This window comes from Rhinopithecus roxellana, chromosome 6, assembly GCF_007565055.1.
Source record: "Rhinopithecus roxellana isolate Shanxi Qingling chromosome 6, ASM756505v1, whole genome shotgun sequence".
Classification (NCBI taxonomy): Eukaryota; Metazoa; Chordata; class Mammalia; order Primates; family Cercopithecidae; genus Rhinopithecus; species Rhinopithecus roxellana.
In genome coordinates, this window is record NC_044554.1 from 145,443,615 (window position 1) to 145,515,703 (window position 72,089).

The window sequence follows — 72,089 nt, forward strand, 5'->3', positions numbered from 1 at the left end:
CAGGAAACTTTTGCATCTAAGACCTCTGGAAATTACACATGTGAACGCACATCTTTATCCCTGTAAATTACACCACACGTATAATATTGTCATGAATAGATCTCAGAAGCTCTCATTTCAGGTGATTTTGTTGCATTATTTAGACAAGGCAAATATTCCGCAGACAGGGTTTGACTTTAAAGAGATGAGAGAGCCAGATGATCAGAAATCACACATGTCAGGCCTTCCTAAGGTATATCACCGGCCTCTCTCTTTAATGAAGACCACATTTTATAACAATGCTCCTATACAAACGCAAATTTATGTAGATTATTTGGACTCTCGCTTTTATACATCAATCTCCATGTTCCATCCTCCTCTCCTTTTTGCTTTGAAAGAGATAACGTGGTTATTCAGGTCATATCTCTCCAGGCTTTATGGTCTGGCATGCCCATAAAAATGACAGGAGGTGCATTTCGCAGGCAGCAGCCTTTCTCTCCCCAGGCTGTTTTGTGTTGTAGACGAGGCACCAAAGCAATTGTTATGGGATGGGTCCATACTTTCCTCCTGGATATGTAGTTCACTGATGGACAAGGCATGAAGCCAGGCAGTCATGAAGCTCCCAGACCCTACTGAGCGTTGGCTGGGTGGAAGAGCCAATGAATACCCTTAAAGGTTATCTTAACACACCACCTCTACACAATATGTTTGTTATGCACATATGTGAAACTCTTTCTACATCTCTGATTAAAAGCCCATTTTTGAAAGAAGGAGCTAAGATATGTAGATGGGAAACTGTGTATTTACTCAGAACCTGGTCAGAAATGAATGAGAACTCAAAACCACCCACGCAGAAAAGATACCAGCTTCGTGATAACATTTAAGCAGGCAATATAAGTTGTGGTTAAGAGTGCAAACTAATGTCAGATGTGAGTTCAAGCCCGGTCTCTACCATCACGTGAATTTGGGCAAGTTACTTATCCTCTCTCTGCCTCAGTTTCTTCATCTGTAAATTAGGAATAACAAAGAGTACCTGCCTCATGGGATTGCTATGAAAAGTAAATACTATGAGGTATGTAAGTCAGTTAGCATAGTAACTGGCACATTGTAAGGTCAAAAGAAATGTTTGCAATAATTTTCTTTTTTATATAATAACGAAAGTTATCTGACATACATACATATATATAGGTTGTTGTTTTATGCATAGTATATCATAGAGCATGTTTTGGAAGGAAAAGTTAATACAAGAAATATATATATAGGTTGTTATATATAATATATATTAATATATAGTTTGTTATATATAATATATATTTATAAAATATGTATAATAATATATATAAAATATCTATTATATTAGATATTATATATAACATTTATATATAACATATATAACATGAATACATAAAATATATATATAACAAACTATATATGTAACTATAGAAGGCAGCAGAGAAGTTCAGGCTATGGTTAAAGCCAGCAGAAAGTGAGAGACGAGGACGATTTTAAGAACCGAGTGGCAGGCACAACAAGAGACAGAGACAAACGATGATGTAGACATGTGATGCCACATGGCAAAGCAAGAGCAAAAGGGCAGTAAGGAAAGGGCATAGTAAAAAAAGCCAATACGATCAGGATCATGTGTGGCAGGCCAGGCTGGTGTGGCATTTGATAAAGTGGCCCCATCTCTATAACAAGATCTTATAGCACCTCTTGTGAAAGGTTGCCTGAGGACTCGTCAGGGACCTCAGCCTCCAGAACCTAGGAGGAGAGGGGAATCCTCCCAGGACCACCAGGTGTTCCTCCGCGGAGAAGTCAGTAAGCAGGGTGCATCTGTCTGTGCATCATACATTCATGTGCCCCCACCCCCACGCTATAACCTCAGCTGCAGAGAAACTGCAGCTCTGTGTGTTTAAAAAAACCCCAGGGCCCAATGCATCTGGTTTTCAGCCATGGAGCTGGAAAGCAGAGCTACCCTGCCATGCTCCGCGTCCGTCTGCACTCCATCCAACAGCTAAGAGGGTTAGGGCGGGCTCGAGTTTCATGGCCAGGCACTGAGGCCCTCCAGGTAAATTCCAACTGGTCCATTTCATGTGAAATGTTCCAGCTTGACCAAGAGTCGCTGACCTCAAGAGCAGCCGTTTAACCTCCATTACTTGGTTTATATTGGTTATATTTACATTGGGAACTTGATTAAAGCTGACCTTTGGTGAAAACGGAATCCAATATGTATTAGAAAACCCTCCGCCTTCTCCAGCCGTGTCAGGAGTCATCTGTTTCACGTCTCCCCTAATTGGCTGACTGCATCCACCTCTCTCACTGAATGTGTGCAAAACTTTCCATTTGGTTTTGTGCCTTTGTCCCTCACTAGCACATCTGAAAGTTAACCGGGCTAGGAGCCGCTGCCTGGTTGAGGTTGAGGACAGAGTTAGTCTGTCGTAAATAGATCCTATTCCTCACAAAGTGCAGAGAAGGCACTGAATGTCTCCTGGTCTCCCTATTCTAAGGAACCTTGCCCCAGTGTGAAGTGATCGAGATGTCCTAACTCCCACCTTCACAAGGACAACTGAGCCCCCTGGGATGGAAGGCAGCGGCCATTGGCTCAGGATAAAACTCTTCTTCCCACATGAAAATGTTATCTGTATTGCTTTTCAGATCAATAGATCCGTAAAATTGAAAGGGAGGTTACTTGATGAAATGTTTGTTTGCTGACATGTCCAGAAATTTCTCCTTACCACTGAGCCAGTTCAGCGAGTATTTATCAATTACCTCTTTAAAATGCTGGACAGCCTGGGAGTCGATATACCTTCCAGGACCTTTAAATCTGAGGGCAGTGTGTGTCTGTGTGTCTGTGTGTGTGTGTCTGTGTGTATTGGGGTGGAGGCATGAATAGGAAACACGTCCACACACGGAAGTTAAATAACAATCTCAGGTGATGAAAACGCTATTGGCCCGTGCATCAAGAGATCTGGCTTTGCCACAAGCTAGCTTTAATGCCCTTAGTAAGTCACACAACCTCTTGGGCTTCAAGGACTTCAGCAGTAAAGTGGAAGCCTTGGCCCAGAAGGTAAATTAGATAAAATTCAGCTTGACAATATTCTGTGACTCCATCAACAAAGAACAACATAAGGAATGTGATGAAGATACAAATGCACTGTTGATTCAAGAGAAGGGGAAGCCATGGGTCACTGGCAGGCGTAGAGCACAGAGGCACTGGGAAGAGGGTAACAGCACAGAGCATGGGCAATCTGGGAACACTGGTCCTGTAGCCTTGGGTTTATGGTTCCTGCTACAACTACGTAGTATGAGGCACAGACAGTGCAATATTCCTGACAAAATGGATTTTCTTTTGCAGAGATTAGGGGTAAACCTTTCAAATATGGACTGTTTTTCCTGTCTCAGGCATGCAATTTCACGTCATCCTTAACACAATCCTATGAAACTGGAATTATTATTCCCACTTTCCAGATAAAGCTGGAGACTGAGAGACTTAATTTCCTCTGATCATGTAGAGAATAGAACCAGGATGTAAACTTAACTCTGTTCATTCTAAAGCCCATGCTCTTGTCTGGTGCAGACCAGCCCTCTGTGTTCCCCAAGGAGTCAGTCCAAGTTACACCAGTTTGCTACACTAAAGGAGACAGGTGATGAACATTAGCTGTCAGTGTCACACACTAAAGGAGACAGGTGATGAACATTAGCTGTCAGGTTGAGCACCACCCACTGAAAAAAACAATAGATGCATGAGCATCCAATCTACCCTCCTACAAAATGAAAGGGCCTGAGCATCTCCAGAAGGCAGGAACAAACAAATGTCTGGAAAGAAATAAAATGGGTTTGCATAGCAACAATTTAAAAGACTATATTGAGAGGCAGAAAGACCGCCAACTGAAAACTATTTGGGGAGCTATAGTCTTGTCTTTGAACCCAGGAGGCTGTTGAGTGTACACTACAGAATGTAGGAGGCAGGGAGATTTCTCCCCATTCCTTCTCTCCAGTCTACCTGGCAAAAGCAGCCACTTGCAGTTTGGGCTGACAAGGTCAAGGCCTAAAGAAAAGGTCGTACAAAGAAATGATAAATATTTGAGGTGATGGAGATACTAATTACCCTGACATGCTCATTTCACAATGTATACATAAGTCAAACATCACATTCTACCCCCATAAACATGTACAATCATTATGTGTCAAAGAAAAAATAAAAAGAAGAGGTAGTGACTCCTCTTGAAGTCAGCTTGACCGTATTTTCCCCAGCAAGCTCCCCACTGGGGGCAGGACACCCCAAGTGGTATTGACACAGTTCCACTCTGCAGTCCCTTTGGAAGCTGGGAGCCCAGGAGCAGAGCGTGAGTGCTGGAACCAAGATGGCACTATCTTGGAGGCAGGCTTCGGGCACTGGAAGCCAACCCTACAAACAATAGAAAGAAATATCAAATAATGGGAATCGTGATAAATTAAAATTTCTTCTCAAGATAATGTTCTTTTTTCTATTTCTAGCCAAAGAATCTCTGTTCCCTTATCTAAACAATCAGAGAATTTGGTTCCCTCAAGTCTCAACCTTCCCTGTGAAGGTTATTATTGGCTTGGTTAAACAAAGTACTTGTTTGTAATAGATATAAGAGATGACGAAGTCGTTTTGAAATTACACAGTTGGTGTAATAAAACCAGTTAAAACCTTATTTAAAAAATGTCACAGCTGGTCAAATGTATTAATGGCATATGGTTTAGTTTTCTCTTTTTTTTTCTGCCCCAGAACAATATGTGCATTCTCATTTCACAGAGTGAAGAGAGGATTAATGGAGCAAGATAAACTTTCTGCTGGCTTTTCTTCTAGACAATCTACACTTTCATTAACTGACTCAAGCTTTATTTATCCCTTTCTATGTCTCATCTTCCCCAGTTTGCCATTTTCTTTCCCAAAGCACCCAATTACAGAATTCCTAAAATTCCAGGTAATGTAAGAGATGAATATTATATCATATAGAGGATGTTTTAGAAGAAGAAGTTGGCCGGGCGCGGTGGCTCAAGCCTGTAATCCCAGCACTTTGGGAGGCCGAGACGGGCGGATCACGAGGTCAGGAGATCGAGACCATCCTGGCTAACACGGTGAAACCCCGTCTCTACTAAAAAATACAAAAACTAGCCGGGCGAGGTGGCGGGCGCCTGTAGTCCCAGCTACTCAGGAGGCTGAGGCAGGAGAATGGCGTAAACCCGGGAGGCGGAGCTTGCAGTGAGCTGAGATCCGGCCTCTGCACTCCAGTCCGGGCGACAGAGCGAGACTCCGCCTCAAAAAAAAAAAAAAAAAAAAAAAAGAAGAAGAAGTGAATGCAGAAATTACACACTACATAAACAAAATGCCCACAACTGGCAGACGCAATTATTTTTTCTCCTGTTGATATTACCAACTGTAGTAATAAAGTCAAAAATGTGCCCCAAAGCATAATATTTCAGCTGCATGTAGTCATCATACCAGAAAAGAACATAATTGCATTATTTGTCTCCTCTGAAATCTCTCACTCAAAGCTATACCTTTCCCAAGATCTCCTATTAGAGAATTATTTGGCTGTTTTCAAAAGTAATGCATTGACTGAAGTTTTGAAGTCTGGACTTGCCAACGTAGCTGTACCTGTTCAAGTGGGTCATCTCAGAATTGTGCCTGGACTCTGCCTGGAGCTTGGAGATGCCATCTCTAATCTACAACCCTGCCATGTATTTGGTTTTTGTCATAAATGAAGCATGGGGCTGTGCTTTAATTTTCCTTACTGCCCTCTGTCAAGTAATAACCATAAATATTGTCCTGAATCATTAAGTCACAACCTGAAATGTGATCCTGCCCAGCTCCCAATCAGACGGCCATCTGGAAGATGAAAGAAGTCTATTTGGGTTTCGGAATGATCCAGACTCTAATTTGTAGTAACAGTCTTAACAGGCTGTTTCAGAGACATTAACCAGCAACTTGTCTCAAGTTCTCAAGGAAGGCACATTGTCCACAGTTGGAGGCATTTGCTTCAAGCAGAACCGTGAACTGTAACTGTTGGAAAACTACCAGACTCACCAGCTTTCAATCAAATGCCACATTCTTCCATGGACACTAGATTTCTACCCAAGGGCAAGAATATATGCATAGAGCAAATGCATACATAATATATCTCCAAATATTCTTTATGTCATAAGGAAAACAAACATTTCAATAGAGGAAAACAAATTGCAGCTTCTACAAGCAGACAACAATGCAACATGATAGATATATAATTTTTTGCTATCATCTCAAGGTTACTCTTGCAGGGAAAATAAATTGTACTCTGATTTTGCCATAGAAATAATTTTGCAAACACAAAAAGAAAGTCACTATCTAAAGTCTAAAAACATATGCTTAGATATGAGTACAGTACTGATTAAAAGGACTATTGGCCAAACAATTGCTTTAACTATCTGAACTTCCTGATCATTAGCGATGTAAACAGTATCAATAGGAGATGCCTTTCCATTTCTACTTGACTTTGGATTGGAAAACCAAGTAAAGAAAACAACTGTGAAAAATTATGCTTCTTCTCCAAGTTATACCTAGCACTGTTCTCTCTATGGAGTGAGTTGAATTTAATTTTTGAGCATTGAAAATACACGTAAAAATTAAATGAAGATATTCACTCATAAATAAATGATATTTTAGGCAGGTATGTCAATGGTGACTCGGAGAGAACTAAACAAATGCTAATCAACACAAGAGAGTCTCTTTTCAGCCTTCAGGGAAGGAACTTCCACGCCAACTTTCAGAAACCCTGTTTTTTGCCTCAAAATTTGGTTTGGCACCCCTCACGTTCAGTAATTAAAAATATTTATTAATTATTCATTAAAATTAGTACCATGAAAAAGATAGATTAAAAGAAATTTAAGTGTATTTCACATCCTTATTTGAGCCTTTGAGCAAACCAATTATTAAAACGTCCATGATATACGAGACACTGATCGTGGGCTGGGTATTAGATAATATTAAGGAATTATTATTACTCTTGTCAGATGTGATGGCATCATAGCAATTTTAAAAGTCCTTATCCTTTAGAGATACATACTTAAGTATTCATGAGTGAAATGATATGGAGCCTGAGATTTGCTTTAAAATAATAGGTGATGGATGTAATGTAAGTAGATGAAATAAATAATAGTAGGTAGGTTAAACAAGACTGGCAAAATATTAATACGTATTAAAGAGGAGTGGTAGATACCTACAATTCATCATCTTTTTTTTTCTACTTTCATCTATACTTAACATTTTTATATTAAAAAATACTTTTTAGTGTATTGAGAACCTAAAGCAGTGGTTCTCAACCAGGGGTGATTTCTGGCTACTACAATTAAGGGGGCAGGGTGGTACCAGCATCTAGTGAGTAGAGGCCAGGGATGCTGCTAAACATCCTGCTATGCACAGGACAGACCCACAACAAGGAATTAGCCCCAAATGTCAATGGTGCAGAGGTTGAGAAAACCTGGCCTGGACAATGTCTTGTTAGGATGGAGTTGATACATAGGTAAAATATAGTCACTGCCTTCATGGAGTTTACCGTCTTACAGAAAGAAGAAAACAAATAACTATCCTACAAGGCACCCTGCACCTGTCTTCTATCATGTCTCTTTGTCAGTGACCTCCAGGAGAGATGGAAGGAAGATGAACTCCTTTTAGTCAGGCGTTCAAAGGCAGTGCTTTTCATTACTTATTTATAACCCTAGCCTCTGGAAATAAGCTTTTTAAAAGGTCTTTGATAGGAAGGTAATTTAATGGGCTACATTTTAGATAAAGATTGGTATATACACTGTGGAAAACTACTAAGCCATAAAAAAGAGGAATGAAATAATGTCTTTTGCAGCAACTTGGATAAAGCTAGAGGCAATTATTCTAAGTGAAGTAACTCAGGAACAGAAAACCAAATACCACATGTTCTCACTTATAAGTGGGAGCTAAGCTGTGGGTATCCAAAGGCAGACGGAGTGGTATAATGGACTCTGGAGACTCTGAAAAGGGAAGGCAGGAAATGCCATGAGGGATTTTTTAAAACTACACATTGGGTACAACGTACATCACTCGAGTGATGGGTGCACTAAAATCTCAGACTTTACCACTATACAATTAATCTATGTAACCAAAAACCACTTGAACTCTAAAATTAAACAAAAAATTAAGATTGGAAGGGAAGATGTTCTAAACAAAGAGAATAGAGAGTACAGAATGCAAGGGTGTGGAGGTAGTGGAAACTACAATTGGGAGAAATCTCTGGTGAGCCTGAAAAGGAAGCGTCTCCAAGGCACAGAGGCAGAGGCATTGGTCGTTATCCTTTCTGTGCAGAGAAGTTGTTCTGGTGTCCTCTCTCCCCCAAGCTACCAGGAGGCATAGTTATAAACATTCCCTTTCACCTCTCCGAATGTGGACATTGCATGCTCGGGACTGAGGAATGGGCCTGCACACCATGGAGGCCTCCGTGCAGGGAAGGGATCAGAAGTAACTGGATCATTTCCACCAGCCATCCAACACTAAACCCACTGAAACCAAGCCACCAGCACTCCCTTATCTCTTCCAGGGAAAGTGTGCAGAGGTCTCCGCTTATTTTTAGGAGCCACTCAGCCACAGGACACGTGCCCATAGGAAGAGGAGTGATTGTTCGTGTGGATAAGTGGAGAGGAGAGAGTCACATCCATGGAGGGCCTGATGTGCCAAGCCTCGTCCTAGACACCTCTCATCAAACATCACCTTTAATCCACACACCAGCCCTGAGAGGTAGGTGGCATGAGCCCCACTGCACAGATAAAGACACTGCAACATGCTGAGAAAATGTGACTTTTCCCAAGGTCCTGCAGCTCCTAAGTGGCATGTTTGGGATTCAGAGCCAGAACTCTCTGATTCTAAAGCCACACAATGAGCCTCCCATTCTTCATCCAATCTGTGCACATCAATAACACCCACAGTAACAATGAGTGGAGACGCTTCAGGCTGGGAGCTCTTCCTGGCCTTGCTGTGGAGGTGAGCAGTTCAGGTGAAAATCAGTACAGGCTGAGGCTGAAGCCAAGTGGATCAGGAAGGAAGAAACAGGCACCACTGTTTCGAGTCAGGGCTTCCGGAGCAGGGGTTGGCAGCTGTCTCTTGTCTGAATGGAGGAAACTGGACATCCTCAGCCAAGGGCTGTGCATCGAGCACCAGCAGTACGCTGGTTTGGGGCTTTGAGAGGCTTATGGTACTTGAGCCTTTGGCCCAGGGGAGTTATCAGGAGGACCAGGAAAGCTGCCAACTCCATGTCAGAGTTCCCAAGCGAGCTCTGGCTAAGGAGCAGTTTGGGTGGTCCAGAATTGGTGCCTTCCCAAAACAAACAGGAGACGCCTATGTTCCTGGCTAACTCCCACTGTGACCCTAACCTCTGGCACCCCAGGGCACTGCCTGGGCTTAGAGAGCTCATTAGTGCACACAGAAAGGAAGCTGTCCACGTCTGGGCAGAGAGGGTGGAAGAGCAGGTGGGTGGGACGAGAACAGTTGGAAATCACCCACTCCAAGGGACTCAGCTGAGCTAAGTATGGGCAGGGGAAAGGATCCCGAAGCAGGAGGCAGGAACTCAGAGTCCTGTATCGCCCGCTGTGTACCTGTTGGCAAGTTATGAATGCCTTGTGGACTGAGTTCTGTGCCTGTGAGCAAAGACTTACAGTCAGCCAGATTTGGGTTCAAATCTAGCACTGGCACTAACTAGCTGTGTGACCTTGAGTAAGTCACTCTGAGACTCATTTTCCTTATCAACAAAATGGCCAAAAAGAGGTACCTTCTTTATAGGGCTGCAGTGAGGATTAAACAAGCAATTGTGCATAGAATACAGGGCCAGGGCCCCATGCATTGTAAGTATTCAATAGATGGTCTAATTTCTTAGTATCATCACCATCCTTATGGATAATGCCACAGGCTCTGCTCTTTCTCAGCACAAGGTTGTTGTAATGATCCAATGAGACTGTCTACACAAGTGAAAGCATGATGAGGCAGCAAGGCACTGTGTAGACAATGGCCAGACTTCTCAGTAGGGACATGCTGCTCTGCTCCCTTATCTTCTCTCCTGGGTTCAAGAAGATGCCCAAAGGAATATTCCCTTGTTGAGGGTAACCAACAGTCTCATGGGGACATGGAGTAAATAATTCTATTTTCAAAGAAGTTACATGTCATTGGTTATTGGCTCTCAGCACATAACTAACAGCAAGAAACCATGTACTCACATAAGAGTTGGGGTTCAGATCATTGCACCCCTTCAAGTAGGATCGTAGTTTTACATTCCTGTATTCCTTATCTACTAGCTTCCCCTCCACCTTCAGCTGACTGTCTTAAACAGAGCCTTTCTCGGTACACATTTGCTGGGGAAATGATTTTTGCAAACATTTTAACAAATTGCTTGGGCATCATGGAAAGCCAGATCAGTGTTATGTGTAACTGTTCCTGGGAGGCTGCAGGGAACACAGTGAGCGTTTGCTACTTCCTTAGACCACTCAGACCCTTCCAGTCTGCAAACCACAGCGAGAATCTCCAGAGAGAAGCGGCCTCATGGCTTGTTGACTCCTTCCTGCTTTCTGTAGCACTAGCTCCAGCAGGATCACAGATGCTTCCTCTGAGTTTTATCCAAACAGTTGAATACTCACAGGCCTGGGCAGGGCATAAAAATCTGGAAGGAACTGCCATGAAGATCTGAAAATGTCTTCTTTCCAGCTGGCTGGAAATTTGGCTTAGGTTTGGGTCATAGATCAGGTCGATGTTGAAGTGCCCTTCCCAGGTCACCTCAAGCTGGTAAGGGGACCCTTTGGGTCTGCTTTGATTTAGTCATTGCCAGTCTCCTTGTCATCACTCTGTCCTGTTTCTTTGGAGGCTGTGCTGTGAATGTTTTGCTTCTCCTGATGCTAGTTGAGCCCTGTGGTCACTGGCCCACCCTGGTCTACTGCCCACTACATCAGTCTTTCTGCCCAGTCTGCAGAGCCAGTACCTGCCTGGTCACTTTTCCACTTCCTGGCTTATCTCTGTGCTCACAGCAGGTTTAGCTGCTCTGCACATTCTGAGAATGGTGCCCAGCAGGACTTTCTGAGCTTTCCTTTTCTCCCCGTATAGAGGTGACAATGGATAAAATATTGCCTCCCAAGTCACAAAGAGCTGCCTGGGGAAGCGGCAGTGAGGAGTAGCCTTACCTTTGGACTAAAGATCTGAGGGATGGAATGAGAACTATGGCCTGCTTTGACTATACAAGCTCTCAAAACCACGATTCAACTCTCTGGGGCCGTTCTGAGCCATAGGGGACTGGGGAGGGGGTGGGCAGCTGGGGAAGGATTCAAATGCCCTTTTGATGAATTCTAATGCACCTGTACACATTCTACATCATGATTGTGTTCCAAAGACCCATCCACCACCTCTCTTCCTTGCTTGCTCATGGCTGCTGGTGTTCTCCCAAACCCAAAAGCCCAGTGGGCCTCATCTGCTACCAGGTACGAGGGATAGCGTACTGGGTGAGACCTGGACTCTGGAGGCAGATGGTGGGTTTGAACCCTGGCTCTGCTGCTTATTGGTCGTGTGACCTTAGGCAAGTTACTCAACCTCTCTATGCTTCCATTTTCTCATCCATAGAATGGAGGTGATAATAGGACCTACTCCACTGGGTCATGATAAGAATCAAATGAGTTAACATATGGAGAGTGCTTGTATCAGCACCTGGTATGCAGTGTTTGCAACATATAACAAATATTCAAAGACCCAGTGTTAATTTTTCCATGGGATATAGGGGTCGTTACTGAACTTTGAGCTCTCTTGATGGTGGGGTTGAAGTTAGCTTAGAATATAGTGGCAAGAAAACCACTTGACATCCTCAGCACTGGAGCAATGTAGCTGTGTCCCTCGGTTTCCTCTGTTGTGCAATGATAAACAAACAGAATTCTCCAAATAGAATTCTATTCTGGAATGAAATAATTCCAGTAATGCTCTTAGCAGAATACCTGGAAAATATTCAATATGTGTTTAGCTGTACTCATTAATATTATTATTACGGTAGCTGAGACAGGCCAAGGAAGGGTAAGGGTTGTTCTTGGACACCTGCTCCCCAAAGGACACCAGCAATGTCTGGGGTCATTTTGGGATGTCATAGCTGGGGTTTGCTACCCATATCTAGTGAGTAGAGGCTAAGAATGCTGCTAAACATCCTATAATGCATGGGAAAGTTCCAAGAGCAAATAATTATACAGTCCAAAATGTTTATAGTGTCAAGGTTTTGTGTTTTGAGTGTAACTACTGCCGCAGTGCACCACATCCCTGACTGCTGTGTGATCACCCTTAGAACAGAAATACCCTTGAGCAGGCTTTTCACTGTTGCACAGAAAAAAGAAGGTAATAACTCCAGATTCACTGGGTTTAAAGGGAAATGTCTCTCTAGGGCTAACTTCAGGTTTTCAAGTACCAGAATCAGGGAATCCCATGAAAGCAACACCAATCCCATACTATGTACCTAGAATAGCTGCTTTGCTGAATTCTCCCTGATAATGTTTGTAATCCTACCAAATGTGGGAGCTGGCTCAATGGGCTTCTGCAGGCCAAACTCTCTCCCCAGTATAGTCTCCACTGCTGTGAATGGCTGCATCCCCCTCCATGCAGTCACTCAAGTCAGAAACCTGGAAATCATTGTCAATGCCTCATTCTCCCTTGTCCCCTGTAGCCAGTCATGCTGTTGATTCACTGTTCTAGATGTCACTAACATCACTCACCTCTCCCCATTCCCACCGCCATTGCCTTGGTCTAGGTTTTCTTTCATTCAAGTTACTCCAAGAGCTCCTAATAGTCTCCGTTTCCAGTCCCTTCCAACCCCTATCCATCCACCACCTTGCTCCAAGAAGCATCTTCCCAAAACATAAATCATGTCACTCATTTACTTAAAATCCTATTAGCAAAGTATTGCCCCAAGCACAGGGCATAAGATGCAAAGCGCTTTGTGATCTTGCCTTGGCCTGCTTCTCCATACTCCCCTTGCATTCCTCAGGCTTCAGCTGCTTGCATGTTGCTAGACATATGTCATATACAGTCAAGCCTCTGAGCCTTCTCATGTGCTGTTACTGTGCCTACAACACTATTTCCAGCCTCTTCTGTGGGTTGACTCCTACTTTCCTTGAAGACTTGGTTTAAGCATCACTCCCTCAGGAAAAATTTCCTAAAACTCTCCCCGGGAGGCTGTGTTTAGGACTTTCCTTTCTGCTTCCATAGCTCCTCATGCACACTCTTCTCATCTTGTATTATAATCATGGATTTCCTTACCTGATTCTTTCACTAGACCATCAGCTCCTTTAGGTGAGGCACTGTAATCTTTTCTATTTACCAGCATTCTAGTACATGGCCTTGCACATGATAAGATGGTCAATAAATGTTAATGGAATGAATAACTATTGGGGTTATGATCAATATACGGTTGTTGAATTAATTGAATGAATTATTTAATGATCTTTCACCCAAGTTACTCCAGGAGATCCAAGGATGTCACTCACTAATACTAAGCATCTGCTTTTCTTTTCCCCCTTTGGTAGATTTGTAAGCCAATCACTATACAGGTCTCTAGAAATTTCAAGATGAATAAGATGATGTAGTCTCTTCCTTGTGAAGTTTGTAGTCTGGCTGAGGACACAGACCCACTAATTAATCCTCTCCTGCCTCCCTCTCCATTCTGCTGCTCAAATAAAAAAAATAGGATTCTTTCTTCATTGATCTCTTTTACTCATCCCCCTCATCCAACCCAGCAACAGGTCTCACTGAGTCTACCTCTAAATCATAATATCCTTCACTTTCATTGCCATTTCTGCCACTATAATCCAAACCAGCATCTTCCTCTTTGACTCGTTAGTCTTTCAGCTTTCACTCTTGCCCTTTACAGTTGATTCTCCCCATAAAAGCCTGAACGATCTTTTGACAACATAAAAAGAGCATGTTACTTCCGTTCTTAAAATAATTGCTCCTCATCACACTCTTACCAGGCCAGTGAGGATGACTGAGCTCAATTCTTCACTTCATCCCTTAACAGAATTTTGCATCCATACCCTTGCTATGGCTTTTTGGTAGGAATCATGTATTTCTCCACCTCTTGACCTAGGAATTGGCCATATGACTCCTTTGACCAATAGGGTGTTAGCAGACATCACCAAAGCAGAGGCTCAACATGTGCTTGTGGAGACTGGCATGCCCCTTGTGCTTCTCTGACCTGCCATGAGATGTTAAGCCCTGGTACTTCCTGTGCCAAAGAAAATGTGGAGACATGTGGAGCAAATTTGAGCTGAACCCAAATCCTGGAGCAAAGCCCCGACAACCCATACACCTGCAAATAGGTGCTTAACCTGTGTAGTTGTACAGGACTCCTTGCTTGGAGGAGCTCCATGCTTGGTTTAATGTTCTTCTGTTACTGTTTTGTTTGTTTTAATATTTTTAACAAGGGACCCTACATTTTCACTTTGCTCTGGGCCCCCAAATTGTGTAGCTGGTAAGCAAGAATAAATGTTTGTTATTACAAGCTACTAAATTTTGGGTGGTTTTATTTATGTTCTTTCTTTGTAGTATCTATCAACTTCCGAAGTTCCCTGTCCACTTACTTGTTGATGATTGTCTTCTCCAAATAGACTGTAAACTCCTTAACAGCAAGGACCTTGTCTATCTTCTGTGTCTTTGTAGACCCAGGGTCTGATGCATCCTGGGCTTCCAATCAATGCTAGTCGAATAAATAAATGAACAACTTCCATAATTTCTAAAATCAGGCAAAAAGCTGCAAAAGCCTTATGGACAAAAGTATTGGTTCTGTCCAAAGACAGGAGGTTTACAGGAGAGGCAATGCTCAAATTTCATCTCCTTCACTCATCCTTTCTTGTCTTTTGTCTATTGGAGTACCCAGCACCTGAGTGACATTAGCAACTTCTGTAAAATCAGGTTTTTCTACAGTCACCTTCCAAAAACATAGATGAAGGAGAAAACAAGAAACACCACTTTTCTCAGACCACTCCAAGGATAAGTTCACTGCTCAATAGGTTAGTGGGTGGACAGAGGTGTTCACTGTCCCCCTGGCTTTCTTCTTCCTATTTATTTAATAACATGATGCCAAGAGTTTTCTCTGGGCACTGATCACTCAGCTCTAGCCTCCCCTGCAGCCAGTTGTGCCACATGACTCATTTCAGTCAATGTAACATGAGCAGAAATAAATTACATAAAAACATTTGCTTCACAAAGTTGCTATAAGAACCTTGTGAAGTATGAGCTAACATCACATGTAAAGAGCTTAGGAGGTGACTCATAGTAAGCACCCAAGAAATGTCAGTCACAGTCATCATTAATATTTTAATCTTCAATTTTGCCCTCATTATAAAAGAATAATTTATGAATCTTCCACTGTTCTCATAGCCATGTGGTATCCCAAGTCTCTGGTTATTGATTCAGAGGCTGTTTCTTCATTGTCCTTCATTGTCCTCCATTGTCCTTTCTTCATTGTCCTTCCAGTGTATTACCTTGGAGAAGACATTGCAATGGAACAAGTCACTAATCAAGCACTTCTCCTGTTATATTCCAATTCCCATATGTAAAGGTGTGCCGGGGCCTAGGAAAATGCATCCCATCTCAGATCTTATAGGCTGCTTTGTGCTCACCAGGCAGCTTTACCCAGCACCAGCATTTCAAAGGACGTTTAAAGGCTCAATAGAAGTGCCCAGAAGCATGCACTGCTCTTGAGTAATAACTAGCTTCCTATTTGCAATATTTTGAAAACACTGTGCCATAGTCTATAAAACTGGAGTCAATTATGTGAGAAAGTGATAAAACAAAATAAACTATTTGTCCTGGAAAGCCACCGATTCTGAGACAGTGTTGTAGATGCACAGTTCTTTCTTGCACCTTTCTGGCACGGCCAAATGATACAGTTAGGTGTTATGAGCACAAGACCTTCAACACAGGCAAGCTGGATTTGAGTCCTAGCTCCACCCTTTCCAACTGGGTGACCTTGGGCAAGTCACGGTCTCACCAAGTGTTTATATGTGGCCCACTTCATATAACTGTAGTTTATGTAAGGAGCAAATGAGATGATGGAGGCAGAGCACTCTCAATAGCACCAGGAGCACAGTGGGTGCCACTGTTATTACTGTCGCATTGCCCAAAACTGGCCTGGCCCAAGTCAGCTCTGTCACATGACTTTCAGCAGTGCTTCCCGACGACACAGCTGTTTCTGCAAGTCACCAACAGCCAACAGACCCGGTGGACAAATAATTTTAATTCTCTCAGAGAGACTTCAATTTCCTATTGGTCAATGAAAGAATTCGTAACTGCCTCCTGCCCTTCATGTTCAGCGTTTTAAATGGTGCTCCCTAAATAGAATATGTTTCGTCCTCTTTAGCCCAGCCTTTCCCAGTCAGGAGAATCTTTATGTGGGTTGTTCTTCTCCACATTCATTTTCCCTTTTGGAATCCAGCTTATAACCTTGGGAATCAAGTCCTCCACTGGCTTCTCACCACAGGTGACTCTGGGAACAGGCCTCCCGGAAGGGCCTCTGAAAAACCTCCTGGGCAGAGGCGTGGGCCTAGCATATTTTAAGCAGAGGAGGAAATTCTCTTCAAGCCGCACAGGCAAAGGTTCGTGAGAAAGTGCTTTCACACAGGCAGGCTCAAGAGACTCCTCGACTCTGAAGAGGCAGGAACAGAATTCATGAGAAAATGGGATAAGAATTCAGCCCTCAGACCCACAGCACGTTCAGATATTAACACCCTTGCCTTCACTTTCTCCCAGATAGCAGGAAAAAGCAGTATGAACCATCACAGTTGAATGAAGCCCAGACTGGGCAAAAACAAACCCTCTCATGTTCCCAATGCAGAATTCACCTCTTGGCCAGCATGAAAATATCCAGAACAATATAATTCAGGAATAAGCCATCTTATTTCCTACTGGTTTCGTTACTGAATCAATAAAAGTTTTCCATTTTAAATATATACACTACTGTCCTGAAAATAATGCTCAGAGCATTTTAAAAATAAGTTAAGAACGTTCCTCAATTGCACGTAACCCCCCATATCCAAAGAAAACAAGGACTCAGGCTATCACTTGGACAGATGTGGTTGTGAGTAGGACGAGAGGCTCAGTGGGTCTCTAAGAGCTCTTCCAGTGCAATAATGAAGGCATTAAATTACCAGGTCAGAGGCCGCAATTCACAAAGAAATAATATCGGTTTATTATTTCTAATCTTATTAAGTTAGAAAATAGTCTTGAGATGCAATGTCATCTCAGAATGACTAAAGTATTGATTATGTGAGGCTGCTCTCATGGATAATTCAAGGAGCCTGATTTTATTTAATTCCAGTAATTTTTAAAGCATTCTAACAAATTTTCTATAAAGTAAATAATACTGAATTATTCCCATATATAATGTAGATATATGGTCAGATTTACTTAGTATTTACCAGTTACATATTTTGCATTATGAGTTAGAAAAAAAAAGAACTATTTTTAATCCTATTTTACCAATCCCCAGTGTCTTCCTTGAGACAAATAGACCTTTAAAAATATATTGCCATTTTAAAAAATATATATGGATGTTATCACACTAGAACTTGTGACAATTCATTGATGCTGCCATTTTCTTATAGTTGCATTATGTCCAAAGCTGAAACCTCAATATGCTATGATTTCAAATTATGCAAGGAAACGCCTATAGCCAGGCATTGTTACAACGTCAACCTGCTGCAGCTGGAATTATAGACAGCAGTTAACCCTGCCAGAGCCCCTTTCTCCCCCGCCTACCAGCAGAGCTCCACTTGAGGGTAGGGCCAGAAAGAAGCCTCAGTCTCCTCAGCCACAAACCACATTCTTCCCTCATGTTCAAGGAAAGCGACCCCAGCCTCTGGTGAGTGGGCAAGACTGGCTACTAGAGCCAACAGCTTAATCCAACATTGAATGAACACCTACTCTATGCCAAGACCCAGGCCAGGCATTCAAGGATACAAGATTTTCTTCCTTCTAGAAGTTTCCAGTTGGATGTATGTCTGGATAATGAAAGGCTTGGGAAAGTAATGTCCAGGGTGGCTAGGGACGTCTTCTTCATGACTAGATATTACCAGGGCTAAAAAAGTCACCACCCTCTGCTACCACCGCCACATTCATGACATTGTTCTCAATATCCTTCTTTCTTTCCACATAGACAATTTTTTTTTTTCATTCTCCAGGCAAATAACATGGCACCTGCCATGTCCCAGGTGCTATGCCAGGCATTAGGAATACAGCAATCAGTAAGATCCAGATTGGGCCATTTAGAGCCTTACAGTCTAATGGAGAATACAAGCAGGTCAATGAAAACCATATGGCATCATATACTGTATAAGAGTAGACACTTGGTACGAAAGGATCATTAAATTCTTTCTAGGGGAGGAGACATCTAAGCTGAGTTTCCAAACATGATGACAATACATGCAAAGGAAGGTGGGAATGGAGTGCAGCATTTTGGACAGCACGAGCAAAGGCCCAGTGGTGAGAGACAGAGACGTGACAGGCAACTCCTAAGTGATATGTCAGGAATCCACACAGTGCAAGGAGTTGAGGGAGGAGCCCCCAGTCCTGCCCCCAAAAGGCCCTGCATGAAGTGTTACGGAATTGGCGCTATGGTTGACTCACCTGGGGTCAACCTCCACCAGTGGCTCACCTTGGCCTGTGTCCCATAGGCCAAAGAATCCAGCAATCTCTTCCCTGTCTTTCACTCACATCCCCTGAGGTTGTTAATTAGACTTTTCCGATCCCAAGATTTCGTGAGCAGTAGGCAAAGTACCTTCATGCAATTAGTGAGCCTGAAGTTACCAATCCGAACCTGAGATTCACGCCCTCAGGAATGTTTCCTCTCAGGATATTTATTAGCTCAGAATACATGTGTGAGCAAAGCATGTTATTTAGTGACCTGTAATGCCTGAATAATGATCACAGTAAATCAGACCTCATTATTAGGTGCAGGAGAGCTGGGCAGCCCAACTGGCTAGGTAATGAGGTCTAATTTAATGCCCTAGCATTATTCTCCACATGTTTGCTGGGAAGTTAGGGGTGGGATGGCGGGGTTGGCCTGGTGGATCCAGAAGCCCTGGGATGTTCAGGAGTTGCCTAGGGAGGCTAGTACACATGTTAGGAGCTTGGGAAAGACTGTGCTCAGCAATGCTCAGTCCCTCCCAGTGGGTTACAACAAGGCCTGGTCCTCTCACACTGGCTTAAACCAGAAAAGCTTATAGTCGCAGCTTATTATAACAAACAACAGCACCCTGGGAGCTATTTCTTAGAAATAAAAGGAAGGTTACAAAGGCAGGAAATGCCAGCACACATAGCGAAATCAGAATCTCCATGAAAAGAAATACTGTCAGAGAGTTCACTTCATGATCATGCACCTCAGACCAGTCTGTGATACAGTCTAATCAGCATGTCAGAGCCAGGGGAAATGGCTCTTGGTCCAGCCTTCTTTGACTGTGAGTAGCCCTCACTTATTTCTTGCTTTAAGGAGCCTTTCCATAGCAATCTATTATTGTGGTTTTTAATTCCTCATGCACAGCCTTTTCTCATTGATTGCCTAACATCATTCACTTGGGCCTTCCCTGTACAAAAGTCAATGGAGAGATCAATTTTAACCATTTGATGTACAAAAATTTGCTCTTACAGCATCCAGAGACTGAAATCATTTATCTTCTGTTCACCAACTTATAAATCTTTTCCTGCTATTGGTTGCTTGTTGAGTAGCAGACATAAAGAAGGAGCCAGCCAGAGACCTTTGTGCAGGTAGCCTTCTCTGAATCCCCATGGAACTATCATCTAGGAAACCTCTGACATCCAATGGCAGTTACAAAGTGTAATATCTGTGTGTGACATCAGGTACCAGACAGGATGTAACACTCAACACGCTATCAGCTGAAGCTCTCTCACTGCCCCCTTCATCGGTTTTCAGTCCTCTCATTCCTATCAGTGGAATATGGTGAAACCCAACAAAGCAGACTGCACTGCCACGTGTCGGGGGCGCACATGAAAAGCAATGCTTAGTACAAATCCTCCTTATCTTCCATATCAGCAAAATAGCAGGATTCTCTTGCATTTTCCCTGAGCAGCAACTTGAGCATTTATTTCTACAGGGCACAGAAAAATGCTTCCTCTACATTCTCTTTGGACTTGAAAAGGATTCTTAGATCTCCCTCTCTTCTGGGACTTCTGGGCTCATAATCAGACAAAAAGCCTTTTAGTAATACCAAACTATGATGCAAGATAATCATCCCAAGTGTAAGAGAACAGCAGGGAGAGACTCAATTGTGTTTTAAAGCACTCTGAAAAATAGCAAACCCATTCATTTGAACCCTTCAAAAGTATTCTGTGTTATAGGTTCTCTAGCTGGCATTTTAGCTGAATATGGTAGTAAATCTTCATTGTATAGCAAAGCCTCTAACAAGCAAAATGGGAAGAGGCTAAGTGTGCATTGGGCTGCCAAGGCAGAGGTTTCTTTATTGTAAACCAGAACAGCGAGATGGGTGTGGGTGCAGTGGGCTAGTGGAGTAGAATCTGTCTGGGGTTCAAAGTGATCACAATATGGTGAATATTGACTATGGTCAAAATTATCCTTGAAAATCACATAGGATGGTGCCAATTGATGACGGACACACTGCCTCTCGCTTAAGTCAGCCCTGCTAGATTTTCTCTAGCATTGAAATAGGACTATGTCTACCCTTGAGCTTCTATCTAGGGACTAGTTGGCATGAAAACTGTGTGCCTATAAACAGTAGAACACACACAGCATTAAAAGAGGCTGATGCTGTGAAGGGCCAGGAAGACTGAAGTCATCTGCAAGAACAGCAAAGTTATGCTTCCCACTTCATGTACACCTTCGCGCAGTGGTCCTCAACCTTCAGCCCTCATCAGAACCACTGGAGGTTGGTTAAAGGACAGATCAAGAGTCCTACCCCCACGGTTTCTGATTCAGTAGGTCTGGGGTGGGCTTAAGAATTTACATTCCCAGTGAGGCTGGGGCCAACTCTGCAAACCACTGATTTGGGGGGTTGTGTGGACTGATGGGAAGAACTTTCTATACTAACCACTTTCCTGCACTTCCATGCTGCCTTACTCATACATCTGTACCCACATTTCCATTTTCTCCAATCTTGAAGTAATCATCTGTCTCTAGCTATAGTTTCTACCAGTTTTGCTTCATTCTATTATTGGCTTTTTTTCCCGGTTGCAGACGAATGTACAATGCCCTTCCTAACGTCTAAAAAATTTCATCAGTCTTCAGTTCCTTGCCAATATTGGTCTTCCGTGTTCTCTACCACCCCACCAGCAGCGCCTAGATTTGCCAGAACACCAACACTTTAATATGTAGGGCAATGCTCTTTTTTTGTTCCTTTGAGCTAATTCAGGCATTCTCACATTCACACATTTTATTGGCCATTATAGGTCAAAACCTACCCCCACAAAGGCCACAGAGAAGTAAATAACACACATGGTACAGTGCGTTCAACTCAAGATGAGAGTCAGCATGTTTTCAATAAGTCACAGTAACTATTCACCAGATTATTATAGGATTCAGAGCACATCTGCAGAGAGATATGCAGTCGTGTGTGTGAGTGTGTGTGTGTGTGTGTGTGTTTATTTCAGAGTCAAATAATGCTAAAATACTTCAATCCTTCACAGGTAGGACTTCAGTATCATAGTCATGCTAAGAGTACATTGTTGGCATCGCTTAAACTGTAATGTACTCGATTGAATGTGTTTTATGGCTAGTGAGAAAAACAGAGATATATAGTTTATAGTAACAAAAAAGAGAAAGCTAGATATCCATCTCACATCTAATTTCCTGGTTTCAGAAGGTAACTCAGAAAAGGTTCTCTCCCAGGCAATTAAGTGAGCTAATGAAAGGCAATTTACACGGCAGAAAGAGAAAATAACTAAACAAACGTATTTAACCTATGGCCTCATCAGGACCAGAGAACCTCTTTCCTGGAGTCTAGAACTCCCAAACCTAAGAAAAAGTCGATTTTCATCTTTTGTCTGCAAACATCTAAGAAATGTTGGTTGAGAATAGAGCTTTGTGTTAAGTTGTTTGAATTTTTGAAAAATAATATGTATACTAGTGCGTTATATATCTCTAATATTATTAAATTTAATCAACAGATAGTGGTTTTTAAACGAAGGATTATTTTCTCAATAATTGAAAATAGAAGTATTTTCCTTTGTGTCTGTCTTTGAGTTTTCCGTATCTAAAGCTGAGAATAGTGAGGGGCTCACGCTATCCCAAACAGATACCACCCCAAGAAGTGACTATTTTTATAAATACTGTCTTCCAGGAGCACAGCGGCCTCTGCAAAAGCATTTTTGCAAACTCAATATTATCTCATGGTGGCAAAGTGATAGACCTGGAAGGGGGTCCAATGATTCAGAAAAGACTTGAGGAATGTTCTGCCATAATGTCAGAGTAATTCACGTCTCTACTGCTTCCATACCTGCAGTCTCCCCCCATCAAAGTGACAAACCTGTTGATAGTTTTTGTGAAATCATAACTTCCTACTTTGCTAAGAATATTATAGCCAATATACCACAACATCTTTATTCACCGTGTTTTTTCTCTCCTACTCTGTAATTAAAATGTCCAACATTTAAATACTTTCTATTGTTTCCAACTTAGTATGGGCAAAGCTTGTAATTCTGGGATAGACCTAATTACAAAGTCCCATGTTCCATTCTGTGCCAGTTGCAAGCTTTTCCAAGAATTTTACCATCTGGAGCTCTGACTCCAGATACAGTGAATATCCACAAGTACTGTTAGTGCCTGATTGTCTGAAGTAATATTGATCTCTCCAAGCTACAAGCCTTTCATGTTTGGAGAATATATGATTCACACTAGATATTATTCTTGATCTACACTAGATATTCTTTTACTGCAGATGTAATCTACATTGAAGATTGTGGAGGACCTGTAGTTCTTTTTCCTTCTCCATCCATAATAAGTGCCATTCTCCAGTTCCTACAGGTTGTTCCTAGGCTTTATTTACCTATCATCTCGTTCTTTCAGAAAGTCCTAGATTGATGTTGTATTTTTCGAAGTAATGCTACCTGTTGTATCAGCAGAACCCAGAAATCTCAGTGGTTTAGCAAAAGGAAAGTTTCTTTCTTGCTCATGTCACAGTCCAGTGAGATTATTCCTGATTGGGAAGCTCTCCTCCATATGATGAATCAGGGACCCAGACTCTTCCCATCTTGTGGCTCAGCATCTTCATCAGGGAACTCCCAAAGTTGCCCTGGAAGTCATTTCCATAGGAACCAGCTGAAGGAACAAGAAGCATGGAGAATCTCACAAGGGAGCTTGAATAGGATAGGCCTGGAAGTGGTGTAATCACTGCTGCCCATGTTTCCCAAGCTCAAAGCCAGTCACACAGCCACTTAATTGCAATGGAGGTTGGAAAATGCAAAGGGCTGTGTGAGCCCAGCAGGAAGAGGAAGCAGGTTTGTTAATTCCCCAGCAGCCTCTGTCACAAGGGCTTTTGCATCCTTTCGGACATTGTCACTGATGGAAGAGGGCCATAGGACTGAAACACAGCTGGCTTGCCGTGTGCGGACTTCTCCTTACTGGTCTTCTGATTTCTGGGTAAGGGGACTTCTGGGCCTGCCCGTGGGGAGCATCTTCTAAGAGAAGAGAAGAAAGAAAAAATGGCAAAATGAATTACCAAGAAATTATAGCTCCTTGGTTGTCAGGGACATGTGTGAATACATTTCAAACAATTAAGCAGACACGATAGGAAGCTAAGTGTGCACAGTGAGAAGCTCCAAGAAGTAACTGGTAGGTGGCCCACACAATTTCAGCCCCTCCTTAGTACACAGCTGGGGCTGGCCTTCTGCTACAGATCTGCCAAGTCACCTGCCCTTTACTCATTGTTTCCCTGGTCTCCAGCATCAGAAGGAAGTTCAACTAGGGAGTTCGATTTTGCTGAGCTGGACAAAACAATTTTCTGGTGTCATCTCATTTGTTAGTAACTGTGAGATGTCAGCACCATGCATGGTGTGGACCCAGGTGGTATGTGCATGCCCAGATACGCAGAGAGCATACAACAATTGTCTGGAGAACTGTGAGAAAGACTCTTTCAGAGCAATAATTCTGTGTGGTATAAGAAAGCCAGAGAGTTAACTGTCACCAAGGTCCTGGGAGTAATTTGATTTTTATGGTAAACCCTGGGAGACCTTTTTCCCTAGCGTTCCTATTTTGAGTGTAACTTTATCTTGTTTGCTTTTATGGATGCTAAAGGCTGGAAACCTTTAACACTGAGAAAGTTCTCAGATTTAATCTGGACATCATTCAGCCAGATTTGCCAATCCAAACGGGATTTTCGGCCTCCGTGGAGAGAAGGGATCTGGAAGCAGGGAGATGCACAAATGCATAGTCACCTCTTCTTCCCAGCCCTCACTGCTAAGGCTGAAGGAATAGAAAGAGGTCAAAGAAAGGGCTGGATATTCCCCTTTAGGCTCTACCATCCTGAGAAGAGTCACCCTATGTGAGTTTCCTCTTGATCCCTGATATAGAACAAACTGGATCCCAGAAGAGACTGGGTACCTGCTGAGCTTGCTCTTTCATGGATCTGGGAGCCCACAGTCTTCAGCCTACCACAGAAATGTTTCACTACTTGGGTGAGAGAATTCACTAGAGGCCTGTAGCCCCTCAAGTGGGCAAATCAGCAAGGTCATTTTGTGTAGTGCTTAGGATTAAAAAGCCTGGTGTTCAAATCTTTGTAAAAGCGTCCTGCAACGCTATTACAGTGCCCTATGCAATTCAACTGCTCAAAATGCATTTGTGGATTTGTCACACTTCTTGCTTTGCTTCTTTCTTTTTCTCTCTGGCCTCCCTATATCATATTTCTTTAAGCGATCATTATCTTCACAGTCAGTGAGCAGGAAGAGAAAATAAATGAATGTCTCCTTCCTTCAGTGAATGAGGAGGGGCCCCCTCCAGATATTCCTTTATATCCTCTCCTGAGAGACATTTGATTCCAAGTTGATCACGGAGGTCATAGTTCACAGTCAACACCCAAGCGTCTATACAGCAGCATTAAAAAGAAGAGTTTTGTCATCAGTGATGAAAAGGAGGACAATTGGGGGATTTCAAGTAGCTCTAAAACACAGTAGAGTTCTCACACTCAAAAGCAGACAAGGGTCAACAGGTAATGAAGAGCGAAACTGGCTGGGAGGAGATTGGGGGCAAATTGAAGAGCGCTTGGCCCACTGGAAGGGGCCACCACTCCCCAACATCTATTCATGGCTGCCAGGCCAAACGGGGGACCACTGTTACTAGACCCATTGATTTTCTAGAGAAGCAGGGGGAAATGTTCCTATATGAATTATTCCACTCTCTAATGATGAAAATTAATTCATGCTTTCAAAAATACTTCGCTGGCTGACCCAGACGCATTGAATGGTGGATGTCCATGGGGACTTCACTTTGGAACCTCTGTAAGTCTACCCCTCTACAAATAATTGAGGGCCAGCTATTATTGATATGCTCTTCTTGTCCACTTGTACATTTCCTGGTCATAGGACTTCTGTGTGTGGTAGTAAAATGAAATAATCCTTATTAAGAACATATCACTAGAGACCAGGAGCAGTGGCTCATGCCTATAATCCCAACATTTTGGGAGGCTGAGGCAGGAGGATCACTTGAAGCCAGTGAGCTATGGCCTCCTGTGAGTACCACTTTACCTACTGGACAACAGAGTGAGACTCTATCTCTAAGAATATAAGTAGATAAAAGTAAAAATAAGAACATATAACTAGGAATACAGATAAAATAAATTCAATCTATGGCGACAAGTAATAATCTACCTCATCTTCTTATAAAACTATGGCCTTTTCCCAGCAGTTTAAATTACTCAACATTATTAGATGTAATGTTCATTGAAAGAAGATTTTTGAAGTCATTCAGATCCAAGAATTTGGTCTTAGGCAGACTGGCCACAGACATTACTAAACAGCAGCATTGAACAATTGTGGAAAATTCCTCTTAATCAGACCTCAAGAAATATCTGTTGATTGATTGGAAAAGGGAGAATTGCTTGTCCTCAGGAGAACAAGAAGAAAGCATTTGAATAAAAGTGCTGAAAATCTGAAACAAAGAAAAGGTCCTGTAAACAGCCCAGATAACTGGGCAGACAGGCCTGCCTGATTTATGAAGGAATATGACCCATCCATGAAGGGTTCCCTTAAAGGATCAAGGAAGCCTTCATAAGGAAGACTGGAGGACATGCCTGTGGCTGTACGCACCTTTGGCCAAAGGCCTGGACCAGAGTCCCCCAGAGTTTGGGGTTTGATTACTTTAAACATAGACATCTACGATACTAGATACATCTTCTTCACTAAGTGCAGGCTTCACCTCCATCCCGCTCCCACCCCCAAACTCATCCTGAGGTTGAGAATCACTGATTAATTGACCTGAATTCATAGTCACTGGACAAGGTTATTGGACATACACTGATTTCATTATCACATACCTTCTAAAAGTTAATGAAAGGTTTTTTATTAATCCAGGTTTTAATCGGCTGTATTTCTTCATACCTAAAGAAGTAAAACTGGGGAAAAACTGAAAATAGTAACAGGAATTGATTATTTTTAATCTTTGTAAGTTCAAGTTAACTCAGTTGATTGTTTTGTATCTTTTAGACAGAAAAACGAAATCAGGCACACACAAAACCCGATTCTCCCTGTCCTCATGAAAACTGCCTCTAAGGATGCATTTGTATTTATTTTTTAATAGAAAAATTCTCTTCCTTATGGCTTGTCTGTGGTTCCTTTTCATTGTTGCAGGGTTTCCAAGCCTGGGAAGTGGGGCTTCTGGGTTCCAGGAGAGTCGGTGATGCCAGCGGATGCTGTGTCAGTGCCTCGCACGTGCCATCCTGGATCTTCCGGAGGTCAAGATTTTTCCTCCTTCTTTTGTTCTTCTTGTTCTAGGGGTATGAGAGTGCTTCTCTCTTGTTTAAGAACCCTGATTAGGAATTTAAAATTATGTGCTTAATGATAACTGTAAGAGCAATTTTTTAAAAGTTTGTAACAGGGTAAGAAATACAAAATAGTCACACTAATCTAATAACCACCCTCAAAAATAAAATGCATAGTAGACAAAATGTCAGAAATATTTTTCATAATTTTCCTTGGTCGTGGGAGATTTTCCAATCTTCTTTCTATAATAAATCAAAATGAAATACCTTTTAACTTCAGAGAGATGTTTTTTCCCTTTGATGATGAAAGCAAATAATGGAAATAATTAAATGAGAGTTTTATTACATTCAACTTTCTTTGCTGAACATCAATTCATTCTATAATTAAAAATTCATTTTATAATTTACACATTTTTAATTTATGAAGTTAAGTGTCCTTGTCACCTGGCCTCAGTCATCTATAGCAGGGAGCAGGGACAGGATGTTATGAACTGATGGTCCCCACAGTCCAGCCCCTAGTGCTCAGAATCCAGGGGAACTCTGGCACTGGACATTGGATCTCAGCATCAGCAATGAGCCACATCATCTCTGACAGGAATGGGGGATAAGAACATTTCCCTTCACCATTTTTAAAAGCCAGGTCATTGATTTTCATGGGCAGGAAGGGGAACATGGTTGGCCGAGTGGTTAGTTTACCACATCACATTTTCACATTTTCATCTATCATAATTTAGATCTTTACATTTCTGGAGTTGGTGATTGATAGCCTCCAAACACATAAACACTCTCCACCTGTACAGAATGCACCAGGGACTCTGCTCTCATAAAGTCAGGACCAAGGTAGATAAAATTCTAAAGCCCACTCCTTAGCCGTAGTTAAGTCCCAGGATCGGCCATGACTACAGAAGGTGACAGTTTCTGGATGCTGTTAGTTTGCAGCAAATTGAAGTTTTGTGGTTTTATCTATTACCAGAAAAGCCCTCCAAAAAAAAATGTAGCCAGTGGGGAAGAAAGCAGGAGTCCCACCGTCTCATTTTTAACAAGGACCAGCTGAAAAATGAAGGCACACACCACACAAACCATCTTATGTCTGCCAATTCATTTCCTGGCCCCAGAAGAAAAAAAAAAAAAAAACCCTCGTGTTTCCTCTTATGCAGGCCAAACATGGCAAAGCACCAAGGGAATTCTGAATGGAATCAATTGCACTTGTTACTAACTGAGTTTTCTTTTATTCTTATATTACCAAGGGCTGGATACTCAGCTGCAAGCAATTATAATGAAGAGTTACTGAGTAATGGTTTCCAGATTGCTCCATGATGGGGCATTAATTGAAAAGGACAATTTAAGAGCTTAGGCCGTGTAAATGCATTTCTTATTCTGTCAGATTGAGAAATTTCTGGATGCAAAAGGCTGAAATGCTTAGAACTGATAAAGACTTAATAATGCCCATTTAAGCCAATATTTTCAAAATAAGTTTCATGTTTTTAAGAGAACAAGTATTAAATGGTGAACCTGTGAGCTTGTTCATTCAACCAGGAAAATGATCTAAATAGCACACTGGCATGCTGCACTTCTATTATAAACATATACATTGTATAAAATGTGACTTGTTTAGTCTGTTGCATTGCAAAGCCAGTTAAATTTGCAAGTAAACTTTCATTTTTCAGTTCTCATGCTATTATGATGCATATTGAGCCCCTCTCTTGCTCTCTTGCTCTCTATATATGCTTTAAAATTTTAAACAGCCTTTAAAAACACATAAATGAGTTTTATATGTGTATGCATGCTTTAAAATTTAAAATATTTCTAAACAGATTTGCATGCATATGAAAGTGAACCTTCTCAAAAATTATCTGTGAGGTCCATATCAGAAAGCTTTATTTTGCCTTTTTTTTAAAGTGGGCTTTTATTTCTCTGAGCTGTATTAAGCCATAACATTTTCAAAGAGGTTCTCTGATATGCCACATTAAAGATAAGTATCATAAGACAGTAAGACAGTTAATGCTGAGCAAGGAAGAAAATCACCAGCTCTTTCAAAAAAAAAAAAAAAAAAAAAAAGAAGAGTAGTACTCATTTTTAAAGTCTAATATCAGACTTCTGCATTAGTACTAGTTTTGTTTATGATAAGGAAGGAAGAAGGAAGAGAAGGAAGGTGGGAGAGAAAGAAAGAGAAAGAGAAAGAAGAAAGAAGCAAAGATGGATGGATGGATGGTAGACAGAAAGAAATAGATGCAGATACGATTTAAGACATGAATTCATCGTTGAGGAGAGATGGACCCCACTGCTCTTTCTCATTCTGTTTTCTAAATCTGAATTGCCATCTGAGAATTGAACTTTTACCCTTTCTTCTGCCTTCAGTCTGGCATTCTGGATTTGTGCACAGGAGCTGTGGTGCTGATGGTAGACTTCTCCTAGAGCCTTGACACAAACCATGACATGGATGGCAAAATAGGAAGAGGAAAGAAGTTGTCAGCCTGGGGAAATTGAGAGCATTCAATCCAAGAGAATGAAAAGGAAAGTTGAAGCAGCAGTGAAAAAAATCTGGTGGTCTTTTCTCCTCACTCTAAAGTCAAGGTCAAGCCCCATCAGAATGTCCCAGACAGAAGTCAAAAACACAACCACTTGAAAAGTGGATGGTCAATTTGGGACAGGGTCGAATACCATCATAAGCAATAAAGTAATCTAAGCTAATTATTCAAACAGAACTGTCAGGAATCCAAGATGAGATAGGGAAAGCATTCTTTGCCAGCAAATAGCATTGCCTCAAATGATCCCTTTTTAGTCACAAAAATCTCCACTATGTATCTGTCCTTTACTTTGCTACCCTTTCTTTTTTCCATTCATTGCTGAAATCTGACATTTTAACTGAAGATTCAAAACCCCTTTATTTATTTCTAAGATTTAAGGGGAAAAGGTTTCTTTTTAAACATCCTAATTGTAAAAATAAATAAACTGAACGGGAAGACTTAGACTGTCTATTTCATTTGATCTTGTGATTTCTCATTTTGTGGACTGTACTAATAAATTATTGTAAGTCACATCGTAATTTTGCCTAAGAAACGTGAGCATCAGCGGGTGTTTTTAAAATATAATAGGGGCCCTCTTTCACTCAACCATTTCCTGGGCTGCTGCTTTTCCTAGTAGCAGCCAAACACCTGAACAAACCCAGGAATTCCAGGCCAAATGGTTCTGATAACAGCAGATCTTGGGTAGAACTGATTTGATCAAATAACTCATACAAAATGCAGATTAATAGGTGTCCTTATTCTCAGGACTCCACTCAACTAGATAGAAGAGAGTGAAAACACATTCTCTTTTGATAATATAGTTTATTCCAAAAAACTTTTGTACAAGTACATACATGCATATTTCAATAACATATGAGTGTAACTACTACACAGAGGGGTACCATTATAAACTTGGATCCTGAACATATACTTAATTTCAACAGCTTACAGAGAAGAATTAATGTTGCATAAGTGTGCAGTGAGAAGTTTGGAAGTTGAGTTAGAGGGTTGGTTTGGTTTTGTTTTTTAACAATTTCAAAGTTCCTAAAATGCAGATAGTATGAAGACAAGAACTGATTTTCTACATGACTAAAAATTCAGAGTTGGCAATTTCATGCTTATGCTAAGCAGTTTTGCTTGAATCAGTACCTGGAAAAATTAAGGTAATTCCTGTGTTTACAGGCTCTATTCAAGCAAGGCAGGAGCAACATTTGAGAGGGATTAGCAATCAAAAATTGAAAATCTACCATCACCACACAAGCTTGCCTTTTCATTTTGTACAGATCATAAAATACGTAACACGGACCAGACCCTTGTCCGGCAAATGTTCACATCCTAATTTTTAAAAATAGCTTCTATACACAATTGCTCTCTTTGCAATAAAACAAAGATTTGTTTATAGCTACAATTTAATTAAGAACCTTTTCGAAGAGGAAGATCTGGAAACCAGGGATCTTATTTTTTCTTTTTTTTCTTTCTTTTTTTTTTTTTTTTCCACCAGGGTTGTTTGTTTATTGGTTTAATTTTCCCTGAAGTAAAAATACACTTTGAAATGTAACATGTCATTATGTAATTTGTAGTAACAAAGTGCAGGCCCTTGCACACGACAGCAAACAGGACCGCTCCGGCTCACAGACAGTCCCCATATCCACAGCCCCCTCCCCGATCTGATTAACAGCCTGTATAAACATTCAGCCAACCAGAACAGCGGCCAGTGCACAATTTGGTCAGCCATAAAACTGCCAGCCAAACACAGACACGGGGGGTTTATGCAGAAATCTTAATTTGGGGGAAATGATCAAAACTGAGACAACATGGCCCCCAGGGAGATCAGGAAGGGCTAACCTTTATTTTCATCAATCCCACCCCACCTCCCAAACAGCAAGGGATGCTATCACCACTGAAGGTGAAATGCTTAATAAAATGTCCCTAAAAATGCAGTGTCATAGAGGGAGCATGGTCATGAGCTCCACCCCTGAACAGCAAAATCTAAAAGGGAAAAATAAGCTTCTATTTTAAGGAGCAATTTTAAATGGTCTGAGTTGTTTGGGAAAGGTCCTATTTTGACATATCCAGAATAGATTCCCTCCATCAGCATGTTTTCTGTTGATGCAAGAAAACATGTTTTCTATTGATGCAAGAAAAACTAATATGTATTCTAATTGTGCAGAAATTGGTGAAATTTATACAAAGGGTGTTTTGTGTGTGTGTGTGTGTGTGTGTGCGTGTGTGTGTGTGGTTTTTTTCCTTTCCACCATTTTCATTGTTCTTGGCAAAAGACTTTAGACCCTTCACATAATGGAAAATTCAAAATGTTCAATGTAAATCAAATAATTAGCAAGAAACAGGTTTTTAAAAAAAATTTTTTTTAGAATATTCTCACAAGACAGTGAACTTGTTTTTTCTAGCTTGAGACAGGGTTTCATAGCTCACTTTTGAGACTATATAGCACCCAACTTTTAACAGAAGTGAGTCTCTTAAATATTCTCTTTTTTGAAAATATGCTGGTGGTAATCACAGTGATGGAATTAACTATAACAAAAAGACATTGCGTTAGTCCGGTTCCTTTCTCCTCAATAGCTTTTTGCTAACTGGTTACTATAGAGCATTGGGCTTCACAGAAATTTTTCATAATTTTCACCTTTGTTCTAGTCTTGCTCTTTAATTTGGAATCTCTAATTTGTTTGGGAAAAAACAAAAACAAGAAAGCATGATCAGCCACCTTAACAATGCTCTCCCATTGGGTTACCCACGTCTTCCTTGGTATATCTAATTGTGCTCACAAGCATTTATTTTTTCCTCTCCTAAGAAACCTGCATGCTTTTTTCTGGGAGACTTTCTGCTAAAGAAACGAATAACTAAACATGATGCAAGCTCCAAATAAAATGAGAAAATGTATAGACATATTGAATAATTATTTTTTCCAGGCCTTAGGCAAACCACTTGCCATTTCATTTAATTCTCACAAAACCTGTGAGTTAGGTATATGTATTATCCACACTTTTTTTCCCCCAGATTAGGGAACTGAAGTACAAAGGATTTCAGTAATTTGCCCCCAAGCCACATAGCAGGTGAAGAGCAGAGCGAGAGTACTAGCTCAAGCAGCCTAATTCAAGAATCAATCTACTGTCCCTCCTAGATGTGATGTGATTGCCTTTGTCGAGAGGTAGCTATGTCTCAGATCCTTAGGGTCATTGCAAAGAGGTGGACAAGGAGCCCTCCATGATGATTTCACTTAGGCAGTAAGTGAGGTAGCCTGGTGAATCTAAGGAGCATCAGTTTCAGAGTTTGAAAGCTATGGGTTTCTTCACAAGCTCGGCCACTGATTAGCTGCAGGACCTTGGAAATGTTTACTCACATCTCCAAGCTTCTGTTTCCTCATCTGCAAAAAAGAAAAAATTTTGTGAGAGTTAAATGAAATGCCATTTTTTTTAATGCTTCCCAAACATATAGAAGATTTTCAGGTCTTCTTTTCTCTCCCCAAGCTAATCTGTTTATATCACTTTGTGATCAGTTTTAATCATTACAACATTACTAATACACTTTATGAAATTACCTTTCTAGGGTATAGCGTGATGAAACAATTTCATATCTAAACAAAATTTTAAATAGAATATTTGGGTACTTTTCTTTAATTCATTGGATCCCACTAAATTGCAGATACTCTAAAAAATGAGTTAGGTCTCCTAAGTATGGCTAAAAAGTAGGAACATTTGCCTTCACTCCAAAAACCAGCAAGATAATTTCTAACATTCACGAATGTTCATTTCAAAAGCATGTGGTAATTGCATGTGGGCTACTCTTCGGTCAGCCAGTTAAAGAAGAGCACAGATGTCAAAGAAGCTTCCTCTCTGATATCATCCATCAACTTAGATTGCCGGACCTTCTCTGTCACAGCCTGCCTTCAACTGATTCTCTCTCGTTGGAAAAAGGGAAAAATGAGCAAAAACTACAACATGCAATACTTCAAATCATTGCCCAAAAATGTTCTTCCAACTCTGTGAGTTACATAACCTTAACCTATCTTGAAAACCACGGTAGATTTCCATCTCCTTGGGATGGCAGAAAGCAACAGAATATTCTAAATGACATTTTCAGGTTTATGGGTTTGACATATCTTTCAAGACATTTCAGAGTTTTCCCCACTTCATCCCCCAACACCTCCCTAGGAGCACTTGCAGAGAGCAGGCCTAATGTTTTCGATGATAAATTAGTTGTCAATATATAGACAAGTTGCTTTTTCCAAAGCCTCTTGGAGCAGAAGCATATTCTACTTCCTCTCAAAGGCCCTAGAACTACCTGTGTACTGGCATGCTCACAAGAAAATTTTTATTCACAAGAATAATCTGTTGAAAGGAGGATAGATTTTCAAATGGAGTTTCAAATAATCCTCACCTTTGAGATCATCTGTGCTCACAGCCCAGTATTTTTACAAGATGAAATGATTTACAGAATCAAGCCTGGAAAAATTGGAGGGCAACTCCAAAAGGCAAAAACATGTTACCGAGTCCATCATTCATCCTGCCAGGGAAACTTTTGTAGTTTCCAAACTGTTATGAGACACCGCTCTCTATCCAGGGCAGAGGAATCGTTGAAAAGGCAGGAGGTATGCTGGCCACACAGCCAGCATGGAGAGCTGGAGTTTTTGGCAGGGCACGTCCACCCCAAAAGCAGACAGAGTCCTGGAAGGGCGTTCGTGTAAACAAAGCAGGGAGATAGCTTCAACTCTGCAATGAGGCGCAACCTTTCCCAGATCAAAGCCTGGACCACAGAGACAGCCCTGAAGAACTGAGTGTCCTTTCTGGAACATCCAACTCCAGGGGAGAGACTTGAACTGGAGCCACAACCTCGCCACCTGTAGCCAATGACTTGGCATGTGAAAGCTCTCACAGGGTGGGGAGCCTGCAGCTACTCCCACAACAGAAGATCAATGGAAAGATAAGACAACACAGGGAAGAAAGGTTTCTTCCTTGAGATACTGAAGCTGAGATCATTTAACTAAAGCTTGCATCCAGGCAACCCAAGCTCTCTATGCAGTGTTGAAAGGGGATGGAAATCAGTACAGGGTCATAAGCTCTGAAGCCAGGTTGCTGGGGCTTTGACTCTCTACTCTGCATTTACCTGCTAGATGACCTATGCCTCAGTTTCCTTACCTTCAAAGGGACCTAATAATGCCTCCTCCATAGGATTTAATGAGTGACTGGGACACTAGAAAGCTCTCAAAATGCTGCTGTTATTATTTGAAGTTACACAGACCTGGGTTTGAACCAGGTTTGGCTACTTAGCGCTTCTGTGAACTTGGAGAAATGACAATCTTTGGGTGAACTCCCCAAGTGTAAAATGGGTGTTAATATGGCCCTTGCAGTATTGCCATGGTGATTTAATTTTGTATGACACACAGTAGGTATTCAGTAATTGGCACTTCTGATTATCTTCATTTTTCCCGGCTTCCGACAGAGAAACCCAACAGGACTGGTGAGACTGGAAGAAACACAGCCAGTAAAATTTAAGATCCCCTTAAGTCCCCAAAGCTTCATCCATATGCAAAAGAGATACATCCCCAGGGAAGACTGGGTCCTGGATGTTTTTAAATACACAACTTATTTTATTTTAAGAGCAAAAAGAGAACCTGGAAGTGTTCCCAAATTTAACATCTGCAGGCAGATAGGATGACGAAATGTATTAGTACTGAGGAATAACTTTCTCCTGCCTTCTTGGAAAACATCTGGGGTATTACCCTCCCCTCCACTCATTCCCTCACCTCTTACCCCAACGCTGACTCTCGGCAGACAGTTTATCAGCGATAAATGGAAACACCTGGGCGGCAGATAAGGCCACCTGAGTGTGATCAGCTGAGGAAACCTTAGGGATGCTTGCCACTCAGTATTTCTTTTATCATGCCAGGCAGGGCAGAAGCACAATCTAGCCTGTGACAGATGGCAAGGTTCACTTTCTCATTCATTCATTCATTCAGTCAGTCAGTCAGTCAGTCATTCAAACAACCTCAGGAGGTCAGCAGGCCCAGCTCCCTGCCTGAAATAGGTCAATGCCTGAGCCACCAGGTGAATTAGAAGGTTATTGATCCTGCTTTTAATCACATCTGCAAAAAGACATTCTAGAAACTAACTCTGTGTCTTGCTCAAATCTCTAATCACCCTTTCTTTTGTGAAACCAAACCCCCTCTAGCTACAATTTCTCATCTTTATAGAGATTAGAAATATCATCTTTTGTACCCCTTGGCCAGTCAAAAAGTATTTTTATTGCCATCTCTGCTGTAATAACCTCCCCAAACTTGAAAACTCTAAATCTGGGTTTCTTCCCATGTCCCCACACCATATTAAACAATCCCCCCACCTCCTTTGCTCTTTCTTCAAAGGTCCTACTCGTCTACCTTTTAATTAGCATGTTTCTTTTCTCTCAGCTCATTCCAGCATCTACACATCCTTTAGAAACCAAAACTTGACACAGAACTCTAATCGTTGACAAGAGATGTAGCTGCTATTAAAGTAAAAATGATCCAGTGTGTGTTTTCACAAAGCCACTACCTGGACCCCCAAGCAAGTTACTTAACATTTCTGTTTCCGCACCTGTAAAGCTGGTTCAATCATAAAGAATGAGGTCTGTGAACATGACATTAGGAAGACCTACCAGCAGCTGGTAGTCTGTAAAAGGTAAAAGTACTTCTTTTACTTCCTAAAAGAAGTAAGTTCAGAAAGACACATAGAAATTAACCAGGTCAAGAGAAGAAAGCAATCCTACCAGAGGCAACTGCATGTGCAAAGGTCCTGAGGCCTGACCTGAGGACCAGGATGAGTAGATCCCAGAGAACAAGAAGAAGGTTGTGAAATGAGGCTGGTGAAGGAGGTAGAATCCAGATAACATAGGGCCATGTAAGCCAGGATTTTGGTCTTTTTTTTTCAAGGCACCGGGAAGATGATGAAGTTATAAGCAGATTTATATATTTTTTAAAGGCTCCTGGCTGCAGAATAGGTTGGACACAGAGAGGATGTGGGGAGAGTAGGAAGCTCTCCAGGTAACCCAGGAATGGGACTGTGAGAGCTCGGACTACGGTGGCATTTGTGAAGATGAAGAGACGTGGCTAGATTTGGAAATGAGAATTAACAGCACTTTACTGATTCACTGAATATGGCAGTGAGTGGGAGGGAGGTGTCCAGGGTGCTGCCAAGTGTCTGATTTGCTCATCTTGGATGGTGCTGCTGTTTACTGAGGTGGAATGCTGGGGGAGGAACAGGTTTGAGGAAGAAGGCATGAGTTCAGTGTTTGGACATGCAGAGTTTGAAGTGCTGTGAGATGGCCAAGTCGAGATGTGGAATAGGCCATGGGATTTATGATTGGGAGCTCGGAGGAGAGCCTAAGCTAGAGATATAAATTTAAGAGTCACCAGCATATAGATAATAATTAAAACCATGAGTATGGACGAGGTCATGGAGGGAGGGTATAGAATGTGAAGGAGAAGGGGGCAGTGTATCAAGCCTTGAAATTCTCCAGTATTTAATGGTAAGCAAGAGGAGGATGAGCCAGGAAGGAGACTGGGGAGAGTCCCAAGAGGTGGGAGAAAATTAGAATGTCAGGTCATGGAATCCATAGGAAGAGGATGTTTTAAGAAGAAGGTGATGCCAATAGTGATGGACAGAATGGCCGAGCAGGACCCATAGAGTGTGACGTGTCAGGAAGTGAAGTGTGGCATCTGTTTATCCTTAATGATCTCATCTAGGTTACATTCCTGTAGGATTTTCAGGATTGTGTGCACTCCTGGGTTTTGTTAACTCAGAATTTTTCCACCTTTCCTATGCACAGCTACGGCTTACTGTTGCATGTTATGACCGAACTTTCTATCCAACGTGATCAGTTTAGCAACACCAGGGTTATATCTCATCTATCCAGATACTTCTGCTGTGCAGACTGCAATCAAGAATTAGGAAAAAAGCAAAAAATCACAATGGATTCTCGCTAAAGTCTTGTCACTAATATTCGTGTGTTTACTAACAGAAGCCATTATTTAGCTTTCACTGAGAGCTATTTAACCTTTACAAGTTTTACAAAGATAGATGTTCAGTTTCTCCATCCACAGCAAAATGGAAAAAACCTTTGGGCAGGGCCTAAGGTGGAGGAGGAAGACCAAGGAGGAAGGTCACTGAGGCATGTGAAAATTGTTACAGTACAGTCAGTCCTCATTAGAAGTAGATGAAAATCTACAAAAACCAGGCAAAAAGACCACAAAATTACAGCAGTCTGAGTCAATTTAGTGAGGAATAGATACACCTTAGTCCTCAGTAACCTTTGGGGAAAACATTACAATATACTGCCTGTTAATAACAGAGTAACCAAGGAAATTTGAAATAAATGCTTGCCACGTTAAAATAAGTGGGGGAAGCCTATCATGTGATTTTCTTTTCTGTCCTTGTATTTTCTATAAAGTGGTTTTGAGAACTATAGGCTCAATCAGTTTCAAGTTAAATTTTTGGGTAAGAATTCACTCTAGGAGGTAATGTACACATCAGATTGTTCGGGAATGTTAGGATTGACCGGAGGGCTCCGGTATCATCGGCCTTATCCAATATATTTCCTGTTGGCCTTTCACCTAATGGTTTCACAGCTATTAAATATGGTCCCCTAGATGTATCGTTTTACTAGAAATTAATAAATTCAGAATGTGGCAAACTCTACAGTGCAAATAACTTGTTTTTTAAACAAATAAATTGCAAGGAAAAAAGCCAGCAGGAAAGGGAAGCTATAGATTAAAATATATTTAAGAGACATAACAACCAAATCCAGTGTATAGGTTTGTCCTGCTTATTAGTAAATGGACATTGACTAATTAACGGCGGAAATTTTAAAACTGACTGGAAATGCAATCCTATGTTTTAGGTGTGATGACAGCATGGTAATTACACATTTGTTAAAGTCCTTATCAAGATACATACTGAAGGATTCATAAATAAAATGACATGATTTCTGGTATTTGCTTCAAAACAATCCAGTGGATGGGGGTGGTAGGCCATGGAAGAACGAGGGAGAGGGCTTGGGGAGAGAGGAAATCAGATCAGCCTTGAGCTGCCATGAAGGCTGGATGACGGGCACATGTGGGTTCTCGGTGCCATGCTCTCCACTGTGGATGAATTCTTGACATTTCTCTAACAAAAAGCTTAAAAATAGGGAGAAGAGGCCAGGCATGGTGGCTCATACCTATAATCCCAGCACTTCGGGAGGCCCAGGCGGGCGGATCACCTGAGGTCAGGAGTTTGAGACCAGTCTAGCCAATATGGTGAAACCCTGTCTCTACTAATAATACAAAAATTAGCCGGGCATGGTGGTGGGCACCTGTAGTCCCAGCTACTTGGGAGGCTGAGGCAGGAGAATGGCTTGAAGCCGGGAGGTGGAGATTGCAGTGAGCCGAGATCGCGCCACTGCACTCCAGCCTGGGGGATAAGAGTGAGACACCATCTCAAAACAAATAAATAAATAAGTAAATAAAATAAATAAAGGGAAGAAGTCATTTCTTTTTCCTCTTATTATTTTGGAAGAAAATATTTCTAAACACCTTCTTCGGCAGGGTCGACTGAACAACACTAAAAACAGATTATCTGGAAAGTCCAATGGTGAATACAAAGACAAATTAAGAAGAAGCATACCTTGGAGTAATGGAGGTATGACTATATTATTACCTCAGTAATTGAAACAACGAAATTGAAGCCAGACAAGAAATCACTCCACACTATGATGGGTTAGAGAGCTCCAATACCTCAATTAGAACTGATTTCTAATTGAAACACTCATGAACTTCAGGCAGCAAAACCTGCTTCTGTCGCGGCTCTGCGGCTCTGTTCCAAAAGATAGGGTTCTGTGCCTCAGTGAGTTCCTGTATGAAGCCCAATCCCCTACCCTTCTCCTTCCTTTGCTCTCTTCCTTTGTTCCTCTGCTCCAGAGCAGTCACCCATTCGTTTGCTAACTTAGGAGTGGCAATGCCAGCAAATATTTTGAGAAGTTTTAGGGGAAAAAAAATTTTTTAATGAAATTCAAACTACTACGGAATGGACTCTTCACTTCCAAGCCATCAACTCTCTTTCCTTCATACCTGGTCATGTGGTTACCATCCAGGACCATCGTTGCCCCCTTGGGCTCCCTGGCCTACCTGCTTCGACAAGGGGAAGGCCACCATGCTGCCCTCTGCAGCTCTGTGGGTGAAGCGGGGACAGGTTGGTCAGGCAGGGAACTGCAGGCGAGGGCCTGTGACTGACTGACTTTTTGGTTCACAGTCATCTGGGTTGCATATGCCTCAAAACTTCTGGGGTTTCAGGGTACACCAGGGTCACTGGAGACGGCAGGTTCAGGGAATACCCAGCATCTGAGGTTTTTGCCCCCTCTATGCTTGTGTTTTTAACTACACTATTTCCTGAGCTCAATAAGCCAATCACCCACTGAATTCCTATTCATCTTTTAAGAGCTCACCTTCACCATCACCAAATCCACAGATCTTTTCCAAAGTGCCCATCAAAGCTAAGGGACCCTTCCTCTCCTTCCAACAGGTCTCTGCTTGTGAAGTTCTTATAACATTTAAGTATCTAGGGAACCAACCAGTGGTGAACTCCTCAAGGGCTGGACTGTGTCTCATTCACCTGTGTATCCATGCTCCAAGTCATGCCCATCCCTGGACGTTGCCTCATGTTCACCCCTGTGCCTTTGAACAGGACACATGAGCTCTGTCCATAGCCCTCCAACCCTCTTCCACCACTTGTCTCTAACCAACCCCCTTCGCCTCCTTCCTGCTATCCCTCTTTTTCCATACCACCAATTTCCCACACCATCTCTTTCTTCCCCTGAATCAAGAAGTGAGAACATCAGGAAAGAGAGGGATCAACTTCAGGCCAGAGTCTCAGGCTGTCTCCACGGATATTCCTGTGCCAGGCCATTTGGCTGGTGATTGCTGAACTAGATGAGAATTCTCAGCCTTACCCAGGAGTCCTCCAGCTCCCACTGCCTCATGGGCCCATCACGGCTTTCTGGATCAACAAACCCCTCCTTCAGTCAATAGGAGCTTTGTGAACTAAACAACAGATGCCATAGGGCCTAGAAGGCAAATAAATATGGCTATTCAACATTATATCGCACTGTGTGTAATTCAGGAAATTCAATTATGGTCTCCCTAGCAACAGTAACGCAACTTCAGGCCTGATACACAGGCCTTGTTTTCTGGTGCACAAGGGGGTGACCTTCACACCTTCACATGGATGGAGACAATGCAATCTGGCAGACTTACAATTGCCATGGGAAACCTCAGTGAGTCTTCCTCCCAAATCCTATGCTTCCAAATTCAAAGCTGATTTTCAGCATTTGGTATAAAGACTCGGGCGGTGGAAGGCACTAACATAACCCCAGACGAGTATAGGTAGTTAAGAATCATAGGCACAGATCTAGACGCTGGATACACTTGAGACACAGAACGTCTGAGCAGGACTCTCAGAAAACCAAGTGTCAGGATCAGACCTGCCTACTGCTCTATTGCCTAGAGCAGGGGTTATTAACTTGGGGTCTGTGATGTCCCCAAAGAGAGACTGATGGCATGGTGGTTGGGAGCATGGATTCCGGTGCCAGACTTCACAGGTTCAAATCCTATTTAGCTCTTCCATCTATGGAGCTATATGACCTTGGGCAAAGGACTCACCTTTGCTGTGCCTCAGTCTCCTCATCCATAAAATAGGGGTAACATTATTGGGAGAATTCAGGGTTATTTGGTTAGTTTTGCTTTGGAGCACAGAGTAATACTGGACCTCTAGGCAGGATTTACTAATGACAGCACTTAGCTATTTTGCATGGCCCCACTTGTAATCCTGTGCCTGAGCCAAGTCAGAATTGGGACATGTCACATATGGGCTCCCTTGAGTTTGTTCTTTTTTATTTTCTGAGCAAACCATATTTCTTTTTCCATTCCTCACTCCTCTGCGAACTTTAATTAAGCCCTCTCCCATCTAGAGAGCCAGGCAAGGGTTAGGTTTGTTTTTGAAAAGCCTCACAAGCTTGCACAGCAGCAGGTTTTGCCACAGTTTGACAGTTCCAGTTCAGCTCGGTGCAGCTGATTTATAAGACACTGAGCTCATTGGCTTTATCCTCTGTTCTCTCCCAGTCATTTCTCAATCGAGTCGCCCTAGCTGGAAACATCTGAGAAAGAAATTTACTGAGAGATGCACAGACAGCCTATTCACATTTCATAACTTTTCAGGAGCCTTCCCCTAGAGGAGCCAGCGGTAGCCAGTTAACTCATGCATAATCCCTAGCTAGTGTCCCTGCCCCCATCACTCCACTCACAGGTACAGACAAACCCAGGTCCCCTCCAAACTCGTCTTCTTTGACCCTCATGCTAAGTGATGTAGCCATCAGAGCACACACTGTTCTTAGACCTCGCCCAGCCTCGCCTGTGACAGCAGGATTAGACAGGGAAATATGAACGGAAGGCACCCGATGAATTTAGTGATTTAATTGTCTGAGCACTTAAAAATTCAGGATTAATTCCACTTAAGTGCAGTTGTTTCTTTCTCATCAACAGGGATCTGTTTAAAATAATTTATAGAAATAGGAATCTAATGGAGGCTCAAAATAAGCCTTTGCATGACTTATCAACCTCGCTTTCCCCTTCTCTAGCCAGCCCCTCTATCCACACCGATTTGGTCTCAACATATAGAAACCTCTAATCTGAAACTGGTGTTTCCCAGTAAACCCTCCATTTGTGCTTGAAGTAATTTGAAATGGCCACTTTCTGTGTCTTGTTCTCAGACGTGTCTTGGTCAATTAGTGCAATGTCACAGCCGTGTGTAGTTATTGTAACTCCAGCTGTGAGCTGTTAATAATAAACTTGCCCACAGGACAACCCTGTCATATGGTTGATGGTCAATCAAGACTAAAATATGCGCTAGGAGAAAAAAATGCTCCTGTCAACAGTGCGTGGGTGGAGGTCATTGGTTAGGATGCCGGCATGTAGCTGCCCAGTTTGGGTAAATGTCGTGTCGTCGGCATCCTTGACTCGCTCCCACTCTACGATGTTTGTCCTGAGACACAAAGGCATGATAACTAAAATGACACAGCTGGAATCAGAAGACAAGTAGACAAAACATGGGGAAATGTAGAATATGGGTCAGGGAATAGGGATTTGTTGAAAAGAAACATAGCTCAGATTCTTTAGTAGGAAAAGAAGACAGATCTGTGTTTTGGTCATGGGAAATGATCTGTGGGCTACAAGACAAATTTTATTTAATGGGAGTTCTGAGGCAAATAAAAACAAGCTGATTTGTGGCAAATGAGTGAAGAAGGAACAGTTACCCACTTGGGTGATTCCGATTAATTTCCTTCACAGGATCACAGGGTGTTTTGATTATTTTAGTTCAGTTTTAAATTTTGGTTTTCCAAGGGGTGGCTCTGAGTGGGGAGACTCTTGGCAAATAGAGGAACCTTGACTTTTGTTCCTAGATATCTGCCGCAGTATGAAAATCAAATGGCATTTACTTGTCTCTGTGGCTAAACTGCTACTTACTCATCTCTCTGTCAGTTTCATCTGCAATTACTAAGAACCAGTACAGAATGGTAAAAAGCCATGCCAACTGTCTCAGTCAGTCCATGCTTTCCTGTGTGTTCAAATAAGTTCTCAATACAATATCTATCATAGACAGCATTTCATAATACCCTGAAGGCCACGCTGTGAATAATCTCCAGTCTCTTCACTACCGCAGTTCTCGGTTCAACATTTTCTATTAAAAACTGAAAACCCAGGGAGGCCAAGGCGGGTGGATCACCTGAGGTCAGGAGTTCAAGACCAGCCTGGGTGACATGGTGAAACTCCATCTCTACTAAAAATACAAAAATTAGCTGGGCGCGGTGGCATGTGCTTATAATCCCAGCTACTCAGGAGGCTGAGGCAGAAGAATCACTTGAGCCCAGGAGGTGGAGGTTGCAGTGACCTGAGATTGTGCACTCCAGTCTGGGTGACAGAGCAAGACTCCATCTCAAAAAAACAAACAAACAAACTGAAAAATCAGGTTAAAGCAGTACATGCAGCTTTTTCTTTGAATTCAAGCATTCCTTTGCCTCCTTAAAAAAAGACATGTTTTTTCTCCTTTCTTTATCTTTTTTTTCTGTATTGCTAAGGAAGTGAAATGATTCAATTCCTACTGAGGTTTCTTTTTCATAGAAAGAATGAAATATTTGTCCCCTACTAAAAACAGAAGAACTTTTAATTGGCATTCAAAGGGTAATCACACAATAAAGGCCTTATTAATTAAAAGCCTGGAGCCCTGTTTACTCACTGTGGAGCCTGACTTGATTATTTGATAATTAGAAACACCCTGCTAATGACTGGACTGGAGTCTTCCCTGAGGGAGTGCCCCCTTCAGGGAACGCATTATTTGTGATTACACTTTTGTCATTGAGAAGGTAAATTATTCCCTTCTCTTTCCTCCCATATTCTTTCCAGATAGGGAATCCAGAGAAGACTGCCCTGTCTGGAGATACCCGTGCATATGCACAAGTGCACACACATACATGCGTGCTTCTCCTCCATCCCAGTTAGTTGGTGGCTAAGGGTTCGCTGAATTTCCTGTCATTCTGAGACTGTTTCACTAGCGTAGTGGTTCTCAGCTGGGTGCATGGCAATGTCTGGAGCTGTGTTTGGTCATCAAACTGCAGAGAGGAGAGGGGCTACTGGCATCTAGTAAGTGGAGGTCAGGGATGGTACTAAACCTACAATGCAAAGAACCCCGTCCCTACCGCCACCCCCCACCTCGGCAAAGAATTATCTTGCTCAAAATGTCAATAATGCCAATGCTGAGAAATACTGCACTAACGATCAATTTAGTTTGAGGTGACATGATCAATCTATGGGTTAATGTTCAGAATGAAAGCAATGAGACAAAGGGGTATCAAATTCCTCTTACATTATTTTCCCTTCACCCCACCAAAAAATTATACCTGATTCACCCCAATTCTGCCTAAGCCAGTTTTCCCTATGATATTGTAAGGTGGGGATCAGCAACCTACAGCTTAATGCATCTGCCACCTACTTTTGTACAGCCAACAAGCTATGACTGCTTGTTACATTTTTAAAAGGTTGAGAGGAAAACAAAATGAATATTATTTGTGACCCAAGAAAATTATGTGAAATGTAAATTTAATGTCGATAAATAAAATTTTACTGGGATCCATCCATACCCGCTTGTTTACATATTGGCCATTGTTACTTTTGCAATATAGCAGCAGATTAATCTTGACAGAGACTATATGGCCCCCAAAGCCTAAATATTTACTATCTGGCCCATGACAAAAAAGGTTTGCTGGCCTGTACTATAAAACCCAAAATCAATTATGTGCCCTGCACAAAAGACAGACTCAATGATTCCCAGAGATCCCAGGTCCCACAGTGATTAGGAAAGGTGTGTAAATAACACTGCACTGTTTCTACATTTGCTACCCTCAGATATCACCAGATTGGTGGGAGGTCACTTACACATAAGTTATTTGTTTTGTAATCTTAACACAGTTATAACTTTCTTGCCTCAATAAAACTCATCATGTGATTTCAAAGCTAGGCTTTCCTCTCAATTTCCTTCCCCAGCATTAGCCTGAAATGAGGATACAAAACTAGAGAGAGAAGGCAGAAGGGTCTGATTTATCTTCCAACTGGATCCTCAGCCATGAGTAATTGAAAGAAAAACACAGGGCACCCTAGCCACAAATTCTCAGACATCCCCCAACTCCCCGCCGAAATTGACAGTCCTCTCCCTATTTCAGAAACAGTTTGAACATCCAACAGGAGCATTCTCCTGTCCCAGAAAAAAAAGTGTATTTAGGGATGTTACCCACACAGACAGAAAGAGGGTAGCTGGAACAGGGTTCTACAAACACAGGGGTTAGTGCTGTGTAACCTCACCTATTTAAAATGAAAAGGAATACACACAAAAAGCCTGCCCCTGGCACTGTCCATGCCAAAGGGGTTAAGCAGCCCCACATGCATATATTCCAGTTTGGAGACATGAAAAGGACACACATAGAAGGCTGTGAGGATGCAGAAGAGGGATAGATCATTTCTGGATTTGGAGATGATAGTGATAAGAAGGAGTAAGTGGAACAAGAGGAGAGCATCATCATTTATTGGTGTCAGAAAGGACTCTGAGCACATTACATAGATCTTCACAGTAACTCAAAATGTTGATAGTGTTCAACCCGTTTTATAGATGGAAAAACCGAACTTCAAGATGTTAAGTAACTTGCCTAAGGGCACAGAGCCAGTAAGGTAGTGGAGCAAGGATTCGAAGCACATCTGTCTGACTGCTCTTCTCCATGTTGAGGGGATTTTGTCATTGAGAAAGTAAATTACTCACTTCCCTTTCCTCCCATTTTCTTTCTAGAGTTTTTGCCTTAAAATTGTGGGAATCTAGGGAAGACTGCCACAGCAGAGGCAGGATGTGAACATGCCTGGATGAGTAGGATACAGATTGGAAAACTAAAGAAAAAAAAACATTCTAAGTAAGATAAAAGGATATGGATAAAAGAACAACTCTGGAATGGGTGTCTTACATTAGGGATGGTTCAGAGATGGAATAGAGGAGTCTTTTAGAAGCAGAGTTTACACAGGGCAGATAATACTGGAAAGGTTTGATGAGGCCCAAACATTGCCAAATGCAACCATTGTTAGGAATCAATTTTGCAAAGTCTTGACATTTGACGTTGAGTCCCTGTGGAAAGAATGCGCTACAGTAATAGCAGCTTTATTCATGACTGCCAACACTTGCAAGCAACCAAGATGTCCTTCAATATGTAAATAAATCAAACCAGTACAACCATATGATGGAATATTATTCAGTGATGAAATGAGCTATCAAGCCACCAAGAGACCTGGAGGAAACTTAAATGCATACTGCTAAGTGAAAGAAGTTCATCTTAGAAGAACTAAGAAAGAAAGAAGCTACATACTGTGTGACTTCAACTATATGACATTTGGGAAAAAGCAAAACTGTGGAGACTGTAAAAAGACCCATGGTTGTCAGCAGTTACAGGAAGAGAAGGATGAAGAGGCAGAGGATTTTTAAGGCAGTGGAACTTTTCCGCCCCATACTATAATGGCAGATATGTGTCATTATATATTTGTCAAACCCATAGGATGTACAACACAGAGAATGAATCCTGATGTAAACTATGAACTTTAGTTAATAATATGTCAATATTGGCTCAACAATTGTAACGAATGTACCACACTAATGCCAGATAGTAAAAACAGGGGAATTTGGGGTGGGTGGAAGAGGGGATGTATGAGAACTCTATGTACTTTTGGTTCAATTTTTTCTGTAAACTGAAAACTGCTCAAAACAAACGTTAATTAAAATTTTAAAAGGTTACTGGACCCTGATTCTATACCCTTCTCTGACTTTGAGCAAATCACAACCTCTCTGGGTCTTATGGACCAAGAGATTAGTGCATGACCCACTACCATAGGACATCCTATTGCTGCAATAATATATATTTGTTTAATTTACTCTTTTCATTGAAGAGTGAATGAGAGATGGAGGGTGCTTGGGCCTCAGGCTCATGAATGTAAGCCCCGAGGGTTTCTGGGTATTTGCAGCGGTGGATCAGGATCCATGAGATCGCTTCCCTCTTGCACATGAGGTCACTTTGTATATAGGGGCCCCAATACCAATGTGTTTGTGGTGTGGTCCTGGTTTGTTTAGAATGGTTACCAAATCCCAACTTCTTCAAACATTTTTTAAAGTGCTGATTACTTTGCAGCATGCTAGAAACTGGCACCCACAAAATGTGTTGACTTTAATGAAATAGATGTGAGAATTAAAACATCTTCCCTTCCACACCCAGCTTCTGAGCTTGTGTGCTGAGCTGCCTGACAGAAAGTTGGCCTCTGCAGGCCCCACAGCTGCCATGGAAATGGCAGCGTGACTGGCAGCTCTCAGCAGTGTGTCCAGGATGTACTAATATTTACCGGAAGAGGCAGCCTTTGGTGTCACTGAGTCCCCACTCACCTCATGTGACTGCTGCTTCCCATCCTGCTTCACAGAGTTGGCTCAGAGGAGGGTGTGGTCTAAGCTTGCACCAGAGATCTGGTTTTACCTTAATCCCTCAAAATCGCAATTATATTTAGCAGATCTCAGCAGGCACAGTATAAACGATAACAACCAACCTTTAAGGATATTGTTCACAAAGGAGGTGATGTAAATGCCAAGTAAGATGGGTAATTTAACTTTACATATATATGGATGGAAACATATATGGTTTTTAGACTGAATTTTCTACATATACAAACACACATACTTTTTAAACATTTTGGGTAGAAAAAATAATACCACCAACTTTTACTTGTGTGTGAACTTTGTAGACACAAAACTTAAACAGATGTGCATGTTTATGATTTTTAAAGATGCACGTATGTAAAACATTCAATAGTATATTTGTTCACGCAGTTGATTTAACTGAGAGACCTTGTATTTACACATTCTAATTGTGTTATGCGAGACAGTGCTACGTATATTATGTATGTTGACATTTATGATTGAAAACCAAGTGGCTCGGTAGAAGTAAGTTCTTCATGTGTTTTGAAACTGTTCCAGACCTAAACATTATGCACCACTCAGGAAGGGGTAAGGAATAGGAGAGGAGCTGAATGTGGATTGATTCCCAAATACTTCATGAGGGTAAATAATAAGAAATTAAACTTAAAATTTTTAAATTCCCTGCTCCATACAAATCGCAAAATCTGAGGCTATTTTTCTCATTCAGAGAAAGCAAGCAGCCTTCTGCTTCTGTTGACGTGTGATATTTGAAAGAAGAGTGGGGTCTGGGACTGGGGATGGGAGGTGGGCAGCCGTCTATGGAGGCTCCTCCATCCAACACTTCTCAACGAGGATTCCAGGAGGCCCAGCCTATAAATGCCTGTATTGTCTTCCTGCTCTGCAGTCATGGGCAGCTGAACATTTTGCTTGGTAATCCACAGAAGTGTTCTTCTTGCATGCAAGATTTGGGGTTTTAATACCCGCTCTGTTTGGAAAAATTCTAAAATCAGAAATGATGTGGTCTGAAAAATGTTGACATGTTTGGCCCCATATGGACTCCACAGCTTAGAGAAATGAAGTGGCACATTTATCAGGTCTCAAGTTTGGGGTCCCGTATAGATTTATTTGAGCCACACTGGCCAGAGGTGACTGAGTCTCTTCAGTCCTTCATGTGCTTATGTTTTTTATTGTCCTCTCCAGCTGTAGAAGTGCCTCTGCCCTTTGGCACACAGTATTAACGGCACTGACAATTCTGCTTATTTCCCCTCTTTTTATCAGTAATTCAGCCTTATGAATCCAATAAATATCAGCCTAGGCTTGACTTACACATTGGTGAATTCTTTATCTGCCCTTTTCTAGTTTTCCACAGCTTTGGGGCAAATTATCATACCTAGTGAGACATACTTGGCAGGGAATAGTGTCCCTAGGGAAACTCTGGTGAAGTTATGAGGTCATAACAAGTCAATCTAGAAATACAAGCAGTAGTACCAATCTTCAGATGCAGAATCTAGAGCCTGTCTCAGAACTTACAATCGCTCTCCATTTTATGATTCCAATGAACATAGAAACAATCAAGGCTAAGGAATTTTCTGCTCCACGCTGCAGAGCTGTGTAGCTCCCAGGTTGGTGTGAGGGGCACCAGGAAAGGGGATTTGCGTCTCTTTGTCTTTACTCCTAACTCTCACCTTGACCGTATCCAGTAAAATCAGCAAGGGAAATCTAGCAAGCTCCAGTGAAATCAGGTTAAAATAATCACATGGGCAGCTTTCAGGAGGCTTAAGGTAACTGGGGCAAGTTTGTACGCATAGGAATTTCAGGCCTCTTCTAGTACCAGTTTCTCAGTCACAGCCCAGAACCAGCCCCACCTCCAGCTTGGGCCACCACTGTGGCTCCACTGGGGGGCCCAGTTTCACAAAGCCGTAACTGTGTCTTCTCAACATTTAGAGAAGCCAAGAGGCAAGCTCTGAACAACCAGTAAGGACAAAGTACACAATAGGAACCCCAAAAATTGGGAGGGAAAGGCGGCATTCAGAAGATTGTGTCAAATAAGCAGATTTCTGTAATAGTGGAAAGACAGAGTCAGAAGTCGGAGAATGTATGATGAAGGGGTAGGAGTGTGTGTTGCAAGAGAAAAATGATACTCTCTCTTAACCTTTTCTTTTGTCCCTCCCGCACTGTTCTGCACCCTGCCAAAGGGGAATTAGCAAAGAAATAGACCTGCTCCCATCACACAGGTAATGAGGAGAAGCCCATGGAGAGAAAAGGGGAAGACCAGGAGGCTGGACCCACCTTTCCACCATATTTGAGCATCACCACCACCACTGTCAATCACTACTACCAAAGTTTCTTTCTCTACAGCTTTTAGGGGATAGGGCAAGTTTTGTCTGAGGGAAAAGTTTTAAATCTGAGGGAAAGACAATCACTGTGGATTTTAAGAGGACCAAATGTCTTAGCAGCTTGCAGTTAAATGTCTTAGCTTGCAGTTTCCCCTGAGCAGCTGCAGCTTGGGGGAGGATGCTCACTCCTTATCAGCTCTCCTCTTTTGGTTGCCCCAGAGTTTACAGATGGAAGGAGCCCGCCGCTCCTTCAGGGCTTAGCACGTGGCTGGTCACTGCCTCCGTGGGGTCAATCAGGCCCCCTCTCTCTGCCATTCTGGGAGAAGTATCTGTCATGGTTCTTTCCACACCAATTTTATTCAAGAGTTTCTACTTCAATCCTCACGTCTTTGCCCTCTTGTTTTGCCTGTAGAGAACTTCATAGGGCCCGGTTTTCCCTCCTTTTTCAACGTGAGCCTCAGCATCTTCTGCTCTTTGCTGCCCCACGAAACCTCCCTCTGTAGCACCAACCTGCCATCACACACATTGTCAGAGGTGGCATCAGGTGACACAACTGCAGAGTTCCTTTTCCTGCCAATTTCTGAGAATCCATGGGGCACATTCCACAGGACACTAGAGATGTGCCTTGAGGAGGGGGAGAAGCTGTGTGCCGCATTCCACTCTTGGTTGGAATTCTGTAGTGCTCATTAGTCCACATCGAAGGTCCTAAGGCTTCTTCTCACTGTTAAGTGGCCTGCTTAACTGCCTATAAATTGGTGTTGCACCAACTTGTTTTACCACGGCCCTTGCCTTTTGATTCATACCTTCTACCATTTTGCAGAACTGCTGCTCTGAGGATCGTGTCTCAGGATATGTTGCTGATCCACACAGAGGGTCTACCCAGGAGCCAAGGGCTTGTTATGTGCCATGCTTCAGGAAACAGACTCCCTTTCCGTCCTCCTTGCCTTCTCTTTGACTCAAGCACACAGCCATTCCTGTTGAGGCCCAAGATACAGATCTAGAATTACCAGCCCCGGGACCCCAGCCCCGACTCAATGTACTACCACCCAAAGAACTCCAGGAGGTTCCTCCTGTCTGCTTCAATGTAGCAAAGACTGATGGTTGTCCTACAAAATCTTTTCTTTCTTTTTCTTTAATAAAAGAACCTCTGATTTCTGGCTGGACATGTGCTCACTCTGAGTAAAACTATAGTTCTTAGCCTCCCTTGCACCTAGGTGTGCAACTACAGGAGGTGCTGGGTACAACATCTAGGAACTATGTTTAAAGGGAGGGAGTATGTGCTTCTTTGTCTTTTTCTCCTTTTTACCGCTGGAATAAGGATGTGGTTACAAGAACTTCTGCAGCCATTTTGGGTCACAGAGGGGAAGCCACACGCTGAGCAGGATAGAAGGGAACTGGGTCCCTGACACTGCAGAGTAAAATCGTGTTCTAGGCTGACACATCTGGGATTCTTTTATGAGAAAGAGAAATAGACTTTATTATTTAAGCCACTAGCTTTTTATGTTTTTATTTTTATTTTTTATCATTAGCAAACTAACACAGGATTAAACCACTATTATGGTGTGGTTTCTGCTACCTCAACAGAGTCTAATCCTAACTGCTTTGGTTCCTCTCTTCAGTTAACCCCTCAGACCTCTCAAAATCAAATTGAAAGCACAGATTATTTCCTAGAACAACCTCTCAGAAAGTCATCTTGACTGGGAACAAGTTAGCCTCAGGATGACCCCACTGGAATTCCTCTCCTGATGACCATCAGCCCTCTGTATCCAGACCCTCTGTCACTCAAGACCTTTCTTGAGGAGATGGTGAGATGGGGCTGGGTTGGGCAAGTCTCCACACCACAGTGATTTGCACATCAGCAGATCCAACTGGGTGGTCTAGTCTAAGTGGCCATATGTTTTCCCACTCTGCCCCAAATAGCCATTCCCTGAGTTTTCCAAATTTTGGTCTTCATGTGTTCACTTGGCTGTGTTCCCATTCACTGTTGGTGCCTTTCCCACAAGAACCATCCAATTTGTTCATTAGTATACACACACCATCTATTCTGAAGGGCCTCAGCGTGATTTGGTTCCAATTCAACCTCACCCAACTTTTAAGTTAACAAAGATATTCTAATCTACTACCATGGTCCTGCCACTCTATTCTATGTTTAAATCCTTGGTGCCAAGGCTAGTAATTCAAGCAAAGGCACAACTCAGGGTATGTCACCCACAGACACCACCTGAACTGGGCGAGACCTGGACCAATGATCGCTGGCTAGGATTTGGTTATCTGCACAATATCAAAGCGTGCTAATGTAGCAACCCAATGTGTGTGCTTCCAGTTGTGATGAATTTTTCTTCATCTCTGTTTATGAGATACATGAATAAAGGTTAATTATATATCACAACGGTAAAACTAGGCAACTCCGTAAATATACAAATGTAGTTATCAGCCTTTTTGTTTATACCCTTATTGTAGCAGTTATCCAATGCCTGGAATTAGAAGAGTTCATGGCATATGCTTGTCCTCTGCCATTAGACTGTGAAGTGCTTGCAGCACCTTTACATCCTCTGTAGTACCTAGCTTCATGTAGCAGTTAAGAAGCAAGTGCATTGGACTCGGATGGAGTCCAATTTTGAATAGCTGTGTAAATCTGAGCAAATTACTTAACCTTGTCAAGTCTCAATTTCCTCATCCAAAAAAAAAAAAAAACAGGGATAATAATACATATCTCTTAGTTTGTGCTGAAGATTACATTAGATAGTGTATAAGGCTGATAGCAAGTGGGAGCTGTGACTAAGTCACAGAGACACAAGTATTAAGTGCTCAAGAAATACCTAATCAAATGGAGTTTTCAAGAAGCAAGACCCCCATGTCCATAATCTATGAATTATCCTATATATCACTAAGTCCCCTCTCTAAGATATTCAGTCATTTGTTATTTGTTCAGCCAAAAAGCATTAAGCATACATTACCTACTAAGTGTTAAAAGAAGCTAGGGATACTGAGATATATTTGACTTAGTTCTTGCCCTCAAGGTGATTAGAATCTAGTAAAGAAACAGAAAGGTAAACCAGTAAGTGCTATAAAAAGTTGTAGATGCTGTGCTAGAAGTATTCTAGAATTCACTGAGTGCCCAAAGAAGGGAGTGGTCTGCTCTACTTGGAGCAGGTGTAAAGATGGCAAAGTCATGAAAGTCTTCAAGAAGTGGTGATTCTCAAACTGAGACTTGAAGAATAGATTCGTATGAGACAGGCAGACCATCCTCAGCACAAATGAGTGTGAGCAGAAGCAATGGAAAGAAGTGCATTGGGCTGGTTTTGGGGGGAAACAGCAAATAATTCCCCGTGGCTTAGGGTCAACAGAGGAGAGGACACCTGGGTGAGAGTTTGAGTTGGAAATGGGGTGTAGACCACCTAGGGAGGTTAGTCTTGATTAGTGGCAGGGAGTTTACCCAGCAAATTCCAATCACCATCCAAGGGAGACAGACAGATACCCAGAGAAGGAACAAGGTGACACCACAATGACCTGGTTTTCTACTATCCAGAGACAATGGAGCAATGTCTATACATCTAGGTTATAGGGTCCTTGTCTTGTGCACTCTCACAAATCCCCAGCAATATCCCATGTTCTGGTCCATCCCTTCCACCATCAGGCACCACCCACCTGGTGTTTCCCTTTCCTTAGGAGTCAGTCCTCTCCTAGATGATAGTTAATTGTATAATTTTTAAAATCTCAAATACCTCAGTACACATCAGTGTACGTTATTTATCCCAAGTTATAGACTTGCACTTGAACAGGGACTTTCTGGGCTAATACTTTAAACCAAATGGATAAAAACTGTAGTGGTAGAATTTCAAGCACTCTGGCACCTCTGTGAATGTGAGATTTTTGTACAAGAAAGTGGTGTTTTAACCACCAGTCTTAGGCTGTGGAATCAGCTCCTTCCTTTGTGTTTGTTGCCAACAAAAAGGTTTACAGAAAAAGAAAATAAGTTTCCCTTACAAAGACTGTGAAAACAGTCATATTTATAAGCACAATTACCTACACTTCTGACTCTCCCTGTGGCCAGTATATGGTCGCTGCCTAATATGTGACCAAAGAAGGAAGAAGAAAAAAGAAAGGGAGGAAAGAAGAAAGGAAATAAGGTTGTCCATAATCTTTTTTTAACATGGCTTCCAGCATAAAACTTGGTGACTAAAAACAGATATTTTTTCATTCCTAAGGGGTCAGGGCAAGGCACATAGATATCCAATTTATTGCCACTAAGCTTTTTATCCTAAAATTTGAAATATTTGAGCGTACAAAAAGTTTCATGTTGTATGCTCTTTATTGGATGCATAGATCTATGTTTATGGAAAGTTTTAATGGTTGCAAAGTCAACTTGCAAAAATGATTCATTTTTGTAGAGATCTCGATATATCATACTGCATTCTAATAAAATTTTCAATACTGGCTGTAATGTAGATTATAATACTAATGTTTCCCATGGGATCCCGTGATCAGAACTCCTTTGGTAAATGTCCTAGAGTTAAGGTGAATGCACCAAAGAGCTGTAACTCACTGACATTTAATACTGGCTAATGCAATATGAAAAAATCGGCAGCAAATACAGGCTATAGAGAAACACTCCTTCAAGATTTGGAGTCCAGGTCATTCACAAAATGTTTTCTCCTCATATTCTGAGATTAATGTAGTTCTGACACCTTCCTCACAGATACATGATGATTTAGGAAAGACAACAAGAAAGTCATGGAGATAACAGATGAATGGGGCCTTCAGACAGTAACATTGTAACGAGAAATGAAACTTGCACTCTTTGAACAGAATTTTTCCAGGAAAGCACTTTCAAACTCTTGAGAGGGAAACATCAAAGTCTGAAGGGCAGATATGAAAAAAGTTTCCCCTCTTATACCAAAGTGACACAAATTCAATCTGACACACATTTATAGTGAATTTTGTGTGCCAACAAAGATAAAAAGGAAAAGGATACGTGCTTGTCCTCAAGGAACTTATTACAATTATCTCTCAGCTGACTGGGACCTCTGTTTTCTGAATATTGTTCCCTTCTGTCCTCTGCCTACTTCAAAAAGGACTGAACTTGTACAGGAGTTTTAAAAGTACTCTCTTAAGATGCTCAATTTCTGTCAAAATACTAGGAAACACAAATGGTAACTACCATGAAAAAACATTTTTTTCACCAATCAACGTGGCAAAGACCAAGAGGCTTAATTAACAACAGAATCTGTTGGTAAGAGTGTGGAGCAACAGGCACTCTCAGACATTTCTGGTGGGCGTGGAAAGAGATATGACCATTACAGAAAGCAACCTGGTGATGCTTACCTGAAGTTTAAATGCATATACAAGTTGATCGAACAACTCTTCTTCTGGAAACATATTGCCCTTTGCAAGTACTTTACTCTTGTGAAAGGATGGATGTTAGGTATATTTGCGGTGCTACTGCTGTAATAGCAAGAGATCAAAAGCACCTAACTGTCCAAGCATGGGGCATATGTGTCAATAGGCACATGTTTATTGACACATATATTCTGAATAAGCAGAAACTGTAATAACTGAGGAAGCTCTATATGAGTTCATATGGAACCAGAGCCGGATATATTTCTAGGAGAAACAAACAAGGTGCAGAAAGACCTTATGGTGTGTTGCTGTTTATGTTTAAATAGGTGCTGTGGGTGTGTGTGTAGAGAAAGAGCCATGTTGTGCATAAAATATATCTGGAAGAGGACACAAGAAACTGAACACAGTGCCTCCTCTAGGGAGGGCAAGAGGATGGCTGGGTCCCTGGGCTAGTAGGGAGATTTACTCTTCATTATCTACCTTTTGCGCCAGTTGCCTCTATTACTAATTCAAATAATTAAATTTAAAGGGAAGGTTTCTAGAAGGGCATGTTTCCAAACCAGAGATCTGAGGGAGTGCACAATGCACACTATTAAACTAGTCATTTCTACAAGGCCCTACCACTTTTGAAGCCCATCAAATAGAATGAGCTTGTTCTGGAACACAAGTCCTAAAACTAGATCCCCACAGAGAGAATGGGGGTGACTCAGTCCAGGGGTCTCTGGGACTCACTTCCCAGGTCCGCATTTTGGGATGCCAGTGCCCTCTTTCTGCCTTGACTGTTGCCACCTTGAGGAAAAAATCGATTCCTAAGATTTCTGCATCTGTGAGCACCCTCAGCTGCATTCTGTGCACCCCCAGCATTGGGGTGCCCCATGGCTTTCCTCACCCATGCTTGCTCCTGTCTCCATGTCCTCAAGCCCCACCCATCCACCTGGAGGTCACAGGCAATCCTAATCCCCATCCCCCGGGATGTTTACCACCTTCTGTCTCCCGCTGCTGCTGCTGAGGCACACTCTCTGCGACAGGACATCTCAGTCATGGCTTTTTTTTTCCATTGCATTTATTTGTTTGTCTCCCCAAACGGAATGTGAATTCCCTGGAGAGGGATCTGTTCATCTTTGTTTCCCCACAACAGTCATTCAGTTGAGATGTCTAATAACTGACCATCAGCTGAAGAGCCACTTCAAAGCTGGTGCCCCCTGTGCCCTCTGTACCCAAACCATCAGCCCCCACTGCCCAGCGGTACCCAGGGATGTCAGCCCTTTGGGGACTATGCCGGCTAATGGCAATGAAGTTGTCTTCTTACCCAAAGGTCCATCCTGCCCCACCCTTCCAGAATTCACTCTCAGGCTTGGAACTGAAAAGATGTCCCATGCCATGATGGAAAAACAGGGTAGCTGCTCCACCAAGTCATACTTTTTACATACCATGTTACACCCAACACCAGGACGCAGGTTGACCTGCAGCTGAGGGCATTTCCCGCAGCCCGCTTTCCTAAATCCCAGGGCTCCCAGTCCCCTGATCCTGCCTGAGAAGTTCCTGCTCAGGGCAACCGACCAGCAACAGCGTCCCCCTGAGCACCCTGAATGCCCCAAAGAGACAGCTCCTGGACTCAGCAGTGGGCCGTCTTGTTTACAAAGCCCACCCTCTGAGAATGGAAGCTCTGTCTTGGTTCTACGAAAATACAGTCAGTCCTGGCATTTTTGAAAATGAAATTTCCCTGGAGGATACTTTACATCGACACGCAACTATGCAACTTTCTGCCACACTTTCACCCCGACACCTTGGGAGTGGTGCTGCTGGTGCCTCTAGCACCCGCTTCCCCGTCCTGCCACCTGGACAAGAAACACAGCGCAATAGCCACATGCCTTGTAGGGGCTGGTGTGGGAGTGGGAGTCCTCAGGCTTGGCTTAAACTGGGATTCAGAGTCTGGCCATGTCTGGAGAATTTCTGAATCAAAGGGGTTGGGTGTTCACTGGCATGAGGAGTGTGACCTGGAGGGAGGAAGGTTCGTGCTTCAGGGCCCTGAGCAGAGGCACCAATGCCCCAGGAGAGACAACAGAGTGGCTCCAGCACAGTGAGCCTGGAATGGGACCTGGGATCTTCTGGCACCACTGGAAACTCTGACAATCAGTGTTCAGGGCAGCCACAGGGGAGAGGGCATGAAAGTCCCCAGGTAACAGCATTCTTAAGTGGCTTTGCAGGAAACAGACACTAACAATGAATCCTAAGAAAAGAACCTATGAGAACTGTCCTGAGCCCATGTGAAACACAACCATAAATCAAATCAGGGCAGAGCCACTACTGTCACACAGACAGATGCACTGAGGCAGCCAAGTCTGATGGCTCATGTCAAGGTGGCAACCTTCCTACGTCAGGCAGAAGAGGCCTGAGGAATTTCAGGCTACAAAAGCAACTTGCAGACATCAAGGGTACTGAAAACTGAATCGACAGTCTTTCATCCCTGAGGATGACAGCTCCCAAAATGTAGAACACAGTCTGCCTCAGGCTCTACTGCCCCACCAAGTTCACTCCTGCCCATCCCAGAAATGAGGTATGCAGGGACCAGTGAAATGCCAGCCCTTGCCCTTAGAAACGGCAGCTTGTCTTGACTACAGACACCTCTCCGGACGCACCCAGAGCCTCTATTACGCAAAGGGAATATAACTCCTAACAAGAGGAAATAAATCTGATCACCCAAAGCAGAAGCCAAAACCAGAAGGGTGATGGTGGTTTTCCAGCAGTGAATAAATCCACGACTTGATTTTTTTTTTTTTTTTGGATATACATTCCAGATGTTTAAGAGAAATCTACAAGCCACATCTCTAGATTCCAAACTGGCCTCTCTGTTCATCTCCTCTCTGCCCTAAGCAACTCTCCTTCCTGTAGTTGAGTTAATTTCCCCCAAAGCCCACTTTGTTTATTAATTTGCTGAAGAGGTTCTCCAGTCATCACACATGTTCCAATGTTCTTAGATTTGCTTTTAGAACTGGGTGGACTGAACCAGTATTTCCAGGACTATCCCCTGCTAAAACTTCAGGCTCATCTGTTCTCCAAAAAGCATTTTTCCATCTTCGCTCTTGTTGCCTGTCACTCACCCCATACCCATAATCATTTGTGGATATCTTGCCATCTTTCAAAATCCAACTCAACGCCACCTCTTTCAGGAAGACCTTCCTGATTCTTCCAGTGGGAATCAATCTCTCTCTCTCTCTCCCGAACTGCTACAGGCCCTTGTTGCCTCTGCTCCTTTCAGGTGATTCTTCTCACACTGCTTTGTGTTATGGTTGCTTTCCAAACAGGCTGTGCTCCTGAGGAGTGAGATGTATTTTGGATTTTCTGTACTACACATTTTCTGATATCCCACAGTACTTAGCATTACACCTCACATGTAATATAGACTTGCAGCGTTTAGACTGCAAGGGGCCTCCTATGGACTAAATTGTGTTCCCCCTCAAAAAATTAATATTTTGGAGCCCCAGCCCCCAATGTGATGGTATTTGGATATTAGACCTTGGAGAAATAACTAGGTTTAGATGAGATCATGAGGGTGAGATCCTCATGATGGGACTGCTGTCCTTTTAAGAAGAGACACCAGCTGGGTGTGGTGGGTCATGTCTCAAATCTTAGCACTTTAGGAGGCCAAGGCAGGCGGATCACTTGAGTCAAGGAGTTCAAGACCAGCCTGGGCAACATGACGAATCTCTGTCTCTACAAAAAATACAAAAAAATTAGCCAGGAATGATGGTGTGCTCCTGTGTTCCCAACTACCAGAAAGGCTGAGGTGGAAGGATCTCTTGAGCCCGGGAGTTCGAGGCTGCAGTGAGCTGAGGTTGTACCACTGCACTCCAGCCTGGGTAGCAGAGTGAGATCTTATCTAAAAAAAAAAAACAAAAGAAAAACAAAAACCAGAAAGAGACAGAGAAGGAGACGCTAGAGATTTTGCTAACTGTCTATCTGTCTGTCTCTGCCATGTGAATACGCAGTGAGGAGATGGCCATCTGCAAGCAAGAAAGGGAGCCCTCAGCACAACCTAACCATGGTGGCACCCCCATCTCACACTTTCCAGTCACCAGAACTGTGAAAAAGTACATTTCTGTTGTTTAAACTCCCAGTCCACGTATGGCACTGTATTATGGCAGCCTGAACTGACCAAAACAGGCTGTCCTCTGAACCAGCCTTTTTATTTTCTACAGTGGTTAAGTACCAGGTCCAAAGCAACACAGAGCAGAGCAGGGATCAAAACCCAGTCAGTCTCCTAACCCCCAGCCCACAGCTCAAGCAAATAGAACAAGCTTGCCAAATAACACAGAATGAAAGAAAAGGCCCAAAGCAAGAAGTATATTTTTCTTAGACATGTCCGTACCTCAAACTCTTTTTATCCTAGCTTTGAAATAACAAACCGAAGGTCCAAGGGGACTTCCAGCAAGGTCTGAAATTGAGAATTTGGCTTAAAAGGCTGCAAGGGATGAAGAAAAGAAGGGGAGGAGGCTAACTATTTGGTTAAGACAATATCATATTACAGAGTTATGAATTATGCAAATGAAACCACAGGATTCACAACCTCATGAGATTTCTTGTACCTATACAAAAAACTGCGCGAACAAGCATTTCGGAGCTTTGCTTTAAAATCTTCTGTCACTACCACCCTGTTACACTAGTTATAGGGTTTTCCATCTCATGAAGGGCTTCCACACATACCATCTCATGGAATACATGTAACAGCCAGCACAGGTATCACCATCTCCCTGCAGCAGAGTATACTCCTGAGCCTTAGCTCGCTTAAGTGACCCAAGCAAAGTCACAGAGCTGTTGGAACTGCGACTGGAATATTCCATGTGTTTGTGCAAGCGAGAGAGGGATAGACATAAACAGAAAGAAAGAGAGTTGGGGTGGGGTTGATCCCACTTCACTATATTTTCCCAAGATTGCATTCAAAGAAGTCCCACAAATGTTCCCCATCAGCAGGCAGCTGAAAGAAAATAAACCACTGATGACAGCCCTGGGCTTAGCCCTTGTTCTGTCACCAATTCAGTATTGACTGGGGCGAGCCACTTAGCCTCTCTAGTTCTGCTTCGTCAACTGCGAAAAAAAGGTGTGTTGAATTGTTTTATCTTCTTCTTCTTTTTTTTTTTTTTTCCAGTCAATGAAAGGGACACTTTATTGAGGCCCCAGGGCCATGGGGCCTGGGCAGGAGGCTGCCCTTGGGGGAAGGAAGAGGCTTATTTGACCTTCTTCTTGGGGCGCAGGTTGCTGGTGTGGCTGCACTTCTTGTGGCAGTTGACAGCACAGGGGTGCAGGCGAGCACAGCACTTGCGGCAGATCATCTTGTCGCAGTTGTATTTCTGGGCAAGCTGGCAGAGGGAAGGCTCAATAATGCTACCTTGCAGGTGCAGCCCCAGGTGCAGGTTGGACTCTTTCTGGATGTTGCAGTCTGAAAGAGTGCGGCTCCAGCTGTTTGCCCGCAAATATCAGACGCTGCTGGTCAAGTGGGATGCCCTCCTTGTCTTGAATTTTGGCCTTGACGTTCTCAGTGGTGTCACTGGGCTCGACCTCGAGGGTGATGATCTTACCTGTGAGGGTCTTCACAAAGATCTGCATCTCTGCATTTGTAGCTCGGCCGCCTCAGTCTGGTTTTGTCTTTCATTCCCTTTAAGCTCAGACAATCTGTGGTTTTCTAAATTAGACAGTTAGATAAAAGATCAGGCCAAGTCACTTCCAAAAATGTCTGAGCTCTGGATCAGGCACTCAGGAGGACTATACCTTTTCATGATGCTTCTTCCCCAAACTCTTCATATGGGAAGGGGGCAGAGACAAGACTGCAACTGGTCTGAATGCAACAAGAATTTAAGTCGGTGCTGTCATTAAAAAACTCAGCTTTAGCCATTGGCACCAATGTGGGCAACATGGCTTTGCAGGAAACCAGATCCAAGTATGCAGAAGATCAAAAGCTTTATTCCACTGTGACCAGCAAAAGGCACATTTCTCAGACACTCTTCTCTACGGAATTGAAGATCTTGTGAGATCCTGACTAACTTAGACCCTAAACACCAGTTATTTCAGGCCAGTGACAGCGCCAGATCAATAAATACTCAAATCATAGTAAATCAGAAAACAATGTTAATAGCACGAAAAATTGCTTTATATGGCAGCAACCGTATTTATTCACCATATGTATTTCTAATAAAATACAGAGAAGGTAAGGGCTTAATATGTCATTCTGTCAGTTTTTATTTTTAACACAGACTATTTTTAATCAAATTCAAAAAATTTCCTCAATGATCCCATGGCTCTAGGGCAACTAAGAACATTCATCAGGAGAAAGACATTAGGGCAGGTTTTTAACAAATGAGAAATGCAGTCATTCTCTTGAAAAGATGAGGGTTTAAGACATAATTATTAGGTCTTGAAAGCCTTGAAATTAAAACCAGTACTATTACTGGCTTTCAAGTCCCATATTGTTTAGTGGGTATATTAGTCAGGGTTCTCTAACGGGACAGAACTAATAGGATAGATGTATATATAAAGGGGAGTTTATTAGGTGAATTGACTCACACAATCACCAGGTGAAGTTGCATAATACGCTGTCTGCAAACTGAGGAGCCAGGAAGCCAGTCTCAGCCCCAAAACCTCAAAAGTAGGGAAGCTGACAGCGCAACCTTCAGTCTGTGGCCGAAGGCCCAAGAGCCCCTGGAAAATCACTGGTGTAGGTCCAAGAGTTCAAAAGCTGAAGAGCTTAGAGTCTGAAGTTCAAGGGCAGGAATTATCCAGCACAGGAGAAAGACGGAGGCTGGAAGACTCAGCAAGTCTTCTCTTTCCATGCCTGCTTTTATGCTGGCAGCTGATTAGATGTTGCCCACCCAATTGAGGGTGAGTCTGACTCTCCCAGTCCATTGACTCAAATGTTAATCTCTTTTGGCAACACCCTCACAGACACACCCAGGGACAATACTTGGCATCCTTCAGTCCAATCAAATTGACACTCAGTATTAACCATGTTGGTGGATATAGTACAATACTGGCTTTCAATTCCCATATTGCATAATTGTTGTATTTTTTATTAATTCGTGTTGGCATATATTATGGCAATTTCAAGGACTCTCTACCAATGAGTTTCTCCTTATCAGCAAATGCCCATAAGGAAGATGGCAGGAAAACTCATTCATCAGAAGAAAGGCAGCTCACGACTATGATTGCTTTCGCAACTCCAGCATTGGAGTCCCAATTTCACAACTTTCTGCCCTTCCGATATACAACATTATTTACCTGGCATCTTACTTTATGTTCATACTAAACAATGAAATTGGTGAAATGGGAAGTTCAATATGTAAGTTACAGTTCTTCTCAAACACATTAAACTATGTAATAGTGATTTAAAATGTTTATTCCATCATCCCTTAAAATTATGCATTATACACTCACCAAACAAGTTGATCCGTAACTTTCAAAGTGTGTTGACTGCAATTTGGGTTTCAGCATTCATCACTTACCAAATACTCAGTTAACATCTGCCCTATAGATATAAAATAAATACTCCACAGTCCTTGCCACAACAGTCACCATATAGTAAAAAGACAGACATTAAAATTAATAATTACAGTAATACAGCTAGTGATACAATAGAGATATGTATAGTGTCTATATCTGTTGACATTTATTCTATTAGAATTTAAAACTGAGAATTTTGAAGTATTTATTGTCCATTGAAATAACAGTAAGAAATCCATTGCATGTTAACATAAATAACATTGTTATGAAAATGACTATATTTCAAAAAAAAAAAAAAAGAAAGTTACAAAGTGAAATAAACCAGTCACAAAAAGACAAATACTATATGATTTCACTTATATGAAGCACCCAGAGTTGTTAAATTCAGAGACAGCAAGTAGAATGATGGTTGCCAGGGGCTGAGGGACAGAGGGCGTAATCGGGAGTTATGGGTTAGTGGGTGCAAAATTTTAGTTTTGCAAGATGAATAAAGTTCTAGAGATTAGTTGCACAACAATGTTAATGTACTTAACACTATGAACTGAACACTCAAAAATGATTAAGATGGTAAATTTTATGTTCATGCATATTTTACCACAGTTTTTTTTAATTTTAAAAGTTTAGTAAAAAGACTGGCATAGTTTTACAGTTTTATGCATCTCATAAATGTCTAGTTTAATAGAACACAGCTGGATTCTTATATCTGCTCCTACATTCAATCTGTTACAATATATTGTTTTGATTGAAGTTTATGAAGATTATCCAGCATCACAGATTTTTTTTCTAACTGCGATTATGTACTTAAAAAAGGAAGAGCATTTTGATAGCTTCATTAGATCATTGCAGATATTCTTTGGTATCACACCAAAACTTAACAAGTGGTAGCTTCTTAAAGGTTGGTTATAATGTAGAATCTGAAGCTATACAAATTAACTATTGCTATATTCTGTCACATTACTATCCACTGTTTACCTCCTACATTGAATGAATCTTTTACCCATGCATGGTTTTGTAACATCAAGCATTGGTCATTGGGGAAATATTGGTTGACTATGTTAGTTATGCAATTTTCCAGATGTTGCTATATCTTACTTTATATCACAAAATTGCATGTGTTAATTTCACTTCTGAGCTCAGAAAAGTCTTTAAGTATTCTGAAGCTATCAAGCTCATGGTGGTGAATACAAGATCTCCACAAGATTCTAATTTTCTCTTGAAAGCTCAAATTTTTATTACTAGCCATAAATACTATCGGTGAGTTTCTTGACACGATAAGCACATTTTGCTTATTTTTGTAAAAATGCACCACTAAAAAGATCTGCCATGTCTAAGTATCCATCGTTTGTCTTATTCTTTCAAGCAAAAATGGGGCCCCATGAAAGAAAGGACTAGACAGCTCGCCGTTCAAACTGTCAAACAGTGATAGCATTGTACTTCAGTGCAGAAGAGCCTTGTGCTCATGTCTCATTTTGTCACACAGAATATGTTTTAAAAATTTTTCATAAGGGTCAAGGTTTAGAAAAATTAATAATTTCTTACTCCTTCATCAAGGACGTTGTTAAGAGAAATTGTCTTTTTTATCTCCCCACAAGCACATGGCAGTGAAGAACACAAGGACCACCAGCACAACTTGATTTTAACACTTCGATTCGTGCTAAGCAGCAGCAGTTTGCCTGCCATTGCTTCTGCACCCATAGCGCAAATGTCAGTACCGAAAGGCAAGTAACCTCTTACTGTTAATATGAAAATACTTTGCGTTCATGGATTCCCAGAAAACAGTCCATGAACCACAGTTGGAAGCTTCTGATCTAGAAGGTTCTTGACTCTGGAAACAAATTTCCTAGGACTGTGTCCTGCCTTTGTCATTAGCCGTATGGTGTTAGGCAAATTACTAAACTTTAGTGAGCCTCAGTTTCCTCATCCATTAATAGAGATAGTAGTACCTACCCCAAAAGAGTGCTGGAGGAAAAAATAAGGCAAACTATGTAATGCACCTACCTCAGTGCCTGGCTCATTGTATGCAACAAATGGTAGCTCCCAATGCCACCTATTGTTATTAATGTTATTACCTTCTGCTCCTTTGCAAAATGCTATACATATTAAATGTCCTATAAATGCTGCTTAAAAAGCAATGATCTCCTCATTTCTCAGATGATAAGTTTTCATTTTGCCAAAACAAGATCTCATTTGACAACAAATCCCTAAAAATCCTGTCAATAAATGTTGGTGGACTGAAAAATAGAGTCCCATATGGGAAGAGGTCATTGCAGATGTATCTTTATGTTTAGGCATTATACCAGAAGTGCTTTAGCCCCTCAGTGTAAAGGAAGACTATCATGATGTTTCTAAAGTCCAAGGGGAGTGTTTTAATGCTTGAATGTAATGATTTGGAAATACTTAGACCTAAGACAACACTAGCATGGAATCTTCAGTGTTAAAGAAAAAATTAAAACAGGTAGCATATCCGAAATGCAACAATAAAACAAAAATCATCCATCCGAGTTATTTACTGGGTTTCTATCTCTAAGAGGGATTTGTAACTTTTAAATGTTGCTTCTTTTTCAAGAGGATGATTTTTTTCTCTCTCTCTCAAGAAAAATTTAATAGAGAAGAGGGAATCCCCAGTCCTCATCTTATTTCTTTATTTGGGCAAAAGTCATGGCCTTCACAACCAATGACAGCAGAAACCTTTATGAAAATAGCACAGCCTTTTCAATCTTAAACACTTAAAGGTCTATTAGATTTCAAGGAATGAAATAGCTGAAAAGTGACTACATTTGCTGTATTTCAAGCTGAGTGTGTAAATAACTAAGGTCAAACTCAGAAAACAAGGCTGATAATTCCATGGTGACCAGCCAGACTCCGGTTCCCATCATTTATTCATATGTTGATAGACTTCCCCAGGAAGCCTGGGAAAATAACAGAAGTTACTCAACTTCCCCCAAGAGAAAAGGGCTTCATTTTTCCTTGGCAGATTCATTTCTAATCGCATAGCAGGGAACCATTATTAACATCTGGATATTCAAAAAGAGACACTGAATTATTATAAAAATGTTTCAAATCATCAACCTAAAACTCAAATGATCTACAATGTGTACGATCTTTTTCCCTCTTTAGTCAAGAAGATAAATGGAGAAATTCTTTATATTTCAACTTTCATTACACATTTGTTTTTAATCTAGGAAAATTCATGTCTGCCTACTGTACCTCCATATCAAAGACTAACATGTCAGCATTGGTTTCTGCTCCTCCCACCGTGAGCTTCTTTTGAGAACATGTTTTTTTCTTTTTTTTAGAGACAAGCTCTTGCTCTGTCACCTAAGCTGGAGTGTAGGAGTAGGATCACAGCTCACTGTAGCCTCAAACTCCTGGGCTCAAGGGATCCTCCTGCCTCAGCCTCCCAACTCACTAGGATTACAGATGCATGCCACCATATCCAGGTAATTTTTAATTTTTTATAGAGACAAGGTCTCAATTTGTTGCCCAGGTTGTTCTCAAACTTCTGGCTTCAAGTGATCCTTCTGCCTCAGCCTCCAAAATGCTGGGATTTCAGGCATGAACCTCTGTACTTGACCAAGAACGTGTATTTTTAGGAGTGAGATTACTGCAAAAATTAGTTGGTTCAAAACAGCTACAGTCTACTACTATTACAGATACTAATACTGAGTTATATTCTCTTTAACACAGTTATATGCTGTTAGGTTGAACAAGAATGAGGCAGATCAAATGTCATCATATTTAACCAGGCCCTTCCTCCTTTACACAGTTTTTAAAAAGTTAATTGTCATGACTTGTTACAAATACACTCAGATATTTCGATGCTCTTTGCCAAACCTCATCCAAGTCCGCAACATTAGAACTTGACAGCACTTGATAAATACCTCACACTTCTCATTAAAACTGTCTAGTATTGCTCTTAGGATATTATACAAATTCCTGCCATGGCCCACAAAACTCTGCTTGCAACCCCATGAAGAATAGGTCAGAGGACAAATGTGGTTCATGCCTACAATCTCAATACTTTGGGAGGCCAAGACAGGAAGATAAGGATTGCTTCAGGCCAGGAGTTTGAGACCAGCCTAGGCAACATAGCGAGACCCTATCTCTGCAAAGAAAAAAAAAATTAGCTGGACATGGTCATTCACACCTGTAATCCCAGTTACTTGAGAGGCTGAGGCAGGAGGATTGCTTAAGCCCAGGAGTTCAAGGCTGCACAGAGCTATGATCATGTCACTGCACTCTAGCCTAGGTGACAGAGTAAAACCCTATCTCTAAAAAAAATTAAAATTAAAATTGAAAAAGAAAAAGTCAGGCCCAGGTGAAAATGATGGACCATCTCCTCCAACCCCAAACCCACCCCAGCAAGGATGGAGAGGCTAAAATCTTTGCAAGCAACATTTATTTAAGCAAAGCCCATTTCAAACTTCTTGCCCTACTAATGGGCACCAACTGCCTGCCACTGCACTCCACCTTCTGCAGGACCAGCCCCTCCCTACCCACTTAATCACCTGCTTCAGCCTACTCTCCCGCCACACTGCCCATCTCTAGCCACCCTGAACCAAGACTCTGCCCAAGATGCTTCCTGTGACTGTTTTTTTCTGGCCAAATGCTACTTAACCTTGAAGTCTCAGCATAAGATTCACTTTCTTGAGGACGTTTTGCCCAGCTCTACCTCATACACACTCAGACTCCACAGGCATCCTTTGTCACACTGACCACAACAGTAAATAGCTAACAAGCTATTGAAGTAGCCTGCTGTTCAATGTCCATCTCTCACTTAGTCAAAAATGCAAAGATTAGGTCTGTTTGACTACTGTAACCTCCCCAAAGCCCAGAATGGAACTATATATAGGCGCTCAAAAAACATTCCTTCACTATGCAAGAGAGTTTTTAACAAGGCAAAACCCCTCCTGACTAAACTTTACATTCAGATGAAATTTAGTACAGACCAAACAGTGTTTCAGAGGGGAAAAATCTGTACAGTCTATTGGCTGTAAGGTAGAGAAAGTGAAGAGGCCAAGGGATTTTGGTTGGTTGCAGACTTAGGAGGGCCAGGGCTCCCCAACAGTTGTGTGACTCCCACACAACAGTTGGGGTCCCAAAACCACTGGTCTAAATATTTATAATCTTTGGATTGAGCTAATAAAAGTTAAACAAAATATGCCCTCTAGTCCTATCTTGAAAATATGGCTTCAAATAAATTAAAGGTCTAGATAATTAAACATAATAAAATATAGAGACTTTAATCAAGTCGGGTTTTCAGCACCAAAATTATCCACATTTTAAAACTCTTGAGTGGGGGATAATTATTTTCTTCATCACGTGCACACACGCAAACACACACACACACAGAGTATGTAGTTATCCATTAAGAAAGAATGGTTGCCACTCTTTTGAAAAAAAAAGAAAAAAGAAAAAACTAAGATTTATAGGATGCTCAGAATCCAGTTCTACTGAACTGCAAAACCAACATGTGTACACCTGGGAATTCTTGCCCATAAAGAAAGTGCTGCTCTCACTTAGTCATCTCTCTTCTTCCATATCTACCCCAAGAAAAAGTCATGCTATGTTCCTCCTTTGTACAGTTTTCAATTTCCATCCTACATTTTCCAGTATTTATCTTTGGTGTCTCCCAAAGTGTGATATTATGTGAGAGTCTTCAGGTCTTAACCAACTAATAGCAATGTCCTGTCTTGTAATTACCACGAGCATTTTGCACATTATCATGGGGTGAGGATCCCAAAAACTGAAGAAAGACATTCACGATGCAGCTCGAGGATACCTCGCATTACAACATGGATGTGACCTGACGCACTGTGTTCCTTCCCACTGACTCCCGCTCTCCCTTCGTCTTCCGTGTCTTTGCAGATTGTTCATCCGCATTTCTGACAGTCACTTTAACAAAGGTCTTTAATTTTATCCCTTCTCATCCTCTTTGTTAGGTAATTACCATAAACTGCATTCTAATACTCTATGAGAAACTTTAATATATGATTTTCAATTAAATATAAAAAGAATATTAAATATAAAAAGACCCATGAATACCTTTGAGGAGTGAAACAATCTGTTGTGATGTGAATTAAATTACTAAACTATACTTGTTCTGTACAATTCTGCTTTTCCTGTGTTGTGATGCAACCATAGCCTGGAGAAGGCTTTGCTCGGGCTTCTGTTTGCTTACTTGCTACTGCACTTACTACTCTTTGGTAAAGACAAAAACATCTCAAAACGCTAACTCGGAAGAACCTGACGTTCCAATTGTTTCACTGACAATATTGGTTGAGACATGAGGAATTGCTTTGAGTGTCAATGTACCTGTGTTGACGAGAACTCCTAAATGTTTCAGAAGTGGCTTCCCAGCCTGTAACTTGCCGCATAACCAGTAGTAGAGGGAAGAAGGATAAAATTCCAAGGTGAAATGTATTAAACACAGACTTATTTTTCAGCTTCTCCTTTCGCTCCGCCTCCAGGAGAACTAATGCCTAATGATTCCAGGAAGTGAAAAGCAATTAAATTTCACTTGGTGTAAAGTTGAAGAAATTGTCCCATGTGAAAAGAATGTTTCTTTGCCACATTCCATAGGTGGCAATAAACAGGCAAATTTCACTGGTTTTGATACAGCAGTATGAGCTTTCACAGGGCTCAGGTTGATTTCATTTTAAAAAGTTGAATTTATGGGACAGAGGATTGAAAAGTTTGTACTGACATGTTTAAAACCCTCTTTTAAAAAGTGGCATATTGCATCGTTCCATTTAAGTGTTCACACCGCAGACTGAAACATAATCTGTTTACTGAAAAAACAACCTTTTATTGCCCTGTGAATAATTTCCCATTGAAAAAGAAAACAATGTACAGTATTTTAGTGCTTTGTGAAACATCTGGAAATTTTTCTTCAGTTGTGAAAGCTATGAAGAATTTGCATCCACAAATTACAATTTTTTTTTTAATTTAACACATGAAAACTTCAAATATACTATTGAATCTACCCTACTTTACTCCAAAAAAGTAAGTTTCCAAAGGACCACCGAAGGCACTCAGAGAAACAAGGCAACCAGCCCACCTGAAGGCAAGTCTGGCTTCAGAGCCAATTAGAGATGTTTTGCCTTTTTGTCCTCATTTTCTGAACACAATATAATGTGGATTGCATCAGTTAGTGTTATGCCAGGTGTTCAACAAATAAACCCCAAGTTCCAGCGGCTTAGCATAGAGGGAGTTTTTTTTCTTGCTCACTTCACAGTTCAACGTGGTGTGCCACATAAGCAAGCATAGAGGTGCAGAGACACTGACAGTGCCACCTCTGTCTCTGCCATCTTCCACAGGGAGCTTTGCAACAAGGAGAAAGAGTGTGCGGCCTAGGAGTGGCCCATTAGGACAGGGACATTCCATTGGCTAGAACTCGATCATGTATGTGACTAAGTGAGCTGAAGGGAAGTGGAAACTGCAGACTAGTTGTCCCAGGAGGGAAAAGAAAGGGTTTGGCCAACAGCTGCCAGTCCTTAGATCCCAGCCAGCACTTTACAAGATTGAACTCTTTCTCCACATTCCAACATGGACAGTGCTTAGTACTGGCTTATCCAACCCTGACTGTGGACTCTCTGTCAAGCACTCTGCTATGGGTACTGCAGTGTTTCTGAGGTGACTAACAGGTGCAGGAAAGCCCTTGACTTCAGATACTGTTTTGTGGTATCAGCTCCTAAGCCTGTGGTCTTTTTTGTGAAAGTTGCAAAATGGAACTAATTATGGAGACAGCAAGTTAACTAATTGAAGCTCTGGGAAAGAGCTCAAGCTTTGGGGTCAAAAATCCTTTTGGCGGCCAGGCGTGGTGTCTCACGCCTGTAGTCCCAGCACTTTGTGAGGCCGAGGCGGGAGGATCACGAGGTCAGGAGATCGAGACCATCCTAACACGGTGAAACCCTGTCTCTACTAAAAATACAAAAAAATTAGCCGGGCATGGTGGCAGGTGCCTGTAGTTCCAGCTACTCGGCAGTCTGGGGCAGGAGAATGGCGTGAACCGGGGAAGAGAGGCTTGCAGTGAGCCGAGATTGCACCACTGCACTCCAGCCTGGGCGACGGAGCGAAACTCCTACTCAAAAAAAAAAAAAAAAAGAAAAAATCCTCTGGCATTTTACTCTATGTTACTTTTTTCCCCTGGGACTTTCATTTCCCTACAAGGTGTGTCCAGAATCGGTTCCTTCCGATGGGTTCTTGGTCTAACTTCAAGAATGAAGTTGCACACCCTCGCGATGAGTGTTAACAATTCTTAAAGAAGGAGTGTCTGGAGTTTGTTTCTTCAGATGTTCAGATGCGACCGGAATTTTTTCCTTCCAGTGGGTTTGTGGTTTGCTGACTAAACCACAGATCCTTGCCGTGAGTGTTACAGCTCATAAAGGACACAGGGACCCAGACAGTGAGCAGTAGCAAACAAACCTTGCACTCGGTGGAAGCCGACCCACACTTGCTGCAGCTTCAGTCTCAGGTGGCCTACTTTTATTCCCTCATTTGACCCCACCCACATCCTGCTGATTGGTCCATTTTATGGAGTGCTGATTGGTCCATTTTACAGAGTGCTGATTGATCCGTTTTTACAGAGTGCTGATTGGTGTGTTTACAACCCTTTAACTAGACAGAAAAGTTCTCCAGGTCCCCACCCAATTAGCTAGACACAGAGCACTGATTGGTGCATTTACAAAACTTTAGCTAGATACAGAGCACTGATTGGTGCTACAATCCTTTAGCTAGACAGAAAAGTTCTCCAAGTCCCCACCCGACCCAGAAGCCCAGCCGGCTTCACCTCTCAAAGGGAGCTTCATGCAAATTTCAGACTCAGGTGCTTTGTGCAAAAACATCTTTCCAAAGTTGTGAGTGCTGATGAGTAGGCACAATAGACTTCAAGGACATGCAGCGATATGAGCCAGTTGCCCTCAAGAACAGGTCCACCTAGAAGGTATAAATGAAAATAGAGATAAATGAGGGGGATATTTGTCTGTGAATTCTTCTGCCCTTGTGCCCCAGTTTATGGAGCAGCCCTTTTCTCTGCTACCATCACACACTCTCCTGCTTCGTCACTCTATGAGAATTGTCTGTTTCCTTGTCAGCCTCCTTCATTAGACTATGAATTCTGTGAGGAGAGGGATCCTTGCTATCTCGTTTAACCCCAGCACATGCCAGATTCTCTAGCTCCTAATAGATGCTTGGTAGGTATTTGTGGAATAGGTACACTAGAAAAAGTAAGAGCCATAAGATATTAAAAGAATCAAAGAGCTACTAGTGTTCTAAAGAGGGAGCACTATACAGGGAGTTGGGGAGGAGGGAAGGTTTCCTGAAGCATTTGAAGTGGACTTTAAAGGAAGGATAGCGTTTCAGCAAGCAGAATCTCCAGGATGGCATTGCAGGCAGAGCAGTGG

General features: G+C 42.0%; 1 protein-coding gene and 1 pseudogene across 2 annotated transcripts; both read right to left on the minus strand.

The window, feature by feature from the left end:
- Positions 1–24,085: 24,085 nt before the first annotated feature.
- On the minus strand, positions 24,086–34,246 carry LOC115898318. Of its 2 annotated transcripts, none has more exons than XM_030932916.1 (4): positions 33,852–34,246; positions 32,777–32,838; positions 29,290–29,423; positions 24,086–25,057 (listed from the first exon to the last, which is right to left on the minus strand). In XM_030932916.1, exons 1-4 carry the CDS (start codon positions 33,861–33,863, stop codon positions 24,906–24,908), a joined length of 360 nt encoding a protein of 119 aa, XP_030788776.1. In that variant the 5' UTR covers positions 33,864–34,246; the 3' UTR covers positions 24,086–24,905. The 2 variants fall into 2 exon arrangements, with proteins under 2 accessions (XP_030788776.1, XP_030788777.1); XM_030932917.1 differs by lacking the exon at positions 24,086–25,057 and adding an exon at positions 26,507–27,537.
- A 26,173-nt stretch (positions 34,247–60,419) lies between these two features.
- Positions 60,420–60,813, minus strand: LOC104660301 (annotated as a pseudogene).
- Between the last annotated feature and the right edge of the window lie 11,276 nt (positions 60,814–72,089).

Bases quoted from the DNA above. Each gene is read 5' to 3' on its own strand.
- LOC115898318 (XM_030932916.1), bottom strand. The intron at 29,424-32,776 runs GCCGAGCTTGTG...CAATTTCCCCAG, and splicing joins GGTCCTGCAGCTAATCAGTG to GCTGACAACTTCTTTCCTCT. The intron at 25,058-29,289 runs GTAAAAGTTCAA...GCTGCTGTATAG, and splicing joins GACTGAAGGCAGAAGAAAGG to ACGCTTGGGTGTTGACTGTG.